Source organism: Lutra lutra, chromosome 6, assembly GCF_902655055.1.
Source record: "Lutra lutra chromosome 6, mLutLut1.2, whole genome shotgun sequence".
Taxonomy (NCBI): Eukaryota; Metazoa; Chordata; class Mammalia; order Carnivora; family Mustelidae; genus Lutra; species Lutra lutra.
In genome coordinates this window covers 2,351,632-2,412,579 of record NC_062283.1, presented here as the reverse complement: position 1 = coordinate 2,412,579, position 60,948 = coordinate 2,351,632, and the positions used below count along the sequence as shown (strand labels likewise).

The following is a 60,948-nucleotide window of genomic DNA, read 5'->3' as shown; positions in this document are numbered from 1 at the left end:
AACTGCCTCCCAAAATTTTAAAGAAAGAAAAACTTATATACATACACACCAAAATAAGGGTAAACACGATGAAAGGATGGAATATGACTTTAAAGATGAAAATTTTAAAAGATTCTAAAAAAGGAATTGATAAGATAAGAAGTTGGTTGAAAAAAGAGGAAAGAATGTGATCATGCTGGAGATTAGAACAAAGCCAAGTGCTAGATTCAGGGTATATTTTGATCTATTAGAAGAAACTGTATCCCAAAAAGAAAAGAAAGAAAAACTGGAAAGAAAAACCAGTATGTATACAAAAAATAAGGTTAAATACAACGAAGGGATAGAATATAACTATTGTAAGGGCCTACTTAGCCAGAGTGAGCCATTTTGTTGTTTATGTAGTAAACTTAGATTGAACCTGCCCCTTCCCCCAAGAGGAAAGCGCTTAGAAACAGAATTGGTGAAATACGGCCAAATAGCCCCAGATAACGGAGTCCAGATTCAAAGACGTGTCCGGCCAGATGGAAACGTCCAATCAAGGGAAAGCGCACGTATTACCTCCCTACCCACCAAGGACGTGTTTGGCCAGGTGGTCAAGTAAAAGCTCATGTATTACCCTCGAGGGAGCATGAGCCCCCGCCTTTTGGGCACCAGACAAAGGCGCCAATTCTAGCCAAGGTCATAGGCTGAATAAGATGACTATCATGGGGTAGAATGTAATTCAATTGGCCACCTGTGTGTGGCCAGGCTCAACCACATGGGCTTTACTCTATAAAAGTTAGTCTGTGAGACTGGGAGGGGTCGCCTCTTTGCAAGAGACAGCCCTGGCCGGTCAGTTTGATTCTCGATGCTTGGCGCGAAATAAAGCTTTGCTTGACCTTCGCTTTGTATCAGTCTCGTCCTTTTGTCTACGGACCCTTTCAACTATAACAATGAAAATTTTAAAAGATTTTTTAAAAGGTATTGATTAGATAAAATAGTTTAAAAATGTTAAAATAGGAAAGAGTAAAAGTTAAAACGTAGAATAACAAAAAAATTTTTTTTAAATTTAACTTTGCAAGACTAAAGGATCATGGGAAAAAAGCCATGAGTTCTATGTGTTTCATTCCTATATCTCTGGAATTCCACAGTTCTTATTGATCAGTGAGCTTGGTCTTGGCTGGATGGTCTTGCTAATCTTCTGGTGGAGAGGCCTGTTGCTGTGATTCTCAGATGTCCTTGCTGGAGGCAGAATTGTACTGCCCTTGCCGGGGACCGGGCTAAGTAATCTGCAGTTTCGGTCTTGGGAACTTTTGTTCCCTGAGCGCTTTCCGTACTGCTTTGGAGGACGGGAATGAAAATGGCGGCCGCCCAGTCTCCTGCCCAGTGGGAGCGAGAGCTCCAGGCCCCGATCCTCAGTGCGCCCTCAGAGAAAAGCTGTCAGTCCCTCCAGTCTCCCTGGTCTTTAGCCACACTCCGAGCTCACCCGGCCTGTGACCGAGCATTTCTGCCTCTGGCCCATGGCCCCGTTTGGAGTCTCCAAACCCAGCAGATTCCTGCTGCCCTGCTCCTCCTGGTGAGTCTCCCCAGACTTGCCACTTGTGGGGTCCCTGCTCGAACAGCAATAGTCCAGCTGTGCCTCGGATCACGGTTTAAGGTAACTGCAGCTGAGAGCCACCTCTTGGCTCCGTCTCTGTAGCTGGCTTCCCCACTCAGCTACCTGGGAGGCCCCTGGTCTTTCTGTGACCCCATAGGTCCTGAGACCACACTGTCCCCACAAGGCTCCACCCCTCGCTAAGCCTCTGGAGTGATGTCCCTCAGTGGAACAGACTTTTGAAAGTTCTGATTTTGTGCTCCGCTGCTCCGTGGCTTCCTGGGACCCGGCTCCTCCCCCCACCCCCACGTCTCTCTTCCCATGACTTCAGAATCACTTCTCTGCACGTCCTACCTTCTGGAAAGTGGTTGATTTTCTGTTCCTAGAATTGCTGCATTTCTTCTCTTTGATCTTCTGTTGTGTTTGTGGATGTTCAGAATGGTTTGATAACTATGTAGCTGGACTCCTGGGACCCAGTGATCTTTAGGTCTCCTACTCCTCTCCCCAAGGCTGAGTCTTATAAAACAGTAAGCTCCTGTTAGGACCAGGGTGCTGGTTGTAACGGTTCTGCTTAATGGAACTTACTCTGCATTGGAGCGCCCTTTGTGACATGCTACCTCACCAGCGTTTGTCAATGTTCCCTGGAGAAAAATGCATATTCTCTAGAGGAGGTTATAAATTGGATAGATATCCATAAGGTTTACCTTCTTGACTATGCTGCCCTGCTTCTCTACATCCTTTTTAAAAAAAATATTTTATTTATTTGATAGAGAGAGAGATCGTGAGTAGGCAGAGCAGCAGGCAGAGAGAGAGGGAAGAAGCAGGCTCCCTGCTGAGCAGAGAGCCCAATATGGGGCTCGATCCCTGAGATCATGACCTGAGCTGAAGGTAGAGGCTTTAACCCACTGAGCCACCCGGTACCCCTCTATATCCTTTCTTATTTGAGTTCTCTTCACCTATCTTGTGCTGAAGGTGTCCTTTTAAAGTCTTTATTATTGTTGCTCTGAAACCTATTTTTTGTGTCTTCCATAATTTTTTTTAAATATTTTATTTATTTATTTGACAGATAGAGATCACAAGTAGGCAGAGAGGCAGGCAGAGAGAGAGAGAGAGGAGGAGGCAGGTTCCCTGCTGAGCAGAGAGCCCGATGTGGGGCTCCATCCCAGGACACTGGGACCATGACCTGAGCCGAAGGCAGAGCCTTTAACCCACTGAGCCACCCAGGCGCCCCATGTCTTCCATAATTTTTATTTTATAAATGTAGTTGGTACATTCTTTAGTATGTAACTATGTATAAGTGTTCTAACTTTATTGGATTCATAGCCTTTAACATTCAAGACTGATCTCTTTTGTAATGTTTAGTTTTGGGGTGCTTGAATTCAAAATTATCTCATGTCAAGATCACAAACCCTGATTTTTTATGGTTTCCTCCTGGTGTACCTTACTCTGTTTCTTTTCTTCTCTGAATAATTTTGCTTTGGATGTGTATCTTAACTTTTTTTTTTTAGGATTTTTATTTATTTGACAGACAGAGATCACAAGTAGGCAGAGAGGCAGGCAGAAAGAGGAGGAAGCAGGCACCCCGCTGAGCAGAGAGCCCTATGTGGGGCTTGATCCCAGGACCCTGGGATCATGACCTGAGCTAAAGGCAGAGGCTTTAACACACTGAGCCACCCAGGCTCCCCTGTATCTTAACATATTGTTATGTTTTGTTCCACAAGCCAATTTGAAAACATTTTAACATATGACTTAAGCCTATTAATATATATGATATGATTGATACATTTGGTTTTTTTTTAAGATTTTATTTATTTATTTGACACACAGAGATCACAAGTAGGCAGAGAGGCAAGCAGGCTCCCTGCTGAGCAAAGAGCCCAATGTGGGGCTTGATCCCAGGACCCTGAGATCATGACCTGAGCCAAAGGCAGAGGCTTTAACCGACTGAGCCACCCAGGCGCCCCAACACATTTGTTCTTAACTCTGTCATATTTTAATCATTATAATGTGTATTTCTTGTATTTCTCATTTAAAAAATTTCTTGTGCTATCTAAAATGGTTTGAATTTTGTCCAAGCAGTTACCTTAATGCTCGTGTTTCCCCCATTTATTTACTCTAACTTGTTTTCCCCTAGTTTTGCTGTTGTTTTTGGCCATTTGCCCTTGCTCACTGTCTATGTGGTCAGTACATTTATTTTGTTTCCTCTTTCCTTTCCTTTCTGTTCCTATTTTTTTAAAAAGATTTTATTTATTTATTTAACAGACAGAGATCACAAGTAGGCAGAGAGACAGGCAGAGGGAGAGGGAGAAGCAGCCCCCCACTAAGCAGAGACCCCCAATGTGGGGCTTGATTCCAGGAGCCCGAGATCAAGACCCAAGCCGAAGGCAGAGACTTAACCCACTGAGCCACCAGGTACCCCTGTTCCTATTTTTATATGCATTATATTTTTTGTACCAGAATGGAAACATTTAATATTATGCTCCCACTTTGCCCTTGCATTTATTTGAGTCATCGATCTACCATTAAATATATTTAATGTTCACCCAATAAAGTTTCTTTATCTCTTAACTGAATAAATCCATGTTATCATATACTCTGCAAGAAGAGTCCAGTATGTACATATTTAAAACTCTCTCTTCTCTAATCTTGATTCTTGAAGATTTCAGCTTGGCTAGATAGAGAATTCTTGCTTCACTCTTCTATTTCTATTTTTTTCATGCTAATCTAATTTTTTAATATTGCTCTTCAGAAGTCTGATGTTAGGCTTCCTCTATTTATAGAAACCTCTTGGATTATAGATTTAATTATTATTTATATTTTGTTGACTGTTTTTCTTTCTCTTAGGAAATCCAATTATCATATATTGGAATTTCTTTGCCTGCTTTTTATTTAAATCATTTTTATCCAACCCATTTTTCTTCTTTCTTTATCTCCTTTTCACTTTCTTGGTGGGTTCTCTTTCTTCAATTCTCATTACCAAACATTTGTGTTGTAAATTTATTCTCCTTTAGGTGCCTTGTAATGTAGTCTTCATTTCTGTTGTGATTTTTCTTTTTTTCTTGCATTTTTTCCTATGTTCAACCAACTTTCATTTCATTTCTTCCCATTTTTGTGCATGTTTTAGTTTTTTAAATTTATGACTTAATGTGATTTTTTTTTAATCCAAAAATGTTTGTTTGGAAATGTCTCTTGCAACAACATGGATGGAACTGGAGGGTGTTCTACTAAGTAAAATAAGTCAGTCAGAGAAAGACAGTTATCATATAATCTCACTCATATGTGGAATTTAAGAAATAAAACACAGGAGCATAGGGGAGGGGAGGGGAAAATAAAACAAGACAAAATCAGAGAAGGGGACAAACCATAAGAGGCTCTCTTTTTTTTTTTTTAAAGATTTTATTCATATTTGACAGAGAGATCACAAGTACGCAGAGAGGCAGGCAGAGAGAGAGGAGGAGGCAGGCTCCCCGCTGAGCAGAGAGCCTGACGTGGGGCCTGATCCCAGGACCCTGGGATCATGACCTGAGCCGAAGGCAGAGGTCTAACCCACTGAGCCACCCAGGCACCCCCCATAAGAGACTCTTAATCACAGGAAACAAACTGAGGGTTGCTGGATGGGAAAGAGGCCGAGGGATGGGGTAACTGGGTGATGGGCATTAAGGAGGGCACGTGATGTAATGAGCACTGGGTGTTATATAAGACTGATGAATCACTGAACTCTACCGCAAACTAATATGCTATATGTTAATTAATTGAATTTAAATTTAAAAAATCAAAGAAGGGGCGCCTGGGTGGCTCAGTGGGTTAAGCCTCTGCCTTTGGCTCAGGTCATGATCCCAGAGTCCTGGGATTGAGCCCCGCATCAGGGTCCCTGCTCAGCAGGGAGCCTGCTTCCCTCTCTGTCTGTCTCCCTCTCTGCCTCTCTCTACCTACTTGTGATCTCTATCAAATACATAAATAAAATCTTTTTAAAAAAATCAGAAAGAGGGAAAAAATGAAATAAATAAAAGGATCAAAAAGTGAGATTTTCTTAATTATTAAATGCAGCAGATATTTAGCAAGTATGTAATGTTCTTATGTTCACTTTAGTTTATTGGTGCACCTTATCTTTTCCTTCAGTAAATGAGATTCTATGAAGTCTTAAAGTGATAATGTAAAATTTTCTTTAAGTGTTAAAAAAGGAAATTATTGTATGTCATGAATATTTCTTATATGAAAATAATGGTTTAAGTTAAAATGGCACTTTATTCAATATGATTAGGACTAATAGCCACTTCACATTATTGGAAAATAATATAGATATGAAAATAGTACAATCAAAATGGATTTGTTCCTGAGAAACACTACAATTTGAAACTAGATTAACTAGTTTTAAATACTTTTATTTAAATACTTTTAAACTAGTATTTTAATTTTTATTTAAAATACTTTAAACAATACTTTTAAACTAGGTTACACTTTTAGAATATACTTTTTTATATTATTATTTATTTATGCACAAGTGGTTTTAGATTTTCAGAACATAAACTTCGTGTTAATTTTAGCAGATTATTCTCTTCAGTATAAAATTATAGTTATTAATACTCAATAATGTCATGATATAAGTTTGTAGATTTGTTTTTATTAAACTTGCTTTTGAAATGCAGAAAAAAAGGAAACTGTCTCCTTCAGATGAGAGCTGTGTTAAATTTTTCTTCTGCTTTTTCATTTTTGGAAGAATTTTCAACAGCTACAATATTTTGATTTTGTGTTTTCTTGTAGTTGTTTTGTATAAAGTTTATTCAGATATTGTGTGAAGAGATTTGGGATAATTTACACAACTCCTAGTTCAAGACCAACTGCTTCTATCCCTACGTAACAATACAGTGACTTTCATAAATGTCTTTGGGAGAGGGGGTGGGGGTCCACGAGGAAAAATTTCTGTGTCTTCAGATTTTGTCTCTTTCAGTCTCACAGGATTTTGAATCCACTTCTTCATTTTTCTTTTACCATCCAGTCTCCAAAGGGAGCTACTCCCTCTTGTTTTTTTTTTTTTTTTTCCTTTGTGCAGCTACTGCCTTATTTCTAGCTGACCTCCACATTCTGTCTCTGTAGACAGTGCTTTGATCTACCAGGAGCCCTTATCAGTGTTTTCTCACTCAGAGTAGAATTTCTATTTGAGGGGAGGGGAATTTTAGCTGATTCTTAGCCTCTCCGTTCCCATTTTCTTACCTCTAGGTGGATTTCTGGACCTCCTTTCATTCCCTGCAAAGACTTACCTTTGGGAGCTCCTGAAAGGTAGGTCTGCTAGGATTGGCTGTTTATAGTTCTCCTTACAAGTAACTTGAAGTTTGTAGTGTTCTCTCTTCTATTCGGGGAGAAGGTATGGTTTTATTGCTGTGTGCGTATATTTTAATATGTTGGAAAATTCAGATCTAAGTGATTATTACTATCCTCAGGTTTTAAATCACTACCCAAATTATGAGACATTTAAAAATTACATAGTGCTTTGGAAAATTAGTGTGCTTTCCGTTTTATTTAATAGTGTCAAATTTTCTCGCATTGGTAGTGTAGCAACTTTTCTGTCCACAAGCATGTGAATGTTTGTGTTTCCTTACAAAACTACAAAAGAATGTCTGGTCTACCCTCCTTAAAATCTGATTCTGTGGGAAACCACACACATCTGATTACATGAAAACTAGAGACTTCCAGTTTCTGAGATCAAAGACTTGGAGTTTCCTTTAAGTACATTTCTCCACCTCTACTGCTTCAACTTGCTAAAATAGATGCTGTTTCTGCAATTATAAATCTTTAACATTGTAACTACTACAGAATTAGAATAATCTTTTCAATCAGCCCCTGGTTGTGTACTATTTTAAAGTATTCCACATTTGTTATTGATCAGGCGTTGCTTGTAACTGTTTTCTCCTGGCCATCACAAAATGCAGAGAAATCCTCTGATAGTGCAAGCCCGCGTGCCCAATCAAGTGAGTGTCCAGAAAGGGAAACTGAGGACGCAACCCCCTGGGCCCTCGGTTATCTCAGCTTCTGGGGGGAAAAGGAGAATTCCCAAATTTCTTTTGAATGGAAGCCAAATGTAGCCTTTTGGTCCCACTGGGAATCGAACCCAGGACTTTCTGTGTGTAAGGCAGATGTGCTAACCACTACACCATGGGACCTGAGGGCAATGGAAGTTTCAAAGAGCTCTTATTAGAATCAAGGTGAGAAAAGAAGACCAAAATTAGATCTAGATTCTAATTATGACTGAGAATTAACTCCTGTCAACTTGGCCCAGGGGGGACATGTAGGACAAATGTGCTATCTGCATCTCACATACACAAGCTTGAAAGTCTTTTTTTTTTTTTTTAAGATTTTATTCATTTATTTGACAGAGAGAGAGAGATCACAAGCAGGCAGAGAGAGAAGGGAAACAAGCAGCTTAACCCACTGAGCCACCAGGCGCCCCCACAAGCTTGAAATTCTTAATGAGTACTGTGACTTCTGCATTTCCACTCTCCTGGAACACTTAATCTGGCCAACATTTATTGTTTTTCTACCCATATTTATTGAGAGCTTACTATACACCAGATACTTTTCAAGGTTCTGGGATACAGCAGTACATACAAAGGTTACCAAAACTAAAACAAAACAAAAAAGAAAAAGAAATCCCTTCTTGAGATGACATTGTGGTACTAGCCACTAAAAAAGTACATTTCTATTTTCTGGAAACTATCCTTGAATTTAACAACAGTCCACATTAACTCCTCCTTTGCCCCTTGTCCTGAAACTACTGTGCATTTCAATTCACAAGATTGAAAAATGCATTCATTAAGATCACTGTCAAGCCCATCATAAATATCTAGTATTACTATGAAATTAGTTTAGAACTTGCAGACCTCTTGAAAGAGTCCCGAGTTTGTCTATATGCCTTGCCTTAACTAACAGAAAGTTAGCGGCCTTGGCATAGCCAAATGTGCATTTGGGCTTGTTTCTTTGGGATCCCGCAGGCCAAAGGACATGCCTTAGCCAGTCTGCTAACTCCGTGAGGAGGAGGAGGAGACTCACATGGAACAGAGTCCACTCTCCCCCTCCCCGACTCTGAGTCTTCATCAACTGATCCTCAGAAGCTTCAGCAAGCCCAGGTGAGATCAGATCTAGCCGCCTGAGTCCAGCCTATATCAAGTGACCCAGAGCCAACAGTCGTCTCTTGGGAATAGATAACTATGTTTTACGTTGGTGATACTCCGGGAGATTTCTTATGCAGTAATAGCGGATTGACACAGAAGTAGACAGAATTAGATTGTCCACTCTGAGATGAAGGCACAGCCATTACACATCATGTGTCCACACCTGTTCAGCCACGAGCCAATGAGTGATAGATACACTCTCTGTCTCTGTGGGAAATTTCCACTTAGCGTTGAACCAGTATATTCAGTTAATTCTCCGATGGTCTCAGATAGAAACTTTTATTTACCTCTAGGATATATATTAAAATATGCATACCAAAATGAGACAAAGCTATAAAAGAAAACTTAGCACAACATCTCTCTTAAACATGGGCACAAAAATCCTTAAAAATATTGGCAAATCAAACTCAGAAATATTTAAAAGGATAATACTTTATTACTACATGAAATTTATCCCAGCCTGTTTTAACATTCAAAAATCAATCAGGGAAATTCACCACATTTTTGTAATTCACCATATTAATAGGCTAACTAAATACAAAAAAAAAAAAACCAATATGATCATATCAATAGAGGCAGACAAAGCATTTAGTAAAATTCCACATCCATTCATGATAAAAATTCACAGCAAACTAGGGATAGAAGGGAGCTTTGCTTACCTAATCAAATAAAGGCTTTCTACCAAAAAAAAAAAAAAAAAAAAAAAAGTACAAACAACATCATACTTAATGGTGAAAGACTGAATGCTTCCTTCTAAGATTTAAATCAAGGCAAAAATGTCCTCTTTCTCACTTTTCCTGATCAAGGAAAGACTTAGAGGTCTTAGCTACTACATTAAAACAAAATGTGCAGATTGAGACAGAAGAAATAAAGCCATCTTTATTCACAAATAATGTGATTTTTTTATGTAGGAAATCCCCTACAACCTGAGTAGACATTTTTCCAAAGAAGACATATAGATGGCCAACAGACAGATGAAAAGATGCCTAACATCATTAGTCATCAGGGAAATGGAAATCAAAACCATAGCGAGATATTATCACCTCACACCAGTCAGAATGGCTAGTATCCAAAAGATAAGAAATAACAAGTGTTGGTGAGAATGTGAAGGAAAGAGAGCCCTCGTGCACCATTGGTGGGAATTTAAATCAGTGCTGCCACTGTGGCAAACAGTATGACAGTTCCTGAACAAATTAAAAATAGAACTACCCTATGATCCAGTAATCCCACTGCTACCTAGTTACCCAAATGAATGAACACACTAATTTGAAAAGATACATGCACCCCTATGTTTATTGTGGCTCATTTACAATAGCTAGGATATGGAAACAACCCACGTGTCCGTTGATAGATGAATGGATAAAGAAGATATTACACACACACACACACACACACACACACACACACACACACTAGAGCATTACTCGGTCATGAAAATGAGTGAAATACCACCATTTGCAACATGGATGGACCCAGAGGGTATTACGATAAGCGAAATAACTCAGATGGACCTTGCTGAATTCTTACCTTGTTTTTTTTTTTTTTTCCTTTTTCATGCCTTCACCTGACACACTGTTTTAAAATAGTGGCAAGCATTTTTCTTTTTTGTAAAATAATGGTTTTTTTGTACAATAACAGTAGCCAGAGACATGACGGAGTCCTTACAGGTACATCTCGTGTTCCAAAACATGCTTTGTTTCAGACATCCTGTATTACAAAAATTAAGTTAAATTGTGGAGAGGGGTGAGTCAGCAGGACACTTTGCACTGGAAGAGGAAAGTTAGTCTTATAGAGTGAAAATCCAGGAAAGACTGCAGAGGCTTTAATCAACGTGCTGGAATAACAACTTCCAAAGCGGAGGCCACCTGAACTTCAGATGCTGTCATGAGAAAGATGAATTCTGGAAGAACAGGGTTGCCTGTGGAGTCTCAACAGAGGCCCAGACCAAGAACACCCCTAATCTCATAGAGTTCCCACATCCCCAAAAGGATAGCATAATTTGTAAAAATGTACAACAGAAGAAACTACAGTGCCTTATTTCAGTATTCCAATTTGTTTAGAAAGGAAGGACAAATTGAAAAGGAGGATGGAATGTTTGTAAAACATCACTGAATTTCAAATAGTTAAAATACACTCATACCTACACCTCCTGCCAATCTTTTCCCATTGGGTCACTCCAATAATATTCAGAATGAACATAATTTATCAAAGGCTTTACCTCCTTGTTCAAATTACTTGCTTTTTGTATAGAATAATATTAGGATCTCTTGAACAGCTGCATTTTCCCTTTATGTGTTTCCTTTATGTAGGAATTCTTTCTCTTGTGTATTTTTATTAGAAGCAGTTTCTCTACTTACTATAATCGTTATTATAACTTGAGTACTTAATTTCAGTCAGTCAAGGCAATTCTGTTCAAGTGAGACCTATAGTTTAAGAAACTTCCGAAAAAAAATTAAATATAACTACTTTCAGGGTAGGCTGGAATGTTGAAAGTTTCTATTGAGGGTTCTTATTTATTTTTTTCTGTGCATCCAAAAATTGTAGATGTTATTCACCAGCTGTAAATATTTGAATGTCTTTGGTGCCTACTCTATGCAGAAATGCAGTGAGGGAAGGTTACTAATGCAATTGGCTTGGCTTCTCTGTCTGCAGTAGAATTTTAGAGATAAACACATAGGGTAGAACACTATGATATTGAATTAACTTACCATATTAAAAAACACATTTTCTCCCACACATGTCAGACTCCACTGAAAATAGGCTAATTCTTTCCTCTGGTACAATTTTTTGCATGCTAGATTAATTTCTTGGTTAATTTCTTGAATGATAGCTGGAATGATATAGGTGCTATCATTTTGCAGCATTTGATCTGTTTAAATTAATAGAATACCAACAAAATAAATAAGTCTACTTAGGAGTTACCATTAGGAATTAAAAACTGTCAGTCTTAATTAAGGATTTCTCCACATTCTCAGGAATATGAGAGACGAAATTCAAGTGGAAGTACAGAGATCAAGCAACTGCAAAATAGTATTTTGCAAGCTCAGAAGTAGACAAACACGAAAGTATAAACACAAGCAAAAAGACCTTCACAGAACCACATCCATTCTATTGCACGTAAAAATGGTCTAAAGGGTAACACAGATTGGGTTTGTTTTTTTTTTTTAAAGATTTTATTTGTTTATTTGACAGACAGAGCTCACAAGTGGTGGGTGGGGAAGAGCAGGCTCCCCGCTGAGCAGAGAGTCTGATGCAAGGCTCTATCCCAGGACACTGGGATCCTGACCGGAGCCAAAGGCAGAGGCTTTAACCCACTGAGCCACCCAGGTGCCCCACACAGATTGTTTTTTGTTATGAAAGAAATAAATGAACCTAAAAAGTCAACCCAAACTTTCCAGATTCAAGAACTGATTGGCTTGCTCTTGTCCTTTTAAAAAAGATCTTTCTTCCTAAATAATTTTGAGCGATCAGGCAATGACTTGGAGAGGAACTGCCTGAACTGTTCCCTCATCTCTCCCGATGCCGACCCCAATGAACAGTGGGATGTCAGGTTCACACACAAGACAAAGCCTCTCTTAACCCCCAAATCCACTAGTTTCTTGTTGTACAGGGAGACGAGCACTTGACTTGACCTGCGTCAAAATCATTTACATTTATCTACATATGAGGCAGAGAGCGAGGTGGTGGGATTTCCTGGTTATTATGTTTGTATTCATAGGCTGATACTATGTTTGCGAGTGGTCAACTGCACTCTTCCTACGGATTTATGCAAGCAGCCAGGTAACAGGGAGCAGTGCTGAGACTCCCTGTGGGTCGGGGTAATCAGATTTGTCTTGTCCCTCTCTTGCTTTGTTTGACTCTGGACCTTCCTGATTTTAAGCCTCAACCCTTGGTTTCTTGATTAGTCACTTTGCTCTGTTTCTCTCGGGTCACTCTTTTCCATTTTATTAGCACTTTTTTCCCTCAGGAAGGGCTGCAAATTTCTCAGCTTAGCTTCATCTTTGCAGGACTCGGACTGGAAGTCGCCCTTACCTATCTTTTGGGCTCTTTCCAACCGCCTGCCCCCTTCAGCAACACTGGCTTGGGGGTCAGGATGGGAGGGGTGATGAAGAGGGTGGAGGGGTAGGGGTGAGGCCTGGTGGAGGGGAGCACCAAGCAGCGATGTCTTAGCAAGGCTGCTCACAAGAAAATGCTGTGTATTTTTTTTTAAAGATTTTATTTATTTGACAGATGGAGATCCCAAGTAGGCAGAAAGGCAGTAGAAAGAGAGGAGGAAGCAGGCTCCCTGCTGAGCAGAGAGCCCGATTCGGGGCTCAATCCCAGGACCCGGGGATCATGACCTGAGCCGAAGGCAGAGGCTTTAACCCACTGAGCCACCCAGGCGCCCCAACGCTGTGTATTTTTGATAGAAGTTTGTGCAACTTTATTATAGATATGTTTGTCTAATTGGTGTGTGTTACAATATATTCCTCCAACGTTTGTCTCAAGGATAGGCGAGATGATCTAAAGGATTTGTCCAGTCCAACCTCTTGGAATGAGAACGTGTGCCTTTTCCAGGTCATTTTCAGTATTTGTTTCTCAGAAAGAAAGGAATCATTACTAGTTTTAATATCAACATCAGGAAAAAGGTGGGAAAATGTAAGGAAGTTAAACATACCAGTGTAGTTTTCCCAGTGTTTTGATATTTTATATAATTTCTCTTTTAAACAACTTTTTTCCAAGTTTGTATTTAAATTCCAGGTAGTTAACAGACAGTATCATATTAGTTTCAGGTGTCAAATTTAAGAAACTCCATGTATTTTTAATGCATTCCCCTTTGCTACAGCAAATCACCAGTCTCAACAAATACAGAAAATGGTCAGTTTTACAAGGGATTAAAAGGCAACCGCTTAGCCACAAAGAGAAGAAAACTGCCTGTGTCAGAGCGCCTGCCTTTTGCCAAGTGATTTCTGGGTCATCCCAGGAAAGCCCCAGGGCAATCCTCATTGCTCTAGCCTGTGCAGTCAAGAAGCCCCATCGTCTCCCTGTTGCAGATTCGAAGCTGAATCCACCTTCTGTGTGGAGTTGTAAAGGCTCTTGGAGGGGAGATGGTCTAGCTGCCCTAGTGCAAGGGGCCCAGGGGCTGAGGAAGTCTCTCTTCCCCACACAGTGTAAAGTGCTGGGCACCTTTCAGGAGACAGTAAGAAAACTCGATCAAAATCCTGAGAATTAAAAAAAACGCTAATAATCCTGAGAATGAATCTGGATGCCCTTCTGTTGGTCAAAAATTCTTGGGAACCACAGCAGCAGAGCAAACAACGAAGTCACCCTCAAATTCTATGCAAGCGAGCCACCTTCCAGCAAGGGCTCTGTGGCTTAGCTGGTCAAAGCGCCTGTCTAGTAAACAGGAGATCCTGGGTTCAACTCCCAGCAGGGCCTTCTAGTGTGAGCTTTTGTAATTTGGCATTGGAGAATTGGAGATAATTTGAAATTTACATCCCTACAGCCCCAGAAGGGGAAGAGACAGCATCAGATGAAGAATCTTACTTAAAAAAATTACAACAGCCAAAAAGAAAAAAAAATCTGTCCCAATAGTACAGCGATAGAAAAACCAAAATATCTGCTGAGAACTGAAAAACTCAGAGAACTAGTTCTACTGTTAGGATTTGAGTACTGGAATGGCCTAAGATAAGTAGGGTTTGCTTCCTTGGTCTTTTACCATTTTAGATCAAATGTCAGACACTCACCACTTAGGTTTTATGTGATATCTGCGACTGTCTTAATTATATTGCCTCCTAGACTCTTTACCAACTAGAACATTGTTTTTCTTGAATGGCTCCTTGAGTGGCTCCTGGAATGGCTCCTTGAATGGCCATTTCCCCCTCCTCCACCCCCAGTTTGCACCAATAACTTTTTGGCCCACTGAATAGTGCATTGAAGCAGAGCCATGGTTCTCAAAGTTTAGTGAGCACATGAATTACCTGATGGTCCATTAAGATGAAAACCTTAGTTCACTACACCTCTGATGGGGCCTGAATGTCAGCCTTTAGACAATCTCCCTGGTGAGTGATATTTATGCTGCGGTTATATGGACCCTCTTCTGTGTGGAAGGGTTAGTGACTTAGTGATCTAGTTTCAGTGGTTGTGATTTTTTTGGGGGGAGAGGTAAAGTTGGCATGTAATATTATATACCTTCTAAGTGCGTATTATAATTAGATATCTGTATGCACAACAGAGCGATCACCACCAGAATGTCCTTTTCCATTCCGTAGTTGTCTTTTCATTTTGATGGGTGGTTTCCTTTGTTGTGCAAAAGCTCTATGGTTTGATGTAGTCCCCTTTGTTTATTTTTGCTTTTGTTTCCCGTGCATTTGGGGTCAGATCCAGGAACACATTGCTGAAACTGATGTCTGGGAACTTACCGCCTATATTTTCTCCCAGGGATTTTATGACTTGAGGACTTACATTCAAGTCTTTAATTCATTTTTAGTTAATTTTTGTGGATGGTGTAAATGTGGTCTAGTTTCATCTTGTGCTTGTGGCTGTCCAGTTTTCCCACCACCTCAATAGTTGTGGTTCTGAGTTCTATTCTTTTATAGGCTTATGGCCATTTTCCACACCCGTTAGTAAGCCTGGAGTTGTGTTTACTCATTTGGTTTTTGTCAAATCCAGTTCAAAAGAAATGAAAGAAAAGGACCACGTAAAAATTCTAATATAATTTAGTGTAAATCAAGTAGTGTTATAACTGTTTTCTCCTTTTCATGTGATATGGGACTCTAAGATACACCAGAAATTTTGGAAGGAGGGGTAATATGATTTGTACCTTTTTTTAAAATTAAAGATCTTATTTATTTATTTTACAGAGATCACAAGTAGGCAGAGAGGCAGGGAAGGAAAAAGGGGGAAGCAGGCTCCCCACTGAGCAGAGAGGCAGTGGGGCTTGATCCCAGGGCCCTGAGATCATGACCTGACCAACCCACTGAGCCACCCAGGCACCCCATATGATTTGTATCTTAAAGAGGAGAGGATAAAAAAGAAGAATTAACAGCAAAGCACACAAAATTCCTTTAAAAAATGCTTGAGGCAATTAGAAATAAAAGTATAAACCTGAAAACACTTAGTGCATTTATTAGTTAGATAACTCTAAAACATAATAGACCTGGAAAAATACTTTGAACCCTGAGACCTGAGACTTTCTTATTTATGTGCTCTGTTTTTTCGACATTCCAAGAAATACTTTTCAAGTATTTGTCATATGCCCTAAATGCTCTCCGCCCTACTCATGGTGCACAACATCTCTCAAACAATGGGTTTCATTTCAGTTAGTTTCTTGCTTCTCCCCATAGTTGTGTAACAGGTTGATTTCTCCTTTTGTGGGCCATCTGGGAGGAATGTTATCTGTCAGAAGACTAATATTATAGCTCTCTTGTCGTGGGATGCTGGCTACTGTAAGAAATCAGGGTGATAAACAGTGATATGAAACACTGCTGGGAGAGGTGAGTGCTTAAATATAGTAACTGGAGAATGTTTGTTCTCTACAAATTGATCCCAAATGGGATCTGGAAATTCACCGATACGTCTTTATGAAAGTATCTTGTCTTTAACTGAAATCCTATTTCTCCACTGACTAAAGTGAATGTATCCACATCATTCCTAGGTCCCATGACATCTCCCCAACCCATGACCAACCATGCTGCCCCTAATGCCAGATCCCCTGCTTCTCTCCACCTTTCCCCCACTGATGTATTTCTTTTCATCTATCCAATCTCAGATCAGTGATCACTTCTTTTGAAAGCCTTTCCTAATCACTAGGAGTTGGAAAATTGCCCCGTTCCTATGCTTCTGTGAAAATGCATGAGTATTTATCTCTGTGGTTTCTTTTGGCAATTTTAAAATCATTACCCTATTTTGTTCAATCATATTATAATAATCAGCGCATGTGCCCTTTACTACCCGAGCCTGTCCAATTTTTTAGGACATCTGGTACCTCCAGAGCCTAGGTCAGCATTGGGCACATTGTGGGCTACTCATTAATTCTTTTAAAGTAAATGCTTAGCAACTTACTGAAAAATGAACTATTATTTATGCTGTTGAGTTGATACCAGAAGAAAAAAATAAGACTGGCGATCTTGTCATCTAGGAAATACTGCTTCTCTTCTGTTTCCTGTAACATTGCGACCAGACCAGTTTTGGGTGAAGAAAGAGTGTTTTCCACGTTGCCATTTGCAGGAGGCGAGGGTACAACCACAGAGGATTTGAGGAAAGGTCATTCGGCAGTGAGCACCTTCCAAACCCCTCATGGAAACGCTGGGGAAGAATGACAGTTTAAATGAAGAGAAAAATAAAAAGTAGGCAAGGGCACCATCTGTTAAGCAAATTGACACTGATCCCTGAGCCCTGGCGTTGCAGAGCCCTGGGAGGGACACGGAGTCATCATGACACCTCTTTGTCACCTCCCCCGCCCCAAGCCATCCCCCATAAGCTGGGCACAGCCCCCCACCCCCAACCGGGCAGAGATCCCCAGACCAGCTGGGCCCTCACGGAAGTTTGGGGGCATCTCCAGCTGGCTGTGGTGGCTCCTGCTTCTCAAGGTTAGAAGAGAAGTGGACACCGCAGCCCTGAGAGCCTCAGGTGACCCTGCCTGGAGTCTGGGAAGGAATCTGGACTCTGGTTTCCAGTTACCTTTGGTGGTAGTTACAGCGTTTCTGTGTTATTATTTTAACAAAAAGTGTAAGGGGAAATAAATACACCGTGAGTGAAGATACACTAAAAGAAAAATCACTCGAAATTACTAGGTTTGGGAGCACCCAGGAGACGCAGGTAAAAATGCCTGCATGCGCGGAGAAGGAGGCTTCAAGGGGGGTTTCCGTAGTGTAGTGGTTATCACGTTCGCCTAACACGCGAAAGGTCCCCGGTTCGAAACCGGGCGGGAACAACAATTCCTCGGAGTTTTCTTTCACTTTTGAGGAAATGCCATCTTATAAGTGCCTAACTCTTTGTGACACCCCCACCCCGGGTTGGCCCAACATGAAAAAACACGGGGTTTCCAAGTTATCCGGATTCCAGCAATGCTGAGACTTACACCCTTACCTGCGGGGCGGGGCGCACCTTGGAGCCCCCGACCTCTGAGAATAGGCCCTTCCTCGAAATCCACCCGGTTACCATTAAAATCCTTTCTTCTCATGGATTGCACTTTATGTCGTCTGGAATCAAGAACTTTTCCAGCATATCTGTTAGAATATTTTCTTCCAGGCTGTGGCTAGTGTCTCCTCTCTTAAATCAGCCTTCTGATGAAATATGTGTCTACCTCGGCTCAGGTGTTTCCAATCTAATAACCTTATAAAATGAACATCAATACACAGTTTACAGAAAAAGAAATAAAATGTCTTTTATAGATTTGACCAGATACTTGACTTACTCATTATCAGAGAAATGCAAATAATTAAACTATGGAGGATCCCTTTCCACTACCAGACTGGCAGAAGGAAAGCTTTGGCTGCATTGTCTGTTAGGGAGGATTCATTCATTCAGTAAACGTCTGCGGATGGATCGCCTGCTTTGTCCCCGGCCCTCACCAGACCCGCCGCACACCTGGATCCAGGCTCAGAGTCATGACAGACTCATGTTTCACTGACGGCTCCAACCCAAATGCTCCTGCTCTCAAGGACGCCCCGTTCTAAAATAAGTTCCTCTCAGCAGTCAAACACAAGTCAACCGACCCTGGGCATATGAATTGGGGAGACACTGAAGCCATGTGAAATGTTTGCATTTATACACAAAGAGAGGTCAGGTTTAGGTTCGGGTCAATAAAGCACTTTACTTCCAAGAAGGCCCAGAAGGACGTTTGGGAGTCCAGTGGAGCTGAGGACAATCTGTGGACTAGCCAGCATATTTTCGGATGAGAAGGACGCCTGACCTCACTTACTAAATGCCAGAAGAACTGGCCACATTGTGACGACAACCAGAAATGTGTGCACAAAAAATTTCCACAATACCCCTTCGTGCTCGCTTGCAACTTCTAGGCGTAACTTACCACGAAAAATGGGGGCAATGAAATGCTTTCTAGCAAGTAAGTATGAATAAAACGAGTATCTTGGAAAGTTCAGAAGTTGGAAAGGCTACTTCCAGGCAGAAAATATTTTTTTAAAATATTTGTTTATTTGACAGACAGAGATGATAAGTAGACAGAGACAGAGGGGGAAACAGGCTCCCTGCTGAGTAGAGAGCCCCATCTGGGGCTTGGTTCCTGGACCCTGAGATCATGACCTGAGCCAAAGGCAGAGGCTTAACCCACTGAGCCACCCAGGTACCCCCAGGCAGAAAGTGTTTGTAAAGACTGAGAATGGTTAAGTTGAAGGGAAAGATTTTTGGCGAAACAATTGATTGTAAAATAATAGAACGACTAACATCCTGGACAAGATAGGTTCCCCAATTAAAGAATGAAGGAACTCCAGAGATTTTTTTTTTTTTTTTTTTAAGTTACGTGAAATCTGGTTGATTTCTTGTGTGCAAGCAAGCTCTCTGGCCAAGGTGGGTGGGGCTGGAACTCAGGAAGTCCGTGATCAGAGTCGCTTGTACTCCCCACTGAGCCAGTAGGGCACCCTGATAGCAGCAATGGTTTAGAAGGAACCTCAAGTGTTAGCCTTGGGAAGCATAAGAAAATCCGGTAGGCAGCCCTGAAGTCAGAAGGATCCGAAAACCAAGGCAAGATGGCCATGGCCAGTACGGGGCTCGAACCCGCGACCTTGGCGTTATTAGCACCACGCTCTAACCAGCTGAGCTAACCGGCCCACCCATTGCCAGCTGTTCCCCTCCAAATTTTAAAGCCCTATGTCCTGCAGCAGCTCTTCGTGGAAAACTAGACATTTTCTTCCTTTTCTCATTCCACCCAACCTCACATGAACAAAAACACTGAAAGAAAAAAGTCCCATCTGCAAGCACAAATAAACCTCACGAGGAAATTTCGTCTTTCTCAAATCCTGCCGTTTGATCAAAATCTCAGCAAATCTTTCCCCACTGCCCCCACCCCCAACCACCGAAAAGCTAATCTTAAAATCCACATGGAAATGCAAAAGACCGAGGAAAGGAAACATAATTTTGAAAAAAGAAAGAAAGAAAGAAAGAAAGAAAGAAAGAAAGAAAGAAAGAAAGAAAGAAAAGGAAAGAAAGAAAAAGAAAGAAAGAGAGAGAGAAAGAAAGAAAGAAAGAAAGAAAGAAAGAAAGAAAGAAAGAAAAGGACCCAAGTTGGAGGATATATCATTCTTGATTTGAACACCCTCTACGATGACGCAGTAACCAAGAGTGGAAGAGTGGCCAACAGGGCAGCCGTACAAATCCACGGAACAGAGCAGAGTGGAGAAGTCACGCCACCCACATATGGCCAAGGACAGTCTCTTCAGCAAGGAATTCGGGGACAATGGCTACCCACATGAGAAAGCCTCCCTGGTCATTAGGAAAATGCAAGTGAAAATCCCAGGGAGATACCATTTCGTGCTCACAGGTATGGGAGGGAGCTCTGGGCCCTGCTGAGGTTTGGAAAGGTGACTCCAGTCCCCATTGGAAAGGTCACTAGTGAGCTGTGGTGGGCCTTTTGGTTTTAGGACATTGGCCCTCCTGATGTTGTAACATCATAGTGGGATATTGCAGATAGGGGAAACAGCCTTCTCCCTGCATCTCACGTAGGCCATGTGACATCCCTAGACACACTGGGCTTGACTCATGGGCACCGAGTCCAGTCCTGGACAATCTGACAGTCTCCTCCCCATTTCAGTCCTCACTCTGCCTGGCACACAAGTGGGCACATCCCCCCCCCCCCTTAGTCCTCACTTCTATGGGTCCTGCCCCGCTCTGCCCCGCCCAGAATGGGCACTTTCCAGTGCTACCTACACGGATTTACTTATACTTTCCTACGGAAGGCGAGCACCTGAGATTCCTTCTAAACCATTGCTGTTATCTGGGTACCTTACTGGCTCAGTGGGTAGCGCAAGCGACTCTGATCACGGGCTTCCTGAGTTCCAGCCCCACCCACCTTGGCCAGAGAGCTTGCTTTCACACAAGAGATAAACAAGATTTCACGTAACTTAAAAAATAATTAAAAAAAAAAAAAAAAGTAAGTTTCCGGCGGTCCTGGGACAGCCAGGAAAAGTCTATGCTGTATTAGGAGACAAGCGGCCCAAGGAGGGGTTTCCGTAGTGTAGTGGTTATCACGTTCGCCTAACACGCGAAAGGTCCCCGGTTCGAAACCGGGCGGAAACAGCCATCAGCGGGGAATTTTGTCACTTTGCGGAGGGAATGCCATCCTACGATATCCTAAATGCCTAAGTGTTTGTCCACGCGCCCTACCCCAGGGGACCCCACCTGAGAAAATACGGGTTTTCCAAGTTGCCCTCACCTGCTCCGCCCGCCCGGGCACCTTGGACCCTTGCCTCCAACAGAGGTCCTCTGAGAATTGGACCGTCCTCGAAATCCACCCGGTTAACATTAAAGTAGACCCTTTCTTCTAACCTCTAAGGGTTCTTTATGGCGTCGGGACCGAAGCCCTTTCCCAGCACTCCTGCAGAGTATCTCCTTCCAGCCTGTGGCTAGTGTCTCCGGTCTCCCGACGGCCTTCGGAGATCTGCGTTCTGTCTTTCGGAAAGTCGGAGCATCTCCCTTCCGGCCATGCTTAGGGCACGTCCTGGCCACGATTTACCGGCCTTCCCCGCAGGTTGGAAGGCTCTCCCAGGCCCCTCCAGTCGACTTTCCTGTTTTCCTCCCGCTCCGCCCCGCGCGCAGCACAGCCAGGGGGCCGCAGCCTAGATGAGTCCCTGCGGCCAAGCCAACCAGAAGGCCGCCCAAACGGAAACTAGGGTGATGCCTACCGGGTGCCATGCATTTCCGACATTTGTTCCCCCTTGCCAGCAGTATTTCCCAAAGCCCGCGGTATAGGCTTCGCGTGTGCAGCGGGTGCAGCGGGCGGGCTGGAACCGACCTGGGGGCGCAGGGAAGGCGCGGAGCCCCCGGTGGGCGGAGAGGGTTGCTTACCTCCAGCCTTCTTTCCTTTTTCTCCTGCCCTGCTGGAACCTCGTGCCACCACCTGTATACCTCAGGCACCCGGTCCGCCGCGGGATCCACGCCGTCGAACCTTGCGGAGCAGCACGGCACCCTGCGGCCTGGGCTTTCCGGGGGAGGGGGGCGGCACCAGCTGGAAGTGGGCTCCACCGTCCGCTCCCGCGAGGCACAGGGCGGTCCAGGCTGGGAAACGAGAGGGGCCAGGACGGTTTCCTGGGGCGTGGGATGGTGCAGAGTCTGCGGGACAGACGTACACGGACTTGGGACTTGGGAACCGGTCGTGGCACCCGCTCCTCAGTGCCGTAGCCGCGGACTCGAGACCCAGCTCAGCTCCTGGACTTTGCGGTGCGGTGTGCGGGATTTCTCTGGAGGGAGGAGGGAGAGGAGGAAATGGCATCGTAGCATGTTGCGTTGATGGGGTGTTTGTTTTCGTCACGGATGTTTTATTTCAATGGGGGCGACCACATTCGGGGAGATGACACCCCGAGGTCTTAGCTGCTGGAGACACGGGCGGGCCGCTGAGAACTGGAATTCTAGCCGGGGTGGGGAGGAGGGTTGAGTTTGCTGGGCCCTCAACCGAGGCCACTGGGTTTGTCCCCAGGGGGCTAAGGGGATTCCCAGGATCCAGATTCTTATGACTTTTCAAATTGTTTGGGGAAATTTAGCTGGGTTTCAGTTATATTCCGAAAGACCAGATCAAATGCTGTGCGTGGTTTGCGAGGACAAAGAGATAAAGGCAGAAACTGGTATTTCTTGAAGTATTGACTTTCGCCTACATATTTTATGGCTTTTTTTTTTTTTTTTTTAATCATGTAACCCTTAAGCGTATGGCCTGAAATCCTCTCCTTGTCGGGGCGGGGAGGGAGGGGTTCCTATGTCTTCAGCCTCATTTCACATTTCACACTTCACTGCCCCTTTCCCTCCTGCCACACCAGTCTCTCTTACTCCTGATGGATTTGTGGACTTAATATTTGTTCTTCCTGAAGTGCTTTTCTATACCTAGTCAGTGTCTCCTCAGCCTTCATACTTGAGCTCAATCACTACTCCTTCAGAAAAAACTTCCCCACAACTTTTTAAATAAATCTTCATATTTCTCTTAGGACTATGTCCCCTTGGTTGCAAAGTTTGTATTAATCTGTGTGATAACTTGCTCCGTGTCCGTCTCCCCGCCGAGAATATCATTTCCAAGAGGGTGGTCTTGTTCATCAGTGAAACCCTATTGCATGCCTAACACACTCAATATATGTTCAGGGAACAAATATGTGAACACTGACTGTGGTCCTACAGGGTAAATGTTATCCCCATTTTGAGATGAAGAACTGAGGCTCATACCGAGTAGCTCATCATCTAAGTTGCAGAGCTGGGACCCATCACCCGCAGAAACTTACTTTTATGATGAGAACTCTCAGTCTGGACAAAAGAAACAGAGCAATATGAGATCACCATGCGTCCATCACCCAGTTTCAACGACCATTAATATTCTCCCACTTTTATCTTTACCTTCATCCATTCCTCAGTCTCGTCTGGGTTTGTTTTATTATTTTTACAGTTCTTTTTACAGGTAGAAGGTACATGTATCAAAATGTATAAATCTCTACTACAATCTTGAAAAATGGATACACTTATGTAATGCACATCCCTATTATAAACGGACCATTTCTGTCTCCCCAAAAGCTCCCTCTGGTCCTTTCCCAACCACCTCCCCCCAGCCCTTTAGATAAAACGACTGTTGTGACTTATTTTTCAAATTAGTTTTGCCTGCCCTATATGTTCACAGAAGTGGAATCATACAGTATTTATTCTTCTGTGTACCCCTTCTTTCACTCAGCATCCTGCCTCTAAGATTCATTCAAGCTGTTACTTCTAACAGTAGTTGAGAGCTTGCCTTTGTGTGAATGAATACACTGCAGTTTTTGATCCACTCTCGTGTGGAGGGACATTTTTAAAAACAAAATAAACGTAAAGAGACATCATACGCATTACTAACATACCCATTTGCCCCAAACTGTTCTTTACAGTTCAAATCAATCTAATCTAAATTCCAACAGGTTTTTTTTTTTTAAAGATCATTTATTTATTTATTTATTTGACAGAGAGAGAGATCACAAGCAGGCAGAGAGAGAGGAGGAAGCAGATTCTCTGCTGAGCAGAGAGCCCGATGCGGGGCTCGATCCCAGGACCCTGAGATCATGACCTGAGCCGAAGGCAGCGGCTTAACCCGCTGAGCCACCCAGGCGCCCCAGCAACAGGTTTTTTTTTATATTGACAAATCTTTGCCTCCTAAAACCTACATCAAGAAAAATCAAGAAATCTTGACTAGTAAGGACAAGTTTGGAGGACTGGCACAAGATATCAAGATATATAAAGTCATAAGAATTACCTGAGTTGGTATTCCTTCCTGAGTCGACAAAGAGATCAACAGGAGAAAACACAGAAATGGAAGTGTTGGAACTGTTGGTTCGCTGTGGTGTGGGGGAACGAACTTTAAGTCCTTCTACACACCATAATTATGGGGATGACAGCTCTGGATGCAAATATCAAAGGTAAAATGATAAAACTTTAGATAAAAAATAGGGGAGACTATCTTCACGACATTATCATAGACAAAAAAATTTTAGAGCATGACCAAAAAGCTACAACCATTTTTTTTTATTATTATTAGTTCTCTGTAGGCCACCGCTGTTGACTGGAGAGAAATTGCAAAGCTAGACTCTGCTAACACTAGGGCTGAGAGGACATCAGAGCCACAGAAGCCAGTAGTCACGTTCCCTGTCAGGAGCCTCCCGCTTATACGAAATATAAGAAGCCGTGAAGCTGCAGCAGCCAGGAACACCTGACTCATGGAGAATCGTGCAAACGTTTCAGGCTCAGCTTGTGTCATCAGAGGAAAACAAAGATGAATGATCAGGAGCGTCCACCTACTGAGGGTAGTTAGGCCAATAAAAGTCACAATCCCATGTCCAGTTTCTGAACTTGAGAAAAATCTTCAGATTCAGAATCTGCTGAATGAAGACGACTCCTCTTGTGTCCCCAGGATGTGGCAGTTGCTTGTCTGAAGTCGTACAGCCGAGAGCCCGGAGGCAACATCCACTGCTCTGGTTGAGGATACGGAAGGCAGGCGTCTGGTTCGTCCGTGTGCCGATGAGAAGCTATGATGTACTACTTTCAGCGGATCGTAAGCGGGTGTTGAAAATATCAAGGAAGCATCAAGACGCCACTGAATGAGGACAAGAAAGTTGTCAAATAGAGGTCATAAAAGAAAAGAGTGATTTCTCCTACAGGGAAAATGGATTTCTACATGCTAACCAGTTGTTATCTTTCATGCAGGGATGTGAGTTAGGGAGTATTTGAATTTCATAAAGGAGAATATTGAGAGAGTAAAAGGAAAAATACGGACTTCAGACCAAATTTATAGAGATCTGGGTTCTGTGGTCGTTTACTCTCAAAGGAACTAGATCAACCCCACTTAAAATATGGAAATGAGCAATGATTTCCGTAGGACCAAGGCAGAGTTTCAGATCAGGGGGAGAAAGACCTGCTGGGGGGAACTAAGTAGCCCCACGACGGGGACCAAGGAGAGTCACTGTGTAGGAATCATACGGCACATGGGGAAAAGGACCCATTTCCAATGGGTCACAGATATAAATGTAACATAGAAATGTGAAAATTCCAAAGGAAAACATAGGTAAAAGTTTTTTGTTTTTTTTTATTTCTTTGACAGAGACAGAGATCACAAGCAGAGAGGCAGGCAGAGAGAGAGAGGAGGAAGCAGGTTCTCCGCTGAGCAGAGAGCCCGATGCGGGGCTCAATCCCAGAACCCTGAGATCATGACCTGAGCCGAAGGCAGCGGCTTAACCCGCTGAGCCACCCAGGCGCCCCTAGGTAAAAGTTTTATGACAGTAAAGTGGATAAACAGAACTAAAAACCCGAACAATTTGATAATTATAACTACAAAATAATGACCATTTTTGCAAGGCACAATCGATCCTAAGAGAAGTCCAAAGGCAAATGACAAATTAGAATATTTCAGTTTCACCTCATAGACAAATGACTCACAGCCCTCAAATTTAAAGAGATCCTACAAATCATCAAGACAAAACTAACAATCTTAACGGAAAGATATCAACACACAGTTCACAGAAAAAGAAATAAAATGTCTTTTATAGATTTGACCAGATACTTGACTTACTCATTATCAGAGAAATGCAAATAATTAAACTATGGAGGATCCCTTTTCACTACCAGACTGGCAGAAGGAAAGCTTTGGCTGCATTGTCTGTTAGGGAGGATTCATTCATTCAGTAAACGTCTGCGGATGGATCGCCTGCTTTGTCCCCGGCCCTCACCAGACCCGCCGCACACCTGGATCCAGGCTCAGAGTCATGACAGACTCATGTTTCACTGACGGCTCCAACCCAAATGCTCCTGCTCTCAAGGACGCCCCGTTCTAAAATAAGTCCCGCTCAGCAGTCAAACACGAGTCAACCGACCCTCGGCGTATGAATTGGGGAGACACTGAAGCCATGTGAAATGTTTGCATTTATACACAAAGAGAGGTCAGGTTTAGGCTCGGGTCAATAAAGCACTTTACTTCCAAGAAGGCCCAGAAGGACGTTTGGGAGTCCAGTGGAGCTGAGGACAATCTGTGGACTAGCCAGCATATTTTCGGATGAGAAGGACGCCTGACCTCACTTACTAAATGCCAGAAGAACCGGCCACATTGTGACGACAACCAGAAATGTGTGCACAAAAAATTTCCACAATACCCCTTCGTGCTCGCTTGCAACTTCTAGGCGTAACTTACCACGAAAATGGGGGCAATGAAATGCTTTCTAGCAAGTAAGTATGAATAAAACGAGTATCTTGGAAAGTTCAGAAGTTGGAAAGGCTACTTCCAGGCAGAAAATATTTTTTTAAAATATTTGTTTATTTGACAGACAGAGATGATAAGTAGACAGAGACAGAGGGGGAAACAGGCTCCCTGCTGAGTAGAGAGCCCCATCTGGGGCTTGGTTCCTGGACCCTGAGATCATGACCTGAGCCAAAGGCAGAGGCTTAACCCACTGAGCCACCCAGGTACCCCCAGGCAGAAAGTGTTTGTAAAGACTGAGAATGGTTAAGTTGAAGGGAAAGATTTTTGGCGAAACAATTGATTGTAAAATAATAGAACGACTAACATCCTGGACAAGATAGGTTCCCCAATTAAAGAATGAAGGAACTCCAGAGATTTTTTTTTTTTTTTTTTAAGTTACGTGAAATCTGGTTGATTTCTTGTGTGCAAGCAAGCTCTCTGGCCAAGGTGGGTGGGGCTGGAACTCAGGAAGTCCGTGATCAGAGTCGCTTGTACTCCCCACTGAGCCAGTAGGGCACCCTGATAGCAGCAATGGTTTAGAAGGAACCTCAAGTGTTAGCCTTGGGAAGCATAAGAAAATCCGGTAGGCAGCCCTGAAGTCAGAAGGATCCGAAAACCAAGGCAAGATGGCCATGGCCAGTACGGGGCTCGAACCCGCGACCTTGGCGTTATTAGCACCACGCTCTAACCAGCTGAGCTAACCGGCCCACCCATTGCCAGCTGTTCCCCTCCAAATTTTAAAGCCCTATGTCCTGCAGCAGCTCTTCGTGGAAAACTAGACATTTTCTTCCTTTTCTCATTCCACCCAACCTCACATGAACAAAAACACTGAAAGAAAAAAGTCCCATCTGCAAGCACAAATAAACCTCACGAGGAAATTTCGTCTTTCTCAAATCCTGCCGTTTGATCAAAATCTCAGCAAATCTTTCCCCACTGCCCCCACCCCCAACCACCGAAAAGCTAATCTTAAAATCCACATGGAAATGCAAAAGACCGAGGAAAGGAAACATAATTTTGAAAAAAGAAAGAAAGAAAGAAAGAAAGAAAGAAAGAAAGAAAGAAAGAAAGAAAGAAAAGGAAAGAAAGAAAAAGAAAGAAAGAGAGAGAGAAAGAAAGAAAGAAAGAAAGAAAGAAAGAAAAGGACCCAAGTTGGAGGATATATCATTCTTGATTTGAACACCCTCTACGATGACGCAGTAACCAAGAGTGGAAGAGTGGCCAACAGGGCAGCCGTACAAATCCACGGAACAGAGCAGAGTGGAGAAGTCACGCCACCCACATATGGCCAAGGACAGTCTCTTCAGCAAGGAATTCGGGGACAATGGCTACCCACATGAGAAAGCCTCCCTGGTCATTAGGAAAATGCAAGTGAAAATCCCAGGGAGATACCATTTCGTGCTCACAGGTATGGGAGGGAGCTCTGGGCCCTGCTGAGGTTTGGAAAGGTGACTCCAGTCCCCATTGGAAAGGTCACTAGTGAGCTGTGGTGGGCCTTTTGGTTTTAGGACATTGGCCCTCCTGATGTTGTAACATCATAGTGGGATATTGCAGATAGGGGAAACAGCCTTCTCCCTGCATCTCACGTAGGCCATGTGACATCCCTAGACACACTGGGCTTGACTCATGGGCACCGAGTCCAGTCCTGGACAATCTGACAGTCTCCTCCCCATTTCAGTCCTCACTCTGCCTGGCACACAAGTGGGCACATCCCCCCCCCCCCTTAGTCCTCAACTTCTATGGGTCCTGCCCCGCTCTGCCCCGCCCAGAATGGGCACTTTCCAGTGCTACCTACACGGATTTACTTATACTTTCCTACGGAAGGCGAGCACCTGAGATTCCTTCTAAACCATTGCTGTTATCTGGGTACCTTACTGGCTCAGTGGGTAGCGCAAGCGACTCTGATCACGGGCTTCCTGAGTTCCAGCCCCACCCACCTTGGCCAGAGAGCTTGCTTTCACACAAGAGATAAACAAGATTTCACGTAACTTAAAAAATAATTAAAAAAAAAAAAAAAAGTAAGTTTCCGGCGGTCCTGGGACAGCCAGGAAAAGTCTATGCTGTATTAGGAGACAAGCGGCCCAAGGAGGGGTTTCCGTAGTGTAGTGGTTATCACGTTCGCCTAACACGCGAAAGGTCCCCGGTTCGAAACCGGGCGGAAACAGCCATCAGCGGGGAATTTTGTCACTTTGCGGAGGGAATGCCATCCTACGATATCCTAAATGCCTAAGTGTTTGTCCACGCGCCCTACCCCAGGGGACCCCACCTGAGAAAATACGGGTTTTCCAAGTTGCCCTCACCTGCTCCGCCCGCCCGGGCACCTTGGACCCTTGCCTCCAACAGAGGTCCTCTGAGAATTGGACCGTCCTCGAAATCCACCCGGTTAACATTAAAGTAGACCCTTTCTTCTAACCTCTAAGGGTTCTTTATGGCGTCGGGACCGAAGCCCTTTCCCAGCACTCCTGCAGAGTATCTCCTTCCAGCCTGTGGCTAGTGTCTCCGGTCTCCCGACGGCCTTCGGAGATCTGCGTTCTGTCTTTCGGAAAGTCGGAGCATCTCCCTTCCGGCCATGCTTAGGGCACGTCCTGGCCACGATTTACCGGCCTTCCCCGCAGGTTGGAAGGCTCTCCCAGGCCCCTCCAGTCGACTTTCCTGTTTTCTCCCGCTCCGCCCCGCGCGCAGCACAGCCAGGGGGCCGCAGCCTAGATGAGTCCCTGCGGCCAAGCCAACCAGAAGGCCGCCCAAACGGAAACTAGGGTGATGCCTACCGGGTGCCATGCATTTCCGACATTTGTTCCCCCTTGCCAGCAGTATTTCCCAAAGCCCGCGGTATAGGCTTCGCGTGTGCAGCGGGTGCAGCGGGCGGGCTGGAACCGACCTGGGGGCGCAGGGAAGGCGCGGAGCCCCCGGTGGGCGGAGAGGGTTGCTTACCTCCAGCCTTCTTTCCTTTTTCTCCTGCCCTGCTGGAACCTCGTGCCACCACCTGTATACCTCAGGCACCCGGTCCGCCGCGGGATCCACGCCGTCGAACCTTGCGGAGCAGCACGGCACCCTGCGGCCTGGGCTTTCCGGGGGAGGGGGGCGGCACCAGCTGGAAGTGGGCTCCACCGTCCGCTCCCGCGAGGCACAGGGCGGTCCAGGCTGGGAAACGAGAGGGGCCAGGACGGTTTCCTGGGGCGTGGGATGGTGCAGAGTCTGCGGGACAGACGTACACGGACTTGGGACTTGGGAACCGGTCGTGGCACCCGCTCCTCAGTGCCGTAGCCGCGGACTCGAGACCCAGCTCAGCTCCTGGACTTTGCGGTGCGGTGTGCGGGATTTCTCTGGAGGGAGGAGGGAGAGGAGGAAATGGCATCGTAGCATGTTGCGTTGATGGGGTGTTTGTTTTCGTCACGGATGTTTTATTTCAATGGGGGCGACCACATTCGGGGAGATGACACCCCGAGGTCTTAGCTGCTGGAGACACGGGCGGGCCGCTGAGAACTGGAATTCTAGCCGGGGTGGGGAGGAGGGTTGAGTTTGCTGGGCCCTCAACCGAGGCCACTGGGTTTGTCCCCAGGGGGCTAAGGGGATTCCCAGGATCCAGATTCTTATGACTTTTCAAATTGTTTGGGGAAATTTAGCTGGGTTTCAGTTATATTCCGAAAGACCAGATCAAATGCTGTGCGTGGTTTGCGAGGACAAAGAGATAAAGGCAGAAACTGGTATTTCTTGAAGTATTGACTTTCGCCTACATATTTTATGGCTTTTTTTTTTTTTTTTTAATCATGTAACCCTTAAGCGTATGGCCTGAAATCCTCTCCTTGTCGGGGCGGGGAGGGAGGGGTTCCTATGTCTTCAGCCTCATTTCACATTTCACACTTCACTGCCCCTTTCCCTCCTGCCACACCAGTCTCTCTTACTCCTGATGGATTTGTGGACTTAATATTTGTTCTTCCTGAAGTGCTTTTCTATACCTAGTCAGTGTCTCCTCAGCCTTCATACTTGAGCTCAATCACTACTCCTTCAGAAAAAACTTCCCCACAACTTTTTAAATAAATCTTCATATTTCTCTTAGGACTATGTCCCCTTGGTTGCAAAGTTTGTATTAATCTGTGTGATAACTTGCTCCGTGTCCGTCTCCCCGCCGAGAATATCATTTCCAAGAGGGTGGTCTTGTTCATCAGTGAAACCCTATTGCATGCCTAACACACTCAATATATGTTCAGGGAACAAATATGTGAACACTGACTGTGGTCCTACAGGGTAAATGTTATCCCCATTTTGAGATGAAGAACTGAGGCTCATACCGAGTAGCTCATCATCTAAGTTGCAGAGCTGGGACCCATCACCCGCAGAAACTTACTTTTATGATGAGAACTCTCAGTCTGGACAAAAGAAACAGAGCAATATGAGATCACCATGCGTCCATCACCCAGTTTCAACGACCATTAATATTCTCCCACTTTTATCTTTACCTTCATCCATTCCTCAGTCTCGTCTGGGTTTGTTTTATTATTTTTACAGTTCTTTTTACAGGTAGAAGGTACATGTATCAAAATGTATAAATCTCTACTACAATCTTGAAAAATGGATACACTTATGTAATGCACATCCCTATTATAAACGGACCATTTCTGTCTCCCCAAAAGCTCCCTCTGGTCCTTTCCCAACCACCTCCCCCCAGCCCTTTAGATAAAACGACTGTTGTGACTTATTTTTCAAATTAGTTTTGCCTGCCCTATATGTTCACAGAAGTGGAATCATACAGTATTTATTCTTCTGTGTACCCCTTCTTTCACTCAGCATCCTGCCTCTAAGATTCATTCAAGCTGTTACTTCTAACAGTAGTTGAGAGCTTGCCTTTGTGTGAATGAATACACTGCAGTTTTTGATCCACTCTCGTGTGGAGGGACATTTTTAAAAACAAAATAAACGTAAAGAGACATCATACGCATTACTAACATACCCATTTGCCCCAAACTGTTCTTTACAGTTCAAATCAATCTAATCTAAATTCCAACAGGTTTTTTTTTTTTAAAGATCATTTATTTATTTATTTATTTGACAGAGAGAGAGATCACAAGCAGGCAGAGAGAGAGGAGGAAGCAGATTCTCTGCTGAGCAGAGAGCCCGATGCGGGGCTCGATCCCAGGACCCTGAGATCATGACCTGAGCCGAAGGCAGCGGCTTAACCCGCTGAGCCACCCAGGCGCCCCAGCAACAGGTTTTTTTTTATATTGACAAATCTTTGCCTCCTAAAACCTACATCAAGAAAAATCAAGAAATCTTGACTAGTAAGGACAAGTTTGGAGGACTGGCACAAGATATCAAGATATATAAAGTCATAAGAATTACCTGAGTTGGTATTCCTTCCTGAGTCGACAAAGAGATCAACAGGAGAAAACACAGAAATGGAAGTGTTGGAACTGTTGGTTCGCTGTGGTGTGGGGGAACGAACTTTAAGTCCTTCTACACACCATAATTATGGGGATGACAGCTCTGGATGCAAATATCAAAGGTAAAATGATAAAACTTTAGATAAAAAATAGGGGAGACTATCTTCACGACATTATCATAGACAAAAAATTTTAGAGCATGACCAAAAAGCTACAACCATTTTTTTTTATTATTATTAGTTCTCTGTAGGCCACCGCTGTTGACTGGAGAGAAATTGCAAAGCTAGACTCTGCTAACACTAGGGCTGAGAGGACATCAGAGCCACAGAAGCCAGTAGTCACGTTCCCTGTCAGGAGCCTCCCGCTTATACGAAATATAAGAAGCCGTGAAGCTGCAGCAGCCAGGAACACCTGACTCATGGAGAATCGTGCAAACGTTTCAGGCTCAGCTTGTGTCATCAGAGGAAAACAAAGATGAATGATCAGGAGCGTCCACCTACTGAGGGTAGTTAGGCCAATAAAAGTCACAATCCCATGTCCAGTTTCTGAACTTGAGAAAAATCTTCAGATTCAGAATCTGCTGAATGAAGACGACTCCTCTTGTGTCCCCAGGATGTGGCAGTTGCTTGTCTGAAGTCGTACAGCCGAGAGCCCGGAGGCAACATCCACTGCTCTGGTTGAGGATACGGAAGGCAGGCGTCTGGTTCGTCCGTGTGCCGATGAGAAGCTATGATGTACTACTTTCAGCGGATCGTAAGCGGGTGTTGAAAATATCAAGGAAGCATCAAGACGCCACTGAATGAGGACAAGAAAGTTGTCAAATAGAGGTCATAAAAGAAAAGAGTGATTTCTCCTACAGGGAAAATGGATTTCTACATGCTAACCAGTTGTTATCTTTCATGCAGGGATGTGAGTTAGGGAGTATTTGAATTTCATAAAGGAGAATATTGAGAGAGTAAAAGGAAAAATACGGACTTCAGACCAAATTTATAGAGATCTGGGTTCTGTGGTCGTTTACTCTCAAAGGAACTAGATCAACCCCACTTAAAATATGGAAATGAGCAATGATTTCCGTAGGACCAAGGCAGAGTTTCAGATCAGGGGGAGAAAGACCTGCTGGGGGGAACTAAGTAGCCCCACGACGGGGACCAAGGAGAGTCACTGTGTAGGAATCATACGGCACATGGGGAAAAGGACCCATTTCCAATGGGTCACAGATATAAATGTAACATAGAAATGTGAAAATTCCAAAGGAAAACATAGGTAAAAGTTTTTTGTTTTTTTTTATTTCTTTGACAGAGACAGAGATCACAAGCAGAGAGGCAGGCAGAGAGAGAGAGGAGGAAGCAGGTTCTCCGCTGAGCAGAGAGCCCGATGCGGGGCTCAATCCCAGAACCCTGAGATCATGACCTGAGCCGAAGGCAGCGGCTTAACCCGCTGAGCCACCCAGGCGCCCCTAGGTAAAAGTTTTTATGACAGTAAAGTGGATAAACAGAACTAAAAACCCGAACAATTTGATAATTATAACTACAAAATAATGACCATTTTTGCAAGGCACAATCGATCCTAAGAGAAGTCCAAAGGCAAATGACAAATTAGAATATTTCAGTTTCACCTCATAGACAAATGACTCACAGCCCTCAAATTTAAAGAGATCCTACAAATCATCAAGACAAAACTAACAATCTTAACGGAAAGATATCAACACACAGTTCACAGAAAAAGAAATAAAATGTCTTTTATAGATTTGACCAGATACTTGACTTACTCATTATCAGAGAAATGCAAATAATTAAACTATGGAGGATCCCTTTTCACTACCAGACTGGCAGAAGGAAAGCTTTGGCTGCATTGTCTGTTAGGGAGGATTCATTCATTCAGTAAACGTCTGCGGATGGATCGCCTGCTTTGTCCCCGGCCCTCACCAGACCCGCCGCACACCTGGATCCAGGCTCAGAGTCATGACAGACTCATGTTTCACTGACGGCTCCAACCCAAATGCTCCTGCTCTCAAGGACGCCCCGTTCTAAAATAAGTCCCGCTCAGCAGTCAAACACGAGTCAACCGACCCTCGGCGTATGAATTGGGGAGACACTGAAGCCATGTGAAATGTTTGCATTTATACACAAAGAGAGGTCAGGTTTAGGCTCGGGTCAATAAAGCACTTTACTTCCAAGAAGGCCCAGAAGGACGTTTGGGAGTCCAGTGGAGCTGAGGACAATCTGTGGACTAGCCAGCATATTTTCGGATGAGAAGGACGCCTGACCTCACTTACTAAATGCCAGAAGAACCGGCCACATTGTGACGACAACCAGAAATGTGTGCACAAAAAATTTCCACAATACCCCTTCGTGCTCGCTTGCAACTTCTAGGCGTAACTTACCACGAAAATGGGGGCAATGAAATGCTTTCTAGCAAGTAAGTATGAATAAAACGAGTATCTTGGAAAGTTCAGAAGTTGGAAAGGCTACTTCCAGGCAGAAAATATTTTTTTAAAATATTTGTTTATTTGACAGACAGAGATGATAAGTAGACAGAGACAGAGGGGGAAACAGGCTCCCTGCTGAGTAGAGAGCCCCATCTGGGGCTTGGTTCCTGGACCCTGAGATCATGACCTGAGCCAAAGGCAGAGGCTTAACCCACTGAGCCACCCAGGTACCCCCAGGCAGAAAGTGTTTGTAAAGACTGAGAATGGTTAAGTTGAAGGGAAAGATTTTTGGCGAAACAATTGATTGTAAAATAATAGAACGACTAACATCCTGGACAAGATAGGTTCCCCAATTAAAGAATGAAGGAACTCCAGAGATTTTTTTTTTTTTTTTTTAAGTTACGTGAAATCTGGTTGATTTCTTGTGTGCAAGCAAGCTCTCTGGCCAAGGTGGGTGGGGCTGGAACTCAGGAAGTCCGTGATCAGAGTCGCTTGTACTCCCCACTGAGCCAGTAGGGCACCCTGATAGCAGCAATGGTTTAGAAGGAACCTCAAGTGTTAGCCTTGGGAAGCATAAGAAAATCCGGTAGGCAGCCCTGAAGTCAGAAGGATCCGAAAACCAAGGCAAGATGGCCATGGCCAGTACGGGCTCGAACCCGCGACCTTGGCGTTATTAGCACCACGCTCTAACCAGCTGAGCTAACCGGCCCACCCATTGCCAGCTGTTCCCCTCCAAATTTTAAAGCCCTATGTCCTGCAGCAGCTCTTCGTGGAAAACTAGACATTTTCTTCCTTTTCTCATTCCACCCAACCTCACATGAACAAAAACACTGAAAGAAAAAAGTCCCATCTGCAAGCACAAATAAACCTCACGAGGAAATTTCGTCTTTCTCAAATCCTGCCGTTTGATCAAAATCTCAGCAAATCTTTCCCCACTGCCCCCACCCCCAACCACCGAAAAGCTAATCTTAAAATCCACATGGAAATGCAAAAGACCGAGGAAAGGAAACATAATTTTGAAAAAAGAAAGAAAGAAAGAAAGAAAGAAAGAAAGAAAGAAAGAAAGAAAGAAAGAAAGAAAGAAAGAAAAGGAAAGAAAGAAAAGGAAAGAAAGAAAGAGAAAGAAAGAAAGAAAGAAAGAAAGAAAGAAAGAAAGAAAGAAAGAAAAGGACCCAAGTTGGAGGATATGTCATTCTTGATTTGAACACCCTCTACGATGACGCAGTAACCAAGAGTGGAAGAGTGGCCAACAGGGCAGCCGTACAAATCCACGGAACAGAGCAGAGTGGAGAAGTCACGCCACCCACATATGGCCAAGGATAGTCTCTTCAGCAAGGAATTCGGGGACAATGGCTACCCACATGAGAAAGCCTCCCTGGTCATTAGGAAAATGCAAGTGAAAATCCCAGGGAGATACCATTTCGTGCTCACAGGTGTGGGAGGGGTTCTCCTTGGAGCTCTGGGCCCTGCTGAGGTTTGGAAAGGTGGCTCCAGTCCCCACTGGAAAGGTCACTGGTGAGCTCCTGAGCCGAAGTGGGCCTTCTAGTTTAGGACATTGGCCTTCCTGGTGTTGTAACAACATCATGTAATGCTGCAGATAGGGGAAACTGGGCCTCCTCCCTGCATCTCACGTAGGCCATGTGACATTCATAGACACGCTGGGCTCGACTCATGGGCACTGAGTCCAGCCCTGGACAGTCCAACAGTCTCCTCCCCATTTCAGTCCTCACTCTGCCTGGCACACAGGAGGACACATCCCCACGCCCCCTTAGTCCTCAACTTCTATGGGTCCAGCTCGGCCCCACCCAGTATGCGTGCTTTCCAGAGTTCAGTCCAGCAGCTCCCAAAAGGTGGAGACCACAGGACCGTCTAAAGTTAGATAAAAAACAAATAGGACCACTTCAAGGAACTTTTCTGAAATCTCCCATCCACTGAGGCTGCCTAAAATTTCTTCCCTGCTGTAGGAAAGGACTTCTTCCCCAGGGAGAGTTTACTTGGTGTAAGTCATTGACTCCGATATTATTGATTTGAATAAGTAGAAAACCGCAGTAAACTTGATATTTCTTGGAAGAAAGATCAATTCAGTGTTAGGGGACCTGGGATAGCCTGAAAAGTCTGTTCTGTATTAGCGAAGAAGAGAAAAAGATGCCCCAAAGGGGTTTCCGTAGTGTAGTGGTTATCACGTTCGCCTAACACGCGAAAGGTCCCCGGTTTGAAACTGGGCAGAAACACCATGACTCCTTTATGGAGTACAATGCTTTTGCAGCCTCTCCAGAGACTTGCAGTGGACGTGTCGGGAATGGCACCATTATGTTCCGGGGAGTGAGTGGGGACCCCACACCTGATACCTCTAGCACGCGGTCAGGTGGAAGGAGGTTCCCCTCCTGGGTGACGTGTCTCCACTCCTTCCCAGTCCTGTCCTTATGGCCATATCCGCCCTTCCAGGAGAAGGCCCCCAGAGGCCCTCACTCTGCCCAAAACCCCGGAAGTTCACTTATCCACCTTCAGTGGGATCAACACGTGTTCCACTTACGTCCAAGACTCTCCTGGCGCATTTAAGATGGAGTTAGGGTGTTTCTTTGCATGTATGTGCACCGGACTGGGGTCCTCGCTAAGAACCTGGATACTACAGATACTCAGTGAGCGGCTGGGCGCAGGTGGGGGGCTCTGGAAGAGCCCAGGACCATTCCCGGTGGGAGGAGGGAGCCCACATGCTCTAAATAAGTGGGGCCATTTGCTGCATTTTGGGAAGTGAGGAAGGAGAGTGGGGAAGATTTAATAGTAACTCGGTTGTGCATGTTAGTCTCATTTTACTCAATACCAACCGTGCACACTGGTCTTTCTTTTCAACTGGCTGACTGGTTGGTGGAAATTCAACGCCCTTATGTGGGCTTTGAGCCAATGTTTGTGTTTAAGTCGTGTTTGACTCAACAAGAAAGTTTGTTTTGCTGCAGCATGAGCTGGATATGAATTGATGTAAAACATCAGGAAACATCTTCAGGCTACTTGTTTATTGCTCTACCTCTTAGACCTGAAACTGCCCCTTTGGGTTTCAAGCCTGCAAATAAAGTATCTCAGTTGTGAGTCTTAAGTAGGTTCTGCAATGACTCTCACTAACAGCTCTACCAGGCGTCCAGCTAATGCTGCACGTCCCGCCTTGGAATACTTCGAGAAGCCAGCAGTGAGGGGGCGCTCCTCCGAATGGGCAGGTCTGTGGCTGGCGGACCTGGGCATCCATTGCATTCAGATACCAGAGTAGACGTGAACTCCTGTACAGTGACTAATGGTTTGGCCGATCTGTCAGAGAGATCAGTGTGGACTCCTTGACACGGCTCCTCTCTGGAGGAGACCAGGAAGCCCCTTGCTTCTTACTAATTACCCAGGAGAAGTGAGCAACCAGAGTCCTAGAGAAGCTATTCCCGGATGGCCTGGATTCACAATGTGAAGGGAGTGGCTCTGAGTGGCACAATTGGTGGGCGGGGTGAGGTGGGTATTAGCCTAGAACCACCCCTTTCCATCGCAAGGCATTCATTCCTCTCACAGGCTGGAGTGCTGTTTGTTGAGAGCTGGATCTGAGCTCCCCGAGCCATGCTCTCAGCTAAAGGAAGCTGAGGGTTCTGAGGTTACGCCCCCTCTCTGGGAGCAGCCCGCATCTAAAAGAAGGTCTCTGAGTGCAGACAACTCCACTCTTTTGCCTCCATTCAGGACAACTCTGAAGAGTCTTTGCGGGGGTGTCTGTGTGGCTCAGTCCATTAAGCATCTGCCTTTTGCTCAAGTTATGATCCCAAGTGTCCTGGGATCCAGCCCTGTCTGGGACAGCAGGGAGGCGGTCTCTGCTCAGTGGGGCGTCTGCTTCTCCCTCTGCCCCTGCCTCATATGTGCCCTCTCTCTCAAATAAGTAAAATCTTAAAAAAAAAAAAAAAAGTCATTGCAACTATAGTCTCTCTTAGAATTATTTAATACCTTCGCATTTTACTCAAAGGAAAGCCAAGTTCCTAAGACCTCCTACAAGGTCTGGCACTTTCTAACTGTCCACTGCTCCCCGTCTCCTCTCTGGTCTCCTTGCTTGTGCTCTGGCCACATGGGTCTTGTTGCCATTCCTCAAGCATTTTGCACGAGTACCCACCTTGAGCTCTGGTCCCCGGGGTGCTCTCTGCCTATAATTCCTCAGCACCTTTGTCCGGTCAAATGTTACTACAACGATGCTGCAAAGTCTGCACCAACAACTCAATTTAGAATTCCAACCTACTCCTAACACCACAGCCCCCTCCATTCTCTCAGTCCCCTGTAATCTTCTTATACATTCTATCATTTTCATGTTATGCTAGTATTTATTTCTGTTTCCCTCCCTAGGAGCGTAAAAATTTTGTTGCTGGTGGTGATAGCGTGTCCTTGCCCTTCATTCCCTAATGCTTCCTAAGTGTCTGAAACTGGCAATCTTTTTAAACCACAAATCTGTTCATATGACTTCTCTGCCTAAAATCCTCCCGTGGATTCCTACTATTGTTAGGACCCATTAAAAAATCCTTAACTCTGCCTATAAAGAGTGATCCAACTCCTTAGTTTATACTTGATGCGGATCAGCTAACGCCTGGTAATTACTGTCAGCACCCCCTTTACCAACAAAAGTACCCAGATTTAGACATTGGATTCTACTAGAAGGTCCTGTGTCATCGACATGTCCTCTCCCCTCTGTCTGGTCTCCTATTCTCCCCACCAGTCCTGACCTCCAGACACCCTGGCGGGCGTGGTAGCCCCCGCTCTCCTCGGAGTTTTTGCCCACGAGGTCCTTTCTGAGGTGTGAAAACGGAAGCCCCTGTGGACCCGGTCTCACTCAGCCCCTTCCTGTCCCATCTGCTTCTACCACATTCTCTTTGTCAAACCACTGAGCACACCCCCAAACTCTCACGTACCTAAGAGAAGATAATATTTCTGAACTAAACATGCACCCCCTGTAAATTCCCCTACATCTTCGCTGTCTAGTTTTGCTTCAGACCTGTAGCATGCAGCAGGGAATTCAGAAAGAAGGAGAGCAGGAGATGTGACCAGGACCCCATTTATGTGTCCTCAGTTACAGTTAAATGAACACACACACACACACACACACACACACACACACACTGGGCTCCGCCCTCTGAAGCACAGTGGGACAATGTCTGTAGAAATTGTCAGTGCACAAATTCTTTGACATATTTTCTGTATGTGTGGGAGGCATCATGACAGGAGATATGGTGTGAAAGTTGCGAAGAGAATATCTGAAGATAAAAAACAGCAACAATTACTCTGAATTTAGCACTTAAAAAATAAAAGTAGGGGAAGGAAGACAGAAAATCTACCCCCATGCCCCCAAGCAGTGGCCGGTTAGCTCAGTTGGTTAGAGCGTGGTGCTAATAACGCCAAGGTCGCGGGTTCGATCCCCGTACGGGCCACTCACTTTAAGTTTTTGTTTTTGTTTTTTCCCCTCTTCAAAGACAGACGCTTAATTTCTGAAAAACCCCCTTCTTGGCGTATAAAAAGCAGGGAGTAATGCACAATGGTCTACAGAGTTCTCAGTCCATCAACATCAGTTTCCTTTAATCCACTCCTAACTCCATTCAGCTTCTGAGTGCGTGTAAGTTTGAAGTTGGTGCTTTCTCTGTACTCCCATGACTGAGCGCAGCTGCTCAAGGGGGACAAGTAGTGGAAAAGAGAGACAGGCCTCTTCCTTCCTTCCTCCTTTCTTGCTTGCTTGCTTGTTTGGTTTTAAATTGTCTTTCCAAAGTTGTTTACCAACCAACCTCCTTTTTCTCTAAATATCAAGAGATACAAAGTAAAAGAGAAATTCTTTTTTTTTTTTAAAGATTTTATTTATTTATTTGACACAGAGAGATCACAAGTAGAGAGAGAGGAGGGAGCAGGCGGAGAGAGAGGAGGGAGCAGGCGGAGAGAGAGGAGGGAGCAGGCTCCCTGCTGAGCAGAGAGCCCGATGTGGGACTAGATCCCAGGACCCTGAGATCATGACCTGAGCCGGGACTAGATCCCAGGACCCTGAGATCATGACCTGAGCCGAAGGCAGCGGCTTAACCCACTGAGCCACCCAGGCGCCCCTAAAAGAGAAATTCTTAAAAGGTTGCTATTTCGATGTTTCCAAACTAAAATTTCACTGACAGCTGAGATTGGCTGCAGGTGGAGGGCTAATTCAGGACAGCCCTTCTCTCTACCTCTGTAGCACTTTGAACAAAAAACAGCCTTCCTCCCTTCTTTCTTCTTTTCATTTCTTTTCTTTTCCTTTTCTCCTTTTCTTTCTTCCTTCCTTTCTTCCTTCCTTTTCTTTCTTTCTTTCCTTTTTTCTTTTCCTTCCTTCTTTCCTTCTTCCTCCCTCCCTCCCTCTCTTTCTTTTCTTCCTTTTCCTTCCTTCCTTCCTTCTCTTTCTTTCTTTCTTTCCTTTTTTCTTTTCCTTCTTTCTTCCTTCTTCCTCCCTCCCTCCCTCCCTCTTTCTTTCTTTCCCTCCTTTCTTTCTTCCCCTCCCTCCCTCCTCCCTCTCCCTCTCTCCCTCCCTCTCTTTTGTTTCCTTTCCTTGTCTTGTCTTGTCTTCTGAATAGGAGTTGAACCTAGATTCTTGAAATCAATAGACATATACCTTATATCATTTCTCCTGACTTGAAAGGACAAGTAAATATCACAGTTACCTCTGATCTTTGTGGATGGTCCATTCCCAGCTGTGTATAGTTACCGCCCTGCCCTAACATGCTGATCATTATTCCCCTCAGTGGGGAATTCCTTCTGGAACTTTCTCTCATCACAGCTCTCTGTCCTGCCAACTCCAGCTGTCTTGGTCTCCTGGATCTCAGCAACCTTTCATAAGCTCAGGTAGTTTTTCAGCCTCTCCCCGGGTCCCTCTTCCCTGCACTGGCGCCAAGAAACTCTCGAGGCAGAACGATGGGGGCAGTCCTAGTGCTCACCTCATTTCCGCCCAAGATCACTTCATCTTTTTCAGTCATTTGGGGATTTCTATCCTTTGCCTGAGGGCTGCTGTCCTGAAAATTGTTGTTTTCCTACCCTGTGCCACGTTTTGGTTATTTCAAGCAGGATGGTGACTCTGATGCCTGTTTCCGCCGTGGGTCGAAACAAGTGTCCCACTTTTGGAGGGTGAAGGGCGGGTAGCAGAGGCCTCTGGTGTTTCCGCTGCGGGCTGTGGGCTGTTCTGGCGGTTCTCATCACCTCTCTGGGCATCTTGGAGCTCAAGATGCTGGGGGCCAGCCGTCTGCAACATGTGCTGGAATCCTGACTGGGTCTCCAGCCTCCAACTGGAACAAGCTGTCTGAAGGCTCCAGGCTCCAGGGCACAGCAAGATTATTTGTGTGGGGGTTTCTGTGGGCCTAGGCTTGCTAGAGGGGAGGAGGCCACTTGTGGGCCCAGAGTCCAGGGTCCCGAAGAGCCAACCTAACAAAAACAAGCCTTTGTTCGGATGGGTTGCGAGGCTGAAGGTGGGCATTTTGGGGGAAGGCGGTCTGAGACTTGGGGTGTGTGGGATCCATGCACTTTGCCTTTATTGCCGCCACTGGGGGCCCTGCACTTGGGGGGCATCAGAACACTTTCCTGCCCCATCAGTGCCCCCCATGGGGGAAGTCCCATGGTCCTCCTAGTGCGCCAGGCAGTGACTGCCACTGAGCACAGCCCCAGAGGCTGCAAGTGACTGAATGGAAACTTCTGGGCACCTGACTAGCTGGGCTGAGTCCCTGGCTTAGGCAGGCACCTGTCCACATCACAGGGTACAGGCAGATGGCGTGTGGCTGGGCTCTCGAATGGAACAAGCCGTTAGCCAGTGATTCTTAAATGACCTTTCTCATAAGTCACATGGAATCCGTACAGACGTTGTTATTAGATGGAGTTATTTGTGCACTGTTTGGTTTTGAAAGTCTCAAGAGAATTAAGGGCATCCTAGTGGGCTCTATTTTGGCATAAATATTTAGCCACTAGTGAAATTTATCATAAAAATTTATTATATAATATATATTATATATATTACATATATATTATTATATACATAATATATATAATATATAATATTATATTATATATTACATATATAATATATTATATATGTAATATACTATATATTACATATATAATATATTATATATTACATATATAATATAATATTATATATTACATATATAATATATAATATAAAAATTTATTATAAAATTTATTATAAAAATGGATGGGGACACCTAGGTGGCTCAGGTGATAAGCATCTGCCTTCGGCTCAGGTCTCATGATCCCAGGGTCCTGGGATCGCATAGGGCTCCCTGCTCAGCAGGAAGCCTGCTTCTCCCTCTCCCCGCCCCATCTTCCCTCTTTAAAAAATGGATGATCTTGGTTGTCCTAAAATCTTATACAGATGAGAAGCTTTATGTTCACCATTTCAAGTAGCTGATTTTCTCATTTTAAAGTGTATCCAGAGATAATCTGATTTACCATTTTTACTACATGTTCAGAAAACTTCCTTCATTGAGAATCATTTCATGCATCTCATTTTGTAAATCAGTGACCTTTTCTGAAATACTACGGATTTTTTCCAATTTTATTTACCTTTCAGGTTATTCTTGATGCAAATAACTAATTATGTTTCATCCAATAAAAGTAATATGAAGATTCATTTTAGAAATAAATCTATATAAGAAATGTTCTATGAATGGACATAAAGAAATCATATTCAATAAATCAGCTGTAGGGGCGGAGGGCAGATGGCCCAAAGATAGACCACTTTGGCATGAAGATTATCCCAAGCTGAAGGCAACTGACACCTGTGGGCTCAAGAGAAACTTTTGCTCCTTCCTTCACTACATAGACAATTCTAAATCGGGAATCTATTCCAAAGTAAAGGTCATTGTCAGAAATGCATTTTTTCTGACTGACCCGTCTATAGGACAGGGTGAACATCTAATTACTGAGCATCTTCTCTGCCTCTCATTGCCCTGGAGTTGCCCTGAAGTCCCCTACCACACCCCCTTCCTTAGTCAGGATGACATATATGCCTCAGTTAGACTCTCTTTGGAATTTCTATGTCTCTGTGGATTCCTCCTGTTAAATGGGATTTTTTTTTTCCTGTTAATTTGTCTCATGTCAATCTGATTCTTATTCCAGCAAGAAGGACCTTGATGGGGACAGAGTTACTTGCTCCCCAACACAGACAAGGGCTGGCTCACAACCATTTTCCAGAGCTGGGAAGGGGAAGGTTGGGAGCCCGGGGCCCAGCAAGATCTTTCTGCTCCATCTTCTGCTGCTTTTCTCTTGCTCTTTGCTATCACCTCACGCCCCTAACAACTGAAGTTCTCACCAGCCTGCCCCCTCTCAGCCTTGAACACAAGGAGGACCCCCTTGCTGACCTACCCTGGCCATTACAATCTACAGTCTGTCGGGGCAGACAGGGTCAGGGTAGGGACCGAATTGGAGAGCGGGGATCAGGATCCCGGGAGAGGGGGAGCCAGGAAGACATCTAAGAGATGAATTCCCCTGCTCCACTAAGCAGGCTGGGGGACAAAGCGATGACACTAGAGAGGGAAGAATCTAGAGGGAAAGGAAACCCCTCTCACAATTTGTCTGAGGTCAAGTTCACAGAATTAACTTTCCACACCTCTTGCCACCTCCCCAGACTTCAATACGTGGGCGAGACACAATTTTCTACAGCCAAAGGAGGTAAAATGCCAGTCTTGGGGCTTTCCAGCCTCTCACAAAAGAAACAAGGGTGGGACCCAGGGGTCAAAGTTTCCATCTGCAGGAGGACCCAGCAGCAGCCAGTCAGGGACAGATAGGTCGACCCAGAGGTCCAGCAGGAAGTCCTAGGAGCTGGGCATCTGTGTGAGGACTCAGGGGTCAGCCTTGGGAGGGCAGACAACAGGTGACCGGCCTAGGGCCACAGAGCACAGGTACAGAAACTTCTTTAGGAGAGAGAAAAAGTGCGGCGATGATGATGTAGAGTGTGAAAGCTCTTACGAATAGTGGGGCCGTGTTTGTGCTTCAGCCTCAGCGCCCTGGAAGGGGCGGGGAGGCCGGTGGTTGGGCGGGGGGCCGTTCACCCTCGCGTCTCTTTGGGGGTCTCTCCTGCTCACGTGGCCGGCTCCTGAGCGCTGAGGAGGGGGAGGACGGCGGTTGCGATCCGTCCCTCCTTCCGTCCGCTTCCGCACCCCGAGGTGCTCCGGGCGCCCTGGGAGCCTTGTCCAGCCTCTCAGCTCAGGCACGTGGACTTCTGCGGAGGCGCCAGCGGCTCCCCCGTGGTGCGGTGAAACCTTTCCAGAGCTCGAGTAAGACCTGATAACCAAGCGAGGGACCTCGGGGCTCTGCCTCAGCTTCCTCACCCCTGAAACAGGGACAGGGGACCCCATCCCACAGGGCGGCCAAAACACCTGTCACGGAGCGTGCACCTCGGGAAGGGCTCGGTCTCCGTCACGGCCTCGCCTGCCCGCTTTCTGGGGCACCCAGTTCCGAAAGGCGCAGCAGGAGATTCGGGGACGCAGGGGAGGATGCCTGACGTTTGGAAGTCGATGTTTCCTATTAAGACTCTGGTGTAGATGGTGTGTGACAGGCAGCAGCCCATCACTTAATCCTACAGGACAGAAAGCAGAATGCTCTCACTTTTCAAGCCACTGGATTTAAGGAAGGACAAGCAGGTCAACAAAGCCTTTAGGGTCACCACCAGGGGGTTGGGTCCCGTGGTGTAATGGCCGGCACTCTGGACTCTGAATCCGGCGATCCAAGTTCAAGTCTTGGGGGGACCTCTGTCTGATTTCCCCTTGGATTTCGGACACTCAGCTCCTTTCTGAGAGCCGTGCTCTTCTTTCCCTGCGAGTCGCTGTGCCCAAACTTATTCTTGCCTGCCACCCGCTGTGAGCCAACAAGCTGGGGCACTCCTTCAGAGCAGACGGAAACGCTGTCTCCCCGGCTCAGTAAGACAACGACTGAAACGTCTGAAGCTGGCCTTTTGTCGTTCCACCCCCCACCCCCACCCCCGGGGACCCCGTTGTGCGGATTGGACAAGCGCAGTCGCTCTGGGAATTGCCGGGGACGTTTGGTTTTGGAAAGAGGCTCTTTCGTTTGGTTTTGGAAAGAGGAGGAAAGCGTCGCGACGCGAGGCGAGGAGCAAGGAAATGTGGTGGGAAAACAGCAGCGCTCATGTTAGTGGAGATCCGAGAAGCTGGGTCAGAGGAGCCGGCGCGCCCCGCAGCAGAGGCTGGAGATCGGGAGCCCTCGGGACAGAGCGAAACACTTCCCGAAAGTGCACCTGCTCCTGGGGGGCGCGACCGTCTCCACCTCCCAGCCCCTCGCCAGTCCTGCCGCTGTGTTACTTTGCACGCGACAGCTAGCTGCTGCGGCCTGAGACCTGGGGGCCGGGGGCGGGGGGCGGGGAGGATATTCCCTGTTGCCAAGAAGGAACAATTGGTTGGAAACGCTGGCGTCTCCGATACTCTGTATATATTGTCTGTAAATGAGACCCAGGGCTGCGTCTCAGCGGCGTGTCCTACAGGGCCTCTTCGCGGAGGAGGTGACAAATTTCTCATCCCCTTCCGACTGACAGCACACTAACACGAAAGGGAACGCACGTATCACGTAAAGTTAGCGCTTTAATTTTTCTACACTTTATTCAGACTCTTAAGAAAATGATTCTCCTTGACTTTTGTCCAAGGAAATAGATAATCATACTTGGTAAAACTATACTTAGGTGGTTGCAAGTCCCCTCTTCGCTATCCCTGTTATTTACTAGTAAATTTAGTAAACTATTTACCGTTTATTTACTAAATTTAGATGGAGCAAGTGTACCGAAGAGCATGCACCTTAAACAATCATGAAAGCACCTTTTGTAAAATGACCCATACTTAGAACCACAAACTAGTGGTCTTTTTGCTGTTAATTCCCACTAAATTCTTCTTATTCCTCTGCCGACACATGACTTGGGGAAAAATATTCCCAGCCCTTTCACCGAAGAACGCGTTTCCAGTGCAATTCTACTTTACATGTATAATAAATGACCTATGCACAAAATTATCTCTGTGCATCTTTTACTGTGTGCCACGGCTAAATGCGACAGCTATTCAAGGCAGAAGAAATGTGCTTAAATAGATGCATCGTCGCTGGAAATAACTAAAATTTGGATTTCAGTGTATGCTGTTTGTTGCAGACTGGCACGATAGGGTGTTTGAGCACTAAAATACTTCATATTAGGATAAAATTCTGTAACAGGTATGAATGAAAATACATTTGCAAGAGAAAACGTTTTATCGAAGAGTCTTCAACGGTAAAGCCGCACGCCGCAAGTAGGGCTGTAAGGAAAACGAGCGGCCGGGGGGCTGTCAGGCTTCAGGTGAGATCGGAAGGCTGAGCAGAGACTGAGGGTGCAGCAGGTAGAAAACGAGATTATGGAGTTGGGGGTGAATAGAGAGAATCTCTCGGGACCGGAAGGCAAGTGCGAGCACGGAGGAGGGATGACAGCCGAGGCGGGAGGCCCGGGCGGGTGTGACAGGAGCTTCCAAGTGTGACAGATTCCCCGGGGAGAAGGTGGAAGGAACGGTCGAGTGTGAGAATTCTCTGGGACAACCGCAGTTTGAAAAACAACGGCACGCCTCAGGGTCAAAATGCAAAGCTTTGCTAAAAGGGAGACGTAAGAGAGTCTTCAAAAAACGCAGGTAGCCGTGGGACGAGGTGGCCGAGTGGTTAAGGCGATGGACTGCTAATCCATTGTGCTCTGCACGCGTGGGTTCGAATCCCACCCTCGTCGGCCTCTGTCCCTCTCTCGGGAGCGGAAGTTTTGTACCTCACGCATCCGGCGGGCGGACCCCTACCGGCGGCCTCAGGTAAGACATCCCCGCGGCTTCGCCCCAATCACCGCGGCTCTGCGCGGAGGAGCCAAAGCTTAGGTCGGGGCCCGCCACCCTCGGAGAACAGGTTCTCCCTGGGAACCTCCGCCCTGGATTTGCTTCAAAATGCATCTCGACGGTTGCGGAGGCGTAGAAGAAGGACGTCGGCAAAATACTGCAGACCGTTCACGCTACTTGGCGGGACCTTGGGTGTTTGTGTTACTATTCTTTCTTTACTTTTCCGAATTGCCATTACAAGGATCTTAAACTTTTTACTTGGAAGTAACTTCAAACTTGAAGAAAACTAGTACGACTAAGAATAGTACAAAAACGACCGGTATACCTTTTTTGGGGATTCACCCCTTAACACTGTAAACCATTCCTTTCCTCCCTCCCCCTCCGACTCAGTCTCCATCTTCATCTTTGTGTTTCTCTATTTGTTTTCAGAACCGTGTAAGAGCAAATTGTATGTTTCATGGCCTTTTGTTCTTAAATATTTAAATAGATATTTCCTAAAAATAAGGATATTCTTTATATATAATGAAAGTATGTGTCAGTTTGGTGTATTTCACAATGGTGTTATTTTTAAAATCTCTTGTCTGTATTTCAGTGTTGTCTGTTGATCCAGTAATGCCCTGGATAGTATTTCCCCTCCGGTACAGATTAGCTCTTTTATCAGTCGCCCATATCCCTTTTTAAATTTTTTATTATTTTTTAAGATTTTATTTATTTATTTATTTGACAGACAGGGATCACAAGTAGGCAGAGAGGCAGGCAGAGAGAGAGGAAGGGAAGCAGGCTCCCTGTTGAGCAGAGAGCCCCTTGTGGAATATCATGACCTTAGCCAAAGGCAGAGGTTTTAACCCACTGAGCCACCCAGGCGCCCCCCAAATCCCTTTTTAAAAAAATGTTTTTATTTAAATTCCAGGTAGTTAACATCAGTTGTCCATATCCTTTTAGTTTCCTCTCATCTAAAATATCTTCACAGCCTCTTTTTGTATTTTATGACAATGCCATTTTTAAGATACAGTAACTGCTTCCTTTGTGTTCTGTGTTCTTGTTGTTTTAAATAATACTTCTCGTTTGCACTTTGTGGGATTTTTTCCCCCTCATAATTAGGCCCAGGTTTTGCATCCCCAACCATAAGACCATGTAAGCGATACTAAGTCTTTCTCGGGGCAGAAAACTCAAGAAGCATGCAATGTTTATTGCCCCTCATTAATGTGGTTAATTCTGATCACAATCAAGGTCACACATGAGTAGACTTTCCCCTTTTATGATGAATAGGCAGTTTGTGGGGAGACCTCTTAAGGCCTCTTAAGGCCTCTTAAGACCTCTTAAGATACAGGTATCTTGCTCTAGGCAGGAAGGAAGAATTTCCTCTGCCCTTGAAGCTCCTTCAAGAATCAAATTGATATGAGAAAGATTCACAGGAAAAAATAAAGTTTAACCTTGTTCATAGAGGGAACGCATACAGACATGAAGTTCCAAGGACAGTCAAGCAAAATGATGTATATATGTCATTCTGAACTAAGAAGTGGGCTGGGGTCTGGGACTTGAAGGGATGAAACGCAATTCTCTGGAAAATGACAAAGAGCAAATGTTTTGGACACAGATATTTTCTGGGCCCCTCAGAAACAACAGGACACAGAGGACCTTCTAGATTCTTCTCAAACCGACTTCATGGTATAACATAGTTCTCTGCTGTAACAGCTCTCTTCCTGGAGCAGGTTCTCTACCAAATTTCTTTTTAGCCACTTGTAGGGGAGATAAGAAGCTTTCCTGAATCTGCTCAGTTCGGATGACTTTTTAACTCAAAATAATCTTCACGCCAAAGTAGCCCATCTTGGGGCAGCCTGGCCTTGGCCCTGCAAAGTTACCCCTTGGAGTTAGCATGTGTTGAAAACCAGTCTTTACTAGATGATGGCATATCAGCTCCCTCCTTCTCGAACATTCTACTGTGAGTCAAAGTGCACACCCATGAACGTGGAGCATCAAAGCAGCACCCCCCCCTCCCTGGTCCTCCAGCCCCCCCCCCCACTTTATTTCCATTTTTCCATGTGATTTTTTAAGCAATTATTCTTATTTCAGGTGCTTATTGATATAGAAATTTGTATTTTCTTGTTATAAGAAACTCACTCCAGAGTACTTTACTCACAAAACTTTTCTCAAAGACGCATTTTTGCAAATGTCTTGCTAAGACTTCTGTGTTTTTTTTTTTCTGATTCTGTCCGTGGGATCCTGATGCACAAACTTCTTTTATTGTAATGCATCCCTTCCATTTTTCTCTACCATTTCCCATTTAACTCCTTTGCTTCTGTTTTGCCCATGAAGTGCCTACAAATGCTGTCTTCGTGATTACTGCAACATGTCTTGTTTTAGGAAAGATTCACAAAGCACTCCCGTTAACTGGATCTGATAAATCATGCATCAGACTGAGTAAAGAAACGAAAGAAACAGGAGACTAGCGTCCAAGTAAAGTCTAATACAGTCATCAGGCAAAAATCTCCAATGAGAACATTTTTTTTTTTTTTCAAGTGTGAAGAAAATATAAAACTGGGCGCCTGGGTGGCTCAGTGGGTTAAGCCTCTGACTTCAGCTCAGGTCATGGTCTCAGGGTCCTGGGATCAAGTCCTGAACTGGGCTCTCTGCTCTGAGGGCAGCCTGCTTCCCCCTCCCTCTCTGCCTGCTTCTCTGCCTACTTGTGATCTCTCTTGTCAAATAAATACATAAAATCTTTTTTAGAAATATAAAACCATAGCTAGAAACAAGTGTGTATTCTGAAAGACATAATGTTGATCCATTGGAAAGTAAAGGTGAATTTGTCACCTCGTCCCAAATAAGAAGGGAGAGAGATTTGTTTCTCTTTTGAAATGAGTGAGGATGTCAGTTTTTGCGGAAAAGAAAGTCTGGGGGATACTTAACCATCTGTAGAGATTAGATGGTATGGTAAGGTATCGGAGGAGGGGTCAAAGGAAAACTAGATTCTGCAACTTGCCCATTCCGCCTGAGATCTGGGAGGGAAGAAAATGCAGGCATCCTAGCAGAGGAGAGTTTTGATGCATCAATCTCTGGGGTATGGGCCAAGCTCGCTTCTGCTGCACCACTCTGCTGGCGGGGCTTTAACAGATGTTTCTCCTAACTATGGACATGATCAGGCATCTCATTTTCTTGCACCACATAGATGAATTGTGGTTTGTTTATAAAATAGAATTCCACTTATCAATAAAAACAATACATTTCTATCAGTTCTGTTGTGTATGTAACAACACAGTTAAATCTCAAAACCATAACGCCAGGCAAAAAATGCCACACAAGGCAATGTACTATAGGATTCCACTTATATGAAGTTCCGGAGTAAGCAAAACTGTCTGGTGATTGAAATCAGAAGAGTGATTGGCCTGCAGGATGCAGTGTTGACTGGTAAGGTGGCCTAAGGTAGCATTCTGGAGTAAGGGGAATGTCCTCGATCTTGATGTGAACGGAGGTCACACAGGATATACATATGTAAACTTCGTCGCTCTGTCTACACTTGAGATCTATGCATTTGTGCATAAATATATTTCGTAATATTGTGCATAAAATATATTTCATGAAGTACTGAGAAAGGAGGGGACCACAGCGATATAATAGCCGAAAGAGAAGGGAGGGAGGGAGAAGAGAAAGGAAAAGAAATACCTTCTGTGCATACTTAGGGAGCCAAGGCAAAAGTGGCCACGAGAGGACAGCTTCCCAAAATAATTTGTGGAACCAAGAAGTGGTCCTTGGGAGCAGGAGAAAATTCACAGCACTCATTGGGAAGAGGGCCGAACCTTGGCAGGATTCCTCGGCCACCCCTCATGCATGAAAGAATGACATTCTCAGCAAGGTGCTGACCCTAAGAGACTTGACAGCATTCTCCTCAACAAGTGAGAGAAAATTTACTTTCCAAGTATACTTCCAGGAATTCATTTCCTTCATATCAGTTTGAGGAGTGTATTGAGAGAGATTAGAACTAAAATAGGGACATTTTTGTTCCGGAAAGCACATCCTTCAACAGGTCAGAATTAGTCCTTTCACCCAGTTAAATATTTTTCACGACTTCTGTAAACAAACAACAGACTTGGGTTTTCTCCATGTTGTCCAAGAAGTCACAGTTCCTCCGCATGGCCACCCTGCCTTCTCACGCTTTCCTCTCTAACCTAGCCCCTGGTGACATGAATAGAAAGCGTAGCCCTGCCACAGGAAAATGCTGGAATTGTGTGAGGTAGCAAAGCTGAGCAGTCGGCTTCATCTCTGGCCACACCGGTAAAGATAGTACCACCTTGGTTAGAATTCCCTTCTTTCTCCTTCATATGAAACTTATTTGTATTGTTTAAATCTTTTTTTTTTTTTTTAATAGGCTTCACACCCCCACGTGGAGCTTGAACACATGACCCTGAGACCAAGAGTTGTAGGCTCTACTGACTCAGCCAGCCAGGTGCCCCTAAACTTATTTGTATTTTCGATGGTACAGTCTTGACTGCTTTAAAATGAGCCCCCTGAGATTAAAAAAAAAAAAATCTTGTCTTCTGCATTTGACAGATACATGTCTCAACACTACTGGGGTAGTCTGCTGGAGCAGAAACCTCATTTAGACTGCAAAAAAGCATAATAAAAAATGAGAAATTACAATCACAATGAAAATTTAGTTTTCTCAAGAATAAGAAAGTATGGGAGTATCTGGGTGGCTCAGTCTTGGTCTCAGCTCAGGTCCCAATCTCAGAGTCATGAGTTCAAGTTCCGTGTTGGAGCCTAGTAAAAATAAATACATAAGTCAGTCTGTTTCATGTTCCATCTCCCCTCTTACTCTGCGGTCTCATCTCAGCCACCGGTCAGAATAATAGTACCTAAAAGTGAGTTGACTGGTCATTTCTTTGCCCCAAAGCCCCCTCCCCCCAAATCCCACTTTGGAGCCTGGGACCAGTTCTTCTGGCCTGAAATCCTCTTCCCTCATTCGCTGGTGTGTGAATTCACGTCTTTGCTCAGTTGTCTGCTTCTCGTAAGACCACAGATGAAACTCCGGCCCGTCTCAGTCCTTCTTCGACCTCTATTTGGGTCGTGCCATTTACCATCATACTCGTTACTTTCTATTGTGTTGATGGTTTATTGTTTATCATTACCCAGAAGAGAAGCTCGACAAGAATAGGAACTTTGTTACTGATGCATCCCACGTGTTAGAAGAGTGCCTAGTAACCAGTCTCGGTCAGCCCATGGTTTGTGAGCCAGCGAGTGATTGAAGAGCCTGCAGAGCATTTCCTTCCCACCCGAGTCATCTCACAATCTATGTGAAATTCCATGTATCCTGCCCAGACTGTTCTCCCCTCTTCCAAGCCAGACGGCTAAGAATCCATCTTCTTCAGCAACCCCTTTCCTTCATTCTGCCTCTCTCCTCCACCCACAACCATGCAATCGGTTACCAGTCCCTGCTCCTTGATTTCTGCTCTCTCTCTGCCTGGTGAGCAGTCACTGCTGGCTACCTAGTTTGAACCCACATTTTTAACGTTTGCAGGTGTCTTCACACTCTCCCATGTCTCCAAGCCTCCAGTCTGTCCCCATGCGATTCCTCCTCACGTGACAGCCAGAACCATCAAGCCCAAACTTGTCTCTTCCCTGATTAAAATCTTTCTGAGGCTCTCCATTGTGTTTGGAACACTGTCCATGCTGCACGTGGTTTGTAAGCACACCCAGGATCTGCCCATGATGTGCCCACGATCTGCTTTGTGATCTACCCCATGATCTGCCCACGATCTCCCATGATGTGCCCATGATCTGCCCCACGATCTGCCCACGATCTGTCCAGATCTGCCAGGGCTTCTCCCCAGCCACACCTGGAAGTATCCCGGTATCTCCTTGGAAGTTAACCCAAGAGATCTGCTCTGTCTTCTAGACCTGTCCGTGAACATCTGCCTTCGGCCTGCAATGTCCCTTTCCCCTTGGTGCTCCAAACACATAAAGACAGAACTGAAGTTCTGAGTCCTTTTGTTTGTTTGTTTGTTTGTTTAAGTTCTGAGTTTTAAATAAGATGACTTTCTCTGCTACCATTCCCCCGGCATTTGTACTGGACTCGCAGGCTAACTTACCAATCCCCCCACTCAGTTTTCCCAGACAGGAGTCGTCCTTTGCCTCTGAATGTCTGGTGCAAAGTACAACACAGGGCATATGGTCATGACTAGATAAATATTAAATTATCATGTAAAGAACTCTTGCCCCCCTCTGTAAGATGGCACTCTTGGGTCATGGAATGCTGTAAACATCTGAAACAGCGTGGAGATTTAGTCAGGCATATCTGCTATACAGCTCTAGCTCTGGGGACCTGCTGTCGTGAGGGAGAGGTGACCATAGACCTTGGAATCATGAAGTTTAAAACCCCACATCGGCCTTCACTAACAGGGTGGGCTTGGGCAAGTTTCTTAATGTCTTTCTGCCTCTCTATTGATATGAATTTAACAGTAATTCCTGTAGCATGTACTTATTTCAACATTTTTATTTTATCAACCAATTTAAGATTGTTTGTTGTTCCAATTGGACCTCTTCCAAGATATCCATAAAACAGGAGATAGATGAGTTCAGGGAGTCATTCTTGCCTCCCCAACCCCACTAGAAAATGCTAAGGAATATGTCACAGTTCACTTACAGACCTCCTGTTGGTTCCAGAGCAGATGTCTGCTGACATGTCTCCCTTTCTCCCATGTTCTCAGCTCCAAGAGGCTTCCTGCCCTGCCTGTCCTCTCCGGGAGAGATGTGAATGTGGAGGTACAGATTCAAAGAAATCATGAAGTGTAAACTTTAGCTCCCTAATTGGGCCTTTCTGGCTCATACTGTAGGATCATGACTAAAATGTAGAGAGAAGAACATGTCCTTCCCTCTCCAGGCCCTATTACTTCTTGAGGACTCTGCCCTTGAAGTCAAAACCCTGTTGTGAGGTCAGGAATCAACACTTGCAGCCATTAAGTGGTCTTGCTGGCCCTAGACAATCAGCCCGGCCCCAGAAACTTCTCACAGGGGCTCTGCTCTCTCTGAGTAACATCACTCCTACAAGCCGTTCCTCCTCCAGACTCAACTCAAAGTACAAAAGGCACAGTTGTGTTGACAAAGTGATGAGAGCAAGTCTCACAGACGCACTGGAGAGTGGACAGCAGAAGGCCGGGAGCCTTGCTCCAAGCCTGGAGGGACACTGGCAGAGAGCTTCCCTTTTCTGGAACATGGAGCGACCACTGGGGTCTGACAGATGGAGGCTTGACTTTCTGTCTGTGAGGAGCTAAACTGGCAGGGAAAGGAAGGGGCCAGAGCACCACCTCTCCCAGGAAAAGATTAAAACCACTTTGGTGGGAGGAAGTGACAGCAAGCGCAGCACACGGTGGGGGGAGGGGGTGCCCTCAAGGGTTGATCCATCAGGGACAATTATACCAGATTTCATCGAATTCAAGAATGTCAAGGTCAAATTATATCCAAAGCTCCTCCAAGCACTCACTGAAGAAAAAGCAGTGAGGGATGAGGGGGAGCCCCCCTGGAGGATGAGAAAGGGAATGAGTTCTTCCGGCCAGATGAGAGCAGGCTAAGGTTTAGAGAGAATCTGTTTCTCCCCCCGAAAGATGCAAGACTGCGGGCTGTACTTGTTGCCTTCCTGGCATGTCTGTTCCCGAGGTGAAAGTCGGGACGCTGTCCTGACTGCTCTCACCCCGACAGAGAGAGAAGCGGGCTAGAAGGGACAGTTCTTTAGTTGAGAAGGTTCAGTCCCACCGGGTTTCATTCCGCCGTTACTGCTAGATACCTTGGCCCTTCACCTTCTTCTAAATTGCAGATTGGGACCCACACGGTGAATATGTAAAGTTCTAGGCTGAGATCTGGGAGTCGTTTGCTGTAGAGAATTGGAAGACCCCCAAGGCTCTTCACAATCCTGATGTCCAGATCAGGGGATGGGGGACACAGGCTATTTCCTGTGGGCATGATGCCTTCGGGAATGCCCTTGGTCCCGGTTCTTTGGGGTTTTTGACTTTGCACCAATGGAAAATGAAGAGGCTGGTGATCTGAAAGTTCCTCTCCCAGCACAACCCTGGGCGGATGGGGAGGGCATCCCAAAGTTGAAGCTGCTGCTTGTCATTACTGGCCCAGGGACAGGGGTGCTCTGAGCGAAGGGGGCCACGCAAGGGCCCCCAAACATAGATTTTCCTGAAGAAATGCTGGCCCTCCCCAAGACAAAAGGTGGGCTCTGGTTGGTCAGGCCTGGGCTGTTCTGGCTCCAGCCCTTTCCAAAAGGTGAGATGGCACCAGGGGTCCCACTTGGCACTCCTCCAATGCTGAACGCCCCAGGGTTGGAGCTCCTGTCCGGGCCAGTCCCACTGACCCCAGAGTCCCCACAGTCCATAGGGGTCACTAATCCCCCAAAAGCAAAAGGGGGTGGGGCTGTGCTGCCAAACACCGAGCCACAGGCCACATTCTGGTGCGTCTGGGCCACAACCCCCAAACCAGTCTTACTTGCTTGACCAGAGGGAACCGCTGCCGCAGTGCTGCCAGAGTCGGGCTGGATGCTGGCAGGGAGCGGACAGGTGGAGGCCAAGGCTGTCAAACCCCCAGACGGTGACTTCGAAGTACTGCTTAAGGCCGGCTGAGCCGGAGCGGGGGTTGGGGTGGGGAAAGCCACAGCTGAGTTTCCAAAAATGAAGGGGCTACTGAGGCTTGGACCAAGGGCTGGTTGTGGGGCCCCTTGCTTCTGCCCACCTGTAGCCCCCAATGCCTGCTGGAGAGTGGCTCCTGGGGAGAGCGGGAAGAGTGGCCCTGAGCCGGCCCCTGAGGGAGACCCGAGTGTGGATATGGGAGCAGAGATGCTGGATGGTAATGAGGGCTGGGGCGAAGCTACCAGGGCTGAGGATGACAGAGGACAGCCCACGCCCTGCAAGCTGGCAGTGCTTTTACTAGGGGATATCTGCACAGCGCTGGAAAGAACCTGGCTAAAGATGGTGACCGTGTGCACGGTAGGAACAGTAGTGCGCGGGTGTGCTGGGAAGATGAAGCTTGTGGTCGGGGTGAAGCTGGCCCTGAAGGCACAGGCAGCCCCAAGAAGGAAGGAGTGGCTGGTCGAAGGGGTGGAGTAGGTGTTTCCGGGGGTACGGGTAACATTCACGCCGCCCAAATCCAATGGTGGCATGAAAGAACGGTCTTTGGGGGGGGTGGCCGTGATGCCAGAGAGAGCCTTGACTGGGCCATGGAGGAGGTGGGTTGAAGCAGAAGAAGCTAGAGGAGAGGTCTGCTCGAAAGAGAAAGGAGCGATCGTGGGCAGAGCTTTAAGCGGTCCTATGCCATCCAACATAGGCTCGGAGGTGGGAGTCAGGATGCTTGAAGATGTTGTAGTGGCCACTGAAGTTGTGGAATATGAAGAGACTCCGATTTCACTCTTGGGTGGGAGTCCCAACATGGGGTTTGATGTGGGGTCCGCAGAAGCTGTGGCTTCGGGAGGTGCAGAGGCAGGAAGATGGGGCACCGGGCTGCTCATTCCGGACAGAGGACTCAGCCCGGGGAGCACCGCAGGGCTGACAGCAGTCCCCTCGGCCTGAGAGGATGGAGGGGGCCATGTGGCATCAGTTGCCGGTGATGTGGGAGAAACAGAGGTCATAAAGATGAAAGCTGACATGGGTCTGGAGTCTGAAGAGGTGCCTGAAAGGGGCTCTGACTGTGAGCAGCCCTGGGACGACAGGGGGCCACCCTCCTTCAGGGCGGGATGGGCCACGCTGACTGCCTCTCCGGTGGCTGGTGGGAGGGCCAGGGGAGACTCCCGCGTTTCTGTGAGGCTCTCCAGCTGTGGATTTGGGCCCTGGGTTGAAGCCGAGCCTGCAGAAGGCAGGGCGAGAGGCAGGGAAGGCTGAAGAGCAGAGCACGTCTCAGGGACAGAGTCTGTGGTGAGGTCGGTTGTCTCCTCTCCGGCTTTATTGCTCCCCTGGAGTTCACCTTTCTCCCCTAAGGCCAGGTCCTCTCCAGGGTCTGCATCACCAAGCTGGGGAGGTGGGGTCGGTGCCAGCAGGTCCCCAGGACTAGAGAGCAGCCCAGAGCTGCCAGATGCTTCTGGGGACCCTTCTGATTCCAGTGAGACTGGAGAGTGAGACTGATGACCCTTTTCTGTCTTTTTTACTGGCCATTCTGGTGTCTGTAGGGACTCTCTGGAAACACTTCTCTTCCAGAGCTCAGAGAAAGTTCTCGAAGAGCTGTAAGAACTTGCTATTGCATTTCTTCTGGAGCCGAGCAGGCCACCTGTGTGTGTGCTGGCCAAGGAGCTCAGGGAGGAGCAGCTGGGCCTCTTTGTCAAGCTGCGATCCGAGCTCCAGGGCTTGAGGCTTCTCTTCAGAGGCCCAGGCCTGGGGACAAAAGAAGTGAGAGCTCCGTGTTTCACCAGGGGCCTAAATGCGGATGCTCGGGTGTCTGGACTCCTGCTCTCACTGTGCGAGCCCTCGGGAAACAGTGGCTCATCAAACCTCACTCTCCCTTTCTTGCACTCTCTGAGGGCCCTCAGCACCGTCTCCTTTGCACACGGGTCTGGGGGCTTCTCAGAGGGTGAAGACCCTGCAGAGTCGATGTCCTCTGCGGGAGAAGTGGTGGGAAGCGCTCTCCGCTCAGGAGGAGCTATCTTGATGGTCACCGGGCTCCCTGCTGCCCTGGGGTGCCGAAGAGACCAGAGAGTCCGCTGGAGGTAACTGTCCCACCAGTCTGAGGGAAGAGGCCCCACGATGGAATTCTGGGACCTCTCCATGGGAAAGCGCCTCCAAGCCTCATGGACCGCCCACGCGATGGGACTGGCAGGATCCCGGTTTGGCGGCCTCCTCGCAGGTCGGTGCCGCAGGGCCGGGTGGGCGCGGTGGACAGCCGGAAGCCGGTGGACTTGATGAAGGGGCTGAGCCCACCAGCGGTTCCGCGGCCTCTCAGTCGAGTCCGTGCGCGCCTGCGCGGGAGACGACGGCTGGGACCCCGGCTTGCCCAGGTAACTGCCCATGCGGGGCGCCGAGGCGGGTCGGTTCCCCAGGTTTCTGACGGACTCAGCCGGAGTCGGAGTGCGCCGTGTTCCGCTGACGGTTGGGATCCTGGCGCGAGGAAAGTGCGAGGGTCTCGGGGCGCTCGGCAGCCCCCAGGCCCGGCACCCACAGGTCGGCGCCCCGTGGGAACAGAGGAGAGCGGCCCCGGCAGCCCCAGGAGCTTGCGGTGCGGTTCGGAGGCTTCGGCGGGGCGCTGGGGCCTGTGCGCTCTCGGCTGCGGCTGCGGCTGCGGCTGCGGCGCGCGCCGGGGAGGGGCCGGGGGGCAGCGCGCGGCCTGGCTCCGCGCCCGCAGCGCCATCCCGGGCCGTGCGGCTGTGACCGTGAGGCCGTGAGACCTGGCTCCGCGCCCGCAGCGCCGTCCGGGAGCCGCGGTCGAGTGGGCGCCAGGTCTCCAGGCTCTGGCTGCGGCCACTTGGGGGTCCAGGCGCGCGGCCCCGGCCGGAGTCGGGGCAAGACGCGCGGTCCCAGCCCCGCGGGGTGGGTGGGGACGACGCTCGGAGCGCGCAGGGCTGGGGAGCCGACTGGGGCCCCCTGGCCGCCAGCAGCCCGGGGTGCTGATTTGGGGGATTCGGCGGGCGTTCCCCGCGCTTCTGATTTCCCGCTGCCCTTACCTTTTCGCCTCCATAGCCAGCCTCGGCCGGAAGGACGAGCTCCTGACGCCGCCACCTCCTGGACCCGTCCCGGCTCTTCTCCCCGGGGCCGAATCCCGGTCGCCCCTCAGTTGTCAGCGGGACGACAGGAGGCCGGTGGAGAGGGGCCGAGCGCGGGAGTGGCTCCGGGCGCAGCGGCGGTGGCGCCGCGAGGCCAGGGCGCTGCCGTCAGTCCCCGGTTGCAGCGGGTCGGGACGGAGACTCTAGTGACAGGTTGGAGGGAACACTCTTCCCGGGTGCGCAATAGTTTCCCTCCCTTCGTGACTTTCTGTGGATGAATCTGCTCCTGGAATTTCCCCTGCCGGCGATTTCAGGGCCCTCGGGAAAGAAAAGTACTCCCTGCTCCACTCAGTTAAAAGTACAAGGTTCTGAATAGAAGACCCGAGAGGCAGAGATTTCTGGGCAGAGGAAAGTGTAGAAGTCTTGCGCTTCCCAGGAGTCAAGGCCCGAGACTGCTCTCGCCCCCTCTGCTGGGCACCCAAAGGCCTGGGTGGTTCCAGATCGTGGCTTTCAGACGGGCTTCCCGGAGGGTTTCTGCGCTGTCAGCCTCTCTAGACTCCAAAGTATCCTGAGCCAGAAGCAATTTTTCACAGATAAAGTGACCACAGGGTCAGCCCTAGGGCTCCCCGACCCTGGCGTGCAACCGAGCAGCCATTAAAGTTAACCCGGGAAGTTCCCTGCTCACTTTCCAGAAGAGAGAGGGGGAAGGGTGGGTAGGATCCAGCAGCAGGAGGTCAGCCTCGGGGGGAGTTGAACCCAGGGTAGGGGCAGCACAGAGAAAACCTTGAGATTGGTCTCTGAATTAGTGTGTAGGGGGCAGGCTGAGCAGGTGATGGGCCTGGGGAGGGCAGAGGACAGGGGGCAGATCTTGGGCATAGGACAGGAGAGGGTCCATGGGAGGATTCTTTTAAGAGAAAGAAAACATGGGAATAACCAGGATGTCGGCAAATGGAACCTAGTTAAATAAATTATAGTACAGCTGTAAGATAGAATAACAAAGATAAGGCAGACCTTTATATATTAATGTTTGTCTATGTCCATGATACATAGGCTTCTTCCTAACCTAATATAATTTTAAATTCTAGGCTTTATTTGTGTGAAAACGTAGCTGTAGATTTCTAAGTAGAGATGTGGGCAGCAAAGAAGGGAGGGTATTGACCAAAGTACTAACATGCAGTTATCTCCGGTGTGGTACTGGACTTGGTTTGCAAGGAATTCTTTTTGGTTTTCCTGCACTGTGTCATATTTTCTACAAGATTCTATGTCATTAAAAAAAAAAACCCTATTTTTATTTTTAAAAAGAAAGTTTAAAAAGGAAAAAAAGTTAGTTGCAAAGAAGGTATATTTGAACTCAGTATCTGGAGCCAGGACATAAGAAGGAGCGTGTTGAAAGAATTCAGGATTCCGGGCAAAGAGGCCTAAGTAGGGATGTGGACTTTGATCCTTTGACCACGCTGCTTGGCCGGGGTGCAGAGAGAGTGAGAAGGAAGAACAGAAGATCACTTTGAGCATTCTTTATGCATGATGGCTTGACAATAGTGGCACTGAGTTAGAGGTCCCCGCCAGGTACGGAGACAGCACTAAACATCTTGGTGTTGAAAGAAAACATTGATCAACTGGATTTCATTAAAATTAAAAACTTCCACTCAGCCAAAGACACTGTTAAGAGAATGAAAAGACAAGCCACAGACTGAGAAAATGTTTGCAAAACCTATCTGATAAAGAACTGGTATCCAAAATATACATAAACCTGTCAGAATTCACAGTGAGTTTTTTAAAAGCTAGTTTAGAAACGGGTAAGTCACCATGGAAGATACATGGATGGCAAATACGCGTGTGAAATGATGCCCGACTTCGGACATCAGGATCAGGAGAGAATCGCAAAGGCAAGCATCAATGAGATACCAGGACAGCCACGTTAGAGTGGCTGCAATCCAGGACACTGGTGACGCCAGATGTTAGTGAGGATGTGGAGCAACAGGAACTCTCACTCATTGCTGGTGGGAATGCAAAATGGTACGGCC

General features: G+C 46.3%; 1 protein-coding gene and 11 non-coding genes across 13 annotated transcripts; 7 read left to right on the top strand and 5 right to left on the bottom strand.

Annotated features, from left to right (window-relative positions):
* Positions 1 to 7,637: 7,637 nt before the first annotated feature.
* Positions 7,638 to 7,710, bottom strand: TRNAV-UAC (transfer RNA valine (anticodon UAC)). The gene has a single exon. It is a non-coding gene; the product is annotated as a tRNA-Val (tRNA).
* A 6,352-nt stretch (positions 7,711 to 14,062) lies between these two features.
* TRNAT-AGU (transfer RNA threonine (anticodon AGU)) lies at positions 14,063 to 14,136 on the top strand. Its single transcript has one exon. It is a non-coding gene; the product is annotated as a tRNA-Thr (tRNA).
* A 3,423-nt stretch (positions 14,137 to 17,559) lies between these two features.
* Positions 17,560 to 17,632, top strand: TRNAV-AAC (transfer RNA valine (anticodon AAC)). Its single transcript has one exon. It is a non-coding gene; the product is annotated as a tRNA-Val (tRNA).
* Positions 17,633 to 19,413: 1,781 nt separating this feature from the next.
* TRNAI-AAU (transfer RNA isoleucine (anticodon AAU)) lies at positions 19,414 to 19,487 on the bottom strand. Its single transcript has one exon. It is a non-coding gene; the product is annotated as a tRNA-Ile (tRNA).
* Positions 19,488 to 20,879: 1,392 nt separating this feature from the next.
* On the top strand, positions 20,880 to 20,952 carry TRNAV-AAC (transfer RNA valine (anticodon AAC)). The gene has a single exon. It is a non-coding gene; the product is annotated as a tRNA-Val (tRNA).
* Positions 20,953 to 27,232: 6,280 nt separating this feature from the next.
* Positions 27,233 to 27,306, bottom strand: TRNAI-AAU (transfer RNA isoleucine (anticodon AAU)). Its single transcript has one exon. It is a non-coding gene; the product is annotated as a tRNA-Ile (tRNA).
* Positions 27,307 to 28,687: 1,381 nt separating this feature from the next.
* TRNAV-AAC (transfer RNA valine (anticodon AAC)) lies at positions 28,688 to 28,760 on the top strand. Its single transcript has one exon. It is a non-coding gene; the product is annotated as a tRNA-Val (tRNA).
* A 6,278-nt stretch (positions 28,761 to 35,038) lies between these two features.
* Positions 35,039 to 35,111, bottom strand: TRNAI-AAU (transfer RNA isoleucine (anticodon AAU)). The gene has a single exon. It is a non-coding gene; the product is annotated as a tRNA-Ile (tRNA).
* Positions 35,112 to 36,560: 1,449 nt separating this feature from the next.
* Positions 36,561 to 36,633, top strand: TRNAV-AAC (transfer RNA valine (anticodon AAC)). The gene has a single exon. It is a non-coding gene; the product is annotated as a tRNA-Val (tRNA).
* Positions 36,634 to 39,757: 3,124 nt separating this feature from the next.
* TRNAI-AAU (transfer RNA isoleucine (anticodon AAU)) lies at positions 39,758 to 39,831 on the top strand. Its single transcript has one exon. It is a non-coding gene; the product is annotated as a tRNA-Ile (tRNA).
* Positions 39,832 to 47,074: 7,243 nt separating this feature from the next.
* TRNAS-GCU (transfer RNA serine (anticodon GCU)) lies at positions 47,075 to 47,156 on the top strand. The gene has a single exon. It is a non-coding gene; the product is annotated as a tRNA-Ser (tRNA).
* A 7,478-nt stretch (positions 47,157 to 54,634) lies between these two features.
* POM121L2 (POM121 transmembrane nucleoporin like 2) lies at positions 54,635 to 58,501 on the bottom strand. 2 transcript variants are annotated; one of them, XM_047732641.1, is made up of 2 exons: positions 56,576 to 58,501; positions 54,635 to 56,533 (listed from the first exon to the last, which is right to left on the bottom strand). In XM_047732641.1, the coding sequence occupies exons 1-2, from the start codon at positions 58,232 to 58,234 to the stop codon at positions 55,187 to 55,189; spliced, it is 3,006 nt and encodes a 1,001-aa protein (XP_047588597.1). In that variant the 5' UTR covers positions 58,235 to 58,501; the 3' UTR covers positions 54,635 to 55,186. The 2 variants fall into 2 exon arrangements, with proteins under 2 accessions (XP_047588597.1, XP_047588596.1); XM_047732640.1 differs by having other exon boundaries at positions 54,635 to 58,501.
* Between the last annotated feature and the right edge of the window lie 2,447 nt (positions 58,502 to 60,948).

Excerpts from the sequence above, each read along its gene's own strand:
- POM121L2 (XM_047732640.1), bottom strand. The coding sequence starts at position 58,234 with ATGGGCAGTTACCTGGGCAAGCCGGGGTCCCAGCCGTCGTCTCCCGCG.